General features: G+C 39.3%; 1 protein-coding gene and 3 long non-coding RNA genes across 4 annotated transcripts; 1 reads left to right on the top strand and 3 right to left on the bottom strand.

Moving 5' to 3' along the window:
* Positions 1–26,507: 26,507 nt before the first annotated feature.
* Positions 26,508–29,036, bottom strand: LOC113053294 (uncharacterized). The gene is made up of 3 exons (XR_003277207.1): positions 28,926–29,036; positions 28,656–28,749; positions 26,508–27,073 (listed from the first exon to the last, which is right to left on the bottom strand). It is a non-coding gene; the product is annotated as an uncharacterized LOC113053294 (long non-coding RNA).
* Positions 29,037–29,640: 604 nt separating this feature from the next.
* LOC113053295 (uncharacterized) lies at positions 29,641–31,393 on the bottom strand. Its single transcript, XR_003277208.1, has 3 exons — positions 30,806–31,393; positions 30,608–30,686; positions 29,641–30,477 (listed from the first exon to the last, which is right to left on the bottom strand). It is a non-coding gene; the product is annotated as an uncharacterized LOC113053295 (long non-coding RNA).
* Positions 31,394–31,732: 339 nt separating this feature from the next.
* Positions 31,733–38,590, top strand: LOC113053296 (uncharacterized). The gene is made up of 3 exons (XR_003277209.1): positions 31,733–31,848; positions 35,018–35,226; positions 35,969–38,590. It is a non-coding gene; the product is annotated as an uncharacterized LOC113053296 (long non-coding RNA).
* A 26,857-nt stretch (positions 38,591–65,447) lies between these two features.
* LOC113053767 (uncharacterized) lies at positions 65,448–67,741 on the bottom strand. The gene is made up of 5 exons (XM_026219034.1): positions 67,384–67,741; positions 66,873–67,181; positions 66,620–66,743; positions 66,232–66,280; positions 65,448–66,125 (listed from the first exon to the last, which is right to left on the bottom strand). The coding sequence occupies exons 1-5, from the start codon at positions 67,451–67,453 to the stop codon at positions 66,042–66,044; spliced, it is 636 nt and encodes a 211-aa protein (XP_026074819.1). The 5' UTR covers positions 67,454–67,741; the 3' UTR covers positions 65,448–66,041.
* Positions 67,742–70,260: the final 2,519 nt, after the last annotated feature.

Here is a 70,260-nt window from a genome sequence, read left to right as displayed (position 1 = left end):
ATCTAAAAAAATCTCTCCTCAGCCACACTGCTGGACATAAACACGGCGCACAAAGGATGACGTCATCGTAGTCCCAATGATGAACAACTCTGTGTAACGGAAACAGGTGAATTTAGCTCAAAGGGTTTTTACCAACTTTTTGGTTTTGCCAACTTGTGAGCACAAAACACAAGATACTTCTCTTTTAAATATGAATAAGGCTTTATTAGATAAATCTAAGAACTATAAACTAATCTAACACATAAACGCACGCACTCACACATTCACACAAGTTGCAGGAAGATATAAAGTTAGGGAAAGATGAGTTTAAGAGAATGGAAATATGGAATCCCAAGTTTACAGCAATACGTTAAATTGCATAGACATGAGCAACCATCAATCACTTAATTAACGCTCGCATTGAGTTCCTCAATGGGGTTAAAATTATATTAGATACACCAGCACAAATGTCTGAGGATACATTGCCTTGGTTTCCTGTGAAAGGGACTCCCGTTGAAAGGGGTATCCCGGTGTCGCTGATTGACTGGAAGTTCAGTAGTGGCTGAAGTGACGTCTTGGGAAGCCCTTGGTTTTGGGCGTTGGCTGAAGGTGCAGAGTCGTGTGCGCTGGTTGAAGTTGAACGGGCACCTGAGGTCAGGCGTCGGAGACTCAACGTTACAAAACTTAACTCAGAACACAAAATTCTCAAACGGAAAAGAAAATAAATAAAGTTTGACGAGACAAGGTTGTGTTCCTTCTCATCGTGGCTAAGTAGCAGCAGGCTTGCAGGCCGAAGCATGCTGGAACCGCGCTCAAACAGTGATGACTAAACAGCATGGCTAGAGAAGCTAAAGCTAGGTAGCAAAGCTACAAGCTAAAAGCTAAGTGCAGGCATGACTGATAGCACAAGCAAGCTACAAGCTAAAAGCTAAAAGCAGGCATGACTAGTTGCAGAAGCATAGCTAGAAACTAGAAAGCGAAGCTGATAGCAGCAGCATAGCTAGAGACTAAAAGCAAATATTTTATGGTGTCCTAAGTATTTAAACTGGCCTGTTGGCCACACCTCAAATGTTGTCTTGACCAATCAGATATTGTCTTGGCTCGGGGTATCATAAATCATATGTTTATCTTACCAAGCATGTGGTCCGAATTTTCCTGCCTTGCAGGGTCTAATTTTGGACATGATTCCTATTACCAGGTTATGATATATAGATATACCTTTAGTTCAATTAGTCAATGTACTTTAGCACATTGAGGATAGTTTAGATCGTCTTGGAAATTGTTTTTTATTTTGATTCATCAATCAAATTTGTGGTTAACTTTGTTTGGTTCTTCTAGGTTGTCTTAGTTTACACGTTTACCGTTAGTTTTCTAGTAAGCTCATTTTCAATTTAATTAATTGACCTATCATGAATGGAGCTCTCTAGCTTCCATACAGTTTAGAGTGGCTGGCGGATATTAGGTGTTGCGAGTCAATCCTAATATCAGACCTTCGACCCTTGCAGGGTGTCTAGCGTTTCACCTGCTCCGGAAAGAAGGGAAGGAGAAGGATAGGTAAAAGAAGAACAAAACAAAGCTGCTGTGGGTTTTCCTAGCATGGGTTACAACCACTATTGAGCTAGGATGTCAGGTGCAGCTAGTGTGTCATGAACCTTAACTTAGTGTCAGGTGTTCTACCTATTGTGAGGATGGCTGCACGTTTCTTCATGGTGGGTATGTGTAACTTTGTTACACTAAAAGTTGGATATTCTAACTGTGGGAAGAATACGTTTGTTGAATGTGTTATTAGTAGATGTGTTTACCTCTGGGTGTAGGTAATGTTGTGTGTGTTAATGGTGTAGTGTATGTGTGGTCAGATCTGTTCAAGTCTGTGTTGTCTCCACCTTTTTCTAGTATGTCACTGCAGACTGGCTCTCAGCATCCTTGGCTTGGATGAGGGTGTGTCCATCGTCTAATGAAGGTCTGTCCAGCAAGGCAGGAAGTTCCTTAGCAGACAGTCGGAGGCAGTTTGGCATGGCTGTGTGAAGCTGGGTTGCAAAACTTTGTCTCCTATGTTGCATTCTTCTTGTGATGCCTTCTGGCTGTAGCAGACTTTCTGACCTTCTGTGCTCTGGTGGTTGCTGTTGCACAGACAGGGAATGTGGTTCTTGGAGTTGGAGTTCATTTGACAGTTTGTTAGTGACTGAGGTGATGTCCTTTAGTACCTCAGATTTTTCATCAACAGTTGGCCGTGAAAGACTTGTTCGTTCTGGGTCGTTGTTGAACAGGTGCTTGTCATCTCTGATATGGTGCACCAGGTAAACACCGGCCTTCCGTTCAGTCGCTGGTCACAGCGAGCATGACTCAACTCTGTGGTCATATGCATGTAAATTGTCTTGAAAGAACTCTCTCAGTCGTTTCATGACTTGTTCCATGTCTTCTGATGGTAAGCTGTCATGTTCTTGTGCATACTCAGCACTGTGCATGTCTGAGTGGTGCTGAGGTGGGTTTTGTTGTCGATTACCCACACGAGTTGCTCTTGGATGAGTCAGGTGATTACCTTTGGATATCTGGTTAGGTTTCCAGATGTTCTTATCCTTTTGGTTTCTTGAGAAGCGTGGCTGGTCCCATGGATTTTTCCAGCAGTTGGGCTGAAATCGGTCGTGGATATGGGCATCACGTTCTCTGTGCTCTTGATGGAAGACTCTGGTGTTGTGATGCCACTGAGCGTCATCCAGTGCAAGGCTTGAGTCTTTGTTGACAGAGTTCAAGAGTGTGGATGTTTTGTTACCTTTCTTTGAGGCCAACTTCTGCTTGTTATAGGCCTTCTGTGTTAGGTCACGCAAGTGTTGGATGGTCATGGAGTTCGGACAGGCCATGACACCTAGATGGTGACTGACTCCAGGGTGCAGATTTCTTAGAAAGAGGCTTTTGAAGTTCACATCCTCTTCAAGGTCAGGCTTGTTGTGTGCACCAAAGTAGGCTTGTCGGTTGTAGTAAGCTTGTGGAGTCTCGTGACGACCTTGTTTGGTTTCCAAGGCAGTTAACAGTCCATGTTCAGACTCTGGGTCTGTAAACTTTTTAATCAGGACCTCACGAAGTCGCTGGTAGTTTGACTTGGTTTGACTGGGCTGTCGATCTAGAAAGTTTCGTACCTCGGGACTGGACGTGGCTCTAAGGAGGTATAACCAGTCTCTGTCAGTCACATGAGGTCTCACTTCCAGATGAAATTCGATATCTCGCAGGTAAGCTTGGATGTCGGGGCTCTCTGTGGAGTCCGGGTTGAATCTGCTGATGTTTTCAGAGAGCTTGTTGAGGTCTTTTATTGTCATCCCGTGTGCAGCTCCAAGGCCTTGGACGGGAGGTTTTCTTTAGTTGGCCGGAAAGGGTTGTGTGGCGAAGGCAGGTGAGGTTTTGGGTTGTGGCCCTTCGCTCCTTTCGTCATATGCCAGTTCTTGGATGTGGGACTCTGCTCTGCTCAGCAGTGATGAGGCTAAGAGAGGTTTCTCATTCCTTGGCTCTTGTTTCTGCTTGTAAGCATTTTGGAGTTCTTTTCTGACCATGTAGAGCTCATCTTTGGTATCATCTAGTTGTTGGGTCAGATTGTCCGTTTCAGTTCTGTACCTTTCAAGGTGGTCTTTCAAAGCACTATTTTCAGAATTCTTGTTTCTGATGTCTATCTTGGCTTTCTCTAGTAGCTGTTCGGCATACTGGAGTCTGTTTACCAGGTCTTTCTGAGCAGCCGTTGCATGTTGCTGGTCGAGCTGAGCTGCTGCCAGGGCTGCTTGGATCTTCATAACTTGTTCCATTGTTTCCCGCTCCCTCTCGCTGGGTGCTTTGAGTTGATCTTGAACTTTCACTTCCAGCTTGTCTATGCGACGTTGAGCACGTGTCAGCTCCTCTTGAAGGTGGGTGATGTGCTTGTCGCTCTGTTTCAGCTGGGTTGTGAAGGCATAGCTTAGTGAGCTCATGATCTTGACTAGCTCCTCGTGGTTGTTGTTCTGGCTTGAATGTTGTGTCAGGAATCTTCTCAGGATTAGGATTATTATTAAAAATAATAACAGTTCAAATGTCTTTGGAGTGAGGCTGTCTGTCATGCCTCTCAGCCAAATGTTCACCACTTCCCCAATGGAAATGGGGTCTGCAGTCTGCTGCATGTTGGCACGCTGGGGAGAAGAGAGACTGACACAGATCTGTGTGGAGTAAAAGCCTATGTGTTGTGGGACAACTAAGTGTTGTATCAGTGATTGTGAACCACTAGTGAAATGTGGTGATGACTGTGTTGGTCTCAGGGGGTCTAAGTAGACTAGAGATGCGAAGACTTTGTCACTCTAATGAGGAAGAGGAAAAGAGAGACAGAGGTGAAAAACAAATTCAATGACAAGCAAAATTTCTGTTTTTCAAATGAGGAAAAAAAAATTTCCAATTAAATGTTATCAAAAAGGTAAACAATATTATTATATTTCTTGTTTTTGACAAAAGAATACAATAATAATGCTGATATCTCTTTCCTTAGTCTGACAGGATTGACACCGTACACCTTTCAGTTGGACCACTCACCAGGGAGGCTGCGAAGGCGACTGTTGTTCAACACGTATCTCTATTAAATTGATCTCAACGTTGGATGAGATGCTAAAACTTGGATTGCGTTTCCAAATGTAGGGAGGTTAGGAAGAACAAAGGAGAGGATGATTACAATCAAAATTCATAAGGATGATTCGTCGTCTTTGGCACGATTGTGTATTTAATTCACTTAGAATTGATTGATGGTTCTTACATGTCCTACAATTGTAAAAAGAGAAGAGGAAAGTGAAGGAGAGAGAGGACGGAGATGGCAAGTCTCAGTAGCGGTTATCTCAACTACAAGAAGAGCGTTGTGTTAGTTGCTGCAAAACTAATCAAACAAAATAAACTTTAAGTGAATGATTTGTCTTTCTAATTTATTTGAACTTGTAGTGAGGGATAACAATGTCTCCTTTCAGGGCTCAGGTGTGTCGTTCCCAAGCTAGGATACACTAAGTAAAGAAATGGTAAGAAAAAGTAAAATTAAAAAAATAAAAATAAATGGGCAAAATATGCAAAAATGAAATTAAAAAGAGGAAATCAATAAGTAAAACAATAGTGGTATAACCAAAACAGGAAAAGGGCTAAAACACAATCAAATGAGTAAAGGTCTGAATAGCATATATTCAGATGGGTAATAAATAAATTAAGTATAATAAGTTTATTTAAACTTTTAAAGTTCAAGGCTTATTCATTCCTAAAATAATTAGGCCCAAAAGAGAATACTAGAAATAAAGGATCATACGAAATGATCTGAGAGGGAAATTTTAAATGATTCAAAATAAATTTAACGTTTCAATTAAATTTCAATTTGTCACAATTAATAATTGTGAGTTAGTATTTCCCTTTCTAGTAAAATGAAAATAAGTGGTATAGTGAGAAAAGAGAGCAATAAAAGAGAGGGAGAGAGACCAACAAGTGTTAGTTAAGATGTTAAAAATGGTTAAATCACGTCAGCGTTGCCCAACACACACTAATCATCCACCGAATTGTAATGCTAACGGCTAACCTTTGAGGCTAGTGGCTTTAGCATAGACTTCAATGTAAATGCAACGGTTTCGTTAGCTTAGCAACACCGTGGAGTTTGCTTACACTAGTGCGCTGCGCGTGCACAGTTCAGAGTTGCTCCGGAAGTACGTTAAGGCTTCCGGGTCACGGTCGTCACTATGGCAACCAAAACACACTCTAGTGGATTAACGTTAGCACATGAATCGTTGCATTGTTGCAAATACAGTTAAGCATTTTACATGAAATGTCGGCTCATTTCAACACTGTACAAATAACAACACCACCTTTAGTTGGTTTTGCGATGTGGCACTTAAACTAAATTTATCATATTTCAAATATAGCAGCTTTTTCTGTAGTTAGGGGGACACAGTGATGGCGATCTGAATCTCTGTGCCAGTTTCTCTGGACACAAACACAAAAGGTTTCCTTCACTGTTGGTACACGGTTAAAATTTACTTGATCAAGCTTTTAAAACACTCCCATTCAAATAACTCTCGGGCACATGCAGTGTTCCGCGAGAATGCATTCACTCTGTGAACAGACACAAATGGGCAAACATTATTCTCTAATGTTTAACGTTAACTTAGGGGAGTCAAATATTAAATTTGATTCAGCAGTGGAACACGCACTGGCAATCAGACTATATGAAATATGAATACGGGGGCTTTGATAAATAGATTGAGGAACGCACTCAAAACTAATCTTTATTCACCGATTTATATCCCTTTTGAAACACTAACAGTTTAGCTCCGTTCAGCAAACAGTGACTGAGACAGCTTTTGAGACACTGGAACAGGCAGTGAAATCAAATCAGCTATAAACAAGGCATTACAAAAATTAGGAACACGCTCAATTTCTACCTTATTGTGCGATCTCAGATGTTTACTTTTAAGTTCACTTACTGCTGTTAACAATAAAGAGACGGACTCGAGTTACACAGTCTCCTCTGGCTGCTTTCATTCATTTCAGGGGGCGCACGCTGCTTACGTCACGCATCACACACACACACGTCTCGCAAGCTTCTCATCTGTCATTCCTTAAGCAAAATCAAAGATTAAATAACTTGGTTTATGCTCACAATTTAGATTAAACTGCCCGCATTCTCCACCATTAAAAATTTAACGGAAACAGGTCAATTTAGCTCAAAGGGAATCATTTAATAATTTAAAGGGAATTTGAACAGAATCACTGTTTCACGGCTGATCACTGAGACGCCCTGCGATTCACTGAACAAGCCGTTTAACATCAAATCTGCGCTGGATATTAATATCCAAACTGTAGTGAAACACTATCAATTAGCACAGTAACAAGATCGGCAGTTTAAGACATTAACTTGTAAGCACAATACGAAAAAGGCTTTATTAGATAAATCTAAGACCTATAAACTAATCTAACACATAAACGCACGCACTCACACATTCACACAAGTTGCAGGAAGATATAAAGTTAGGGAAAGATGAGTTTAAGAGAATGGAAATATGGAATCCCAAGTTTACAGCAATACGTTAAATTGCATAGACATGAGCAACCATCAATCACTTAATTAACGCTCGCATTGAGTTCCTCAATGGGGTTAAAATTATATTAGATACACCAGCACAAATGTCTGAGGATACATTGCCTTGGTTTCCTGTGAAAGGCACTCCCGTTGAAAGGGGTATCCCGGTGTCGCTGATTGGCTGGAAGTTCAGTAGTGGCTGAAGTGACGTCTTGGGAAGCCCGTGGTTGTTGGGCGGTGCCTGAAGGTGCAGAGTCGTGTGCGCTGGTTGAAGTTGAACGGGCACCTGAGGTCAGGCGTCGGAGACTCGACGTTACAAAAGTTAACTCAGAACACGAAACTCTCAAACGGAAAAGAAAAGAAATAAAGTTTGACGAGACAAGGTTGTGTTCCTTCTCATCGTGGCTAAGTAGCAGCAGGCCGAAGCACGATGGAACCGCGCTCAAACAAGTGATGACTAAAAAGCATGGCTACAGTAGCTAAAGCTAGGTAGCAAAGCTACAAGCTTAAAGCTAAGAGCAGGCATGACTAGTAGCAGAAGCATAGCTAGAGACTAGAAAGCGAAGCTGATAGCAGCAGCATAGATAGAGAATAAAAGCAAAGATTTTATGGAGTCCTAAATATTTAAACTGGCGTGTTGGCCACACCTCAAATGTTGTCTTGACTAATCAGATATTGTCTTGGCTCGGGGTATCATAAATCATATGTTTATCTTACCAAGCATGTGGTCCGAATTTTCCTGCCTTGCAGGGTCTAATTTTGGACATGATTCCTATTACCAGGTTATGATATATTTGACCAATAAATGATTGTCAGGACAATATCAAGCAAGAAAATTCGATCACACACATACCAAACACGATTATGAATCGTTAAGCTATACCTCAATCAATCAATCAATCACCTTTATTTATATAGTGCTTTAAACAAAATACATTGCGCCAAAGCACTGAACAACATTCATTTGGAAAACAGTGTCTCAATAATGCAAAATGATAGTTAAAGGCAGTTCATCATTGAATTCAGTTATGTCATCTCTGTTCAGTTGAAATAGTGTCTGTTTTAATTTGCAATCAAGTCAATGATATCGCTGTAGATGAAGTGACCCCAACTAAGCAAGCCAGAGGCGACAGCGGCAAGGAACCGAAACTCCATCGGTGACAGAACGGAGAAAAAAACCTTGGGAGAAACCAGGCTCAGTTGGGGGGCCAGTTCTCCTCTGACCAGACGGAACCAGTAGTTCAATTCCAGGCTGCAGCAAAGTCAGATTGTGCAGAAGAATCATCTGTTTCCTGTGGTCTTGTCCTGGTGCTCCTCTGAGATAAGGTCTTTACAGGGGATCTGTATCTGGGGCTCTAGTTGTCCTGGTCTCCGCTGTCTTTCAGGGCAGTAGAGGTCCTTTCTAGGTGCTGATCCACCATCTGGTCTGGATACGTACTGGATCCGGGTGACTGCAGTGACCCTCTGATCTGGACACAGACTGGATCTGGTGGCCACGGTGACCTCGGAACAAGAGAGAAACAGACAAATATTAGCGTAGATGCCATTCTTCTAATGATGTAGAAAGTACGGTGTTATGTGAAGTGTTCCGGTTCCAGTTTACCTAATTAATGCAGCCTAAAAATCCTTTAACGGATTTGGATATTAAAAGCATATTAGTATGTTATGTGTATGCCAGGTTAAAGAGATGGGTCTTTAATCTAGATTTAAACTGCAAGAGTGTGTCTGCCTCCCGAACAATGTTAGGTAGGTTATTCCAGAGTTTAGGCGCCAAATAGGAAAAGGATCTGCCGCCCGCAGTTGATTTTGATATTCTAGGTATTATCAAATTGCCTGAGTTTTGAGAACGTAGCGGACGTAGAGGAGTATAATGTAAAAGGAGCTCATTCAAATACTGAGGTGCTAAACCATTCAGGGCTTTATAAGTAATAAGCAATATTTTAAAATCTATACGATAGATTTTAATAACCATAGTTATTAAAAAAAAACATACACAATAAGTGATTATAACATGATAGTCAAATGTGTGGATTACACATAAATGAATATGGAGTAAAGCGATGGGCTGATTCATTTAACTGATTCATTCATCATCAAGTCTTTTTGAGTTCATTCTGGTCCATATACATGTACAAAAAGCAGTTTCTTTGCCATTCTCATTACAAAGAGATGTTCTGTGAAGACAGAGGTTTAAAGCCCCTCCCCCCTTAGGAATTTCACCTCTGCACCTCTTCCCTAAGAAAGGCACACTTTTCCAGCTTAACCTTGAGACCAGCAGCTCTTAGGCGTTCCAGCACCATCCTTAGCCGTTGAAGATGGTATTGCACGAATGAGGAATAGACAATGATGTCATCGAGATACAACAAGACAGTCTGGTGTCGCTGATCGCCAAAGAGCCGCTCCATCAAGCGTTGGAAAGTGCCTGGGGCATTGCACAGGCCTAAGGGCATACGGTTCCATTCGTATAACCCAAAAGTTGTACAAAAAGCGGTTTTATAACCATCAAATTCAGCAACAGGGACTTGATTATATCCGCTGGCCAGATCTAACGTGGTAAACCAGCGAGACCCTGTTAAAGAATCTAGCGTCTCCTCAATTCGTGGCAATGGAAAGGAGTCTTTTCGAGTCTTAGCATTTAGCTGACGGTAGTCTACCTACATGCGTAGGCTACCGTCCTTCTTCTTAACCAAGACGACTGGAGAGGCATATGGACTGCAACTTTCTCGAATCACTTGCGAATCTAAAAGCTGGCTAATATGGGTCTTAACCAACTCATATTCGGATGGAGGAATTCGTCTATAGCGTTGTCGGACTGGAGTCTCATCAATTAGCGGAATTTCATGAGACAGGAGGTCAGTACCCCCAACATCTCTCTTACCAGTGGAAAACACACTCTGAAATTCCAAAAGGAGAGCCCTTACCTGTTCCTGCTCCTCGTCCGACAACCCTTGCAATTCAACATTTTTAACTTGCCCTGTTTCTGACGCAACGATCGTGTCACAGGTCGCAATCTGAGCATTTGCCAGTGATACCGCAGTCAGCCCGACAGGGGAGTCAACTAGACATACTTCCCACAACCTCCCAAGAATGGTTGTGGGATATAAAACAGTTTTAAGAACCCCAACATTAATGACAGGCACCGAAACTGTCCCACCCTTAACACGCACTAAGGACGGGGAGGCTCATAAGCCAGCTGGCAGCCCAGTCTCAATGGGGTCAAATAACACGATCTTATCACAAAATATGGATGAGCACGTTGCAGTTACGAACTTTAAGGTGCCACCTGGAAGACGACACACTCTACGACCCCAGACTTTTACATTGAGGACACCGTCTACTCTTTGGCAAGTTTGAAAAGCCTGAGACACCTCATCCATCATTAATGGTAACTCAAACAGGGTGGATCCATACTGTCCGAGAAGCTCAAGAACATTCATCCCCAGAATACCAGGGATGCTAGAGCTGCCACCTGGAGGATCATGAACCACAAGTATTCCACACTCTAATCCCACATGACCACACAGTTCAATGTCCAATTCCATGTACGCAATGTAAGGAATTTCGAGTCCATTGGCGGCTCTGAGCTGCAACCAATGGCATGACTGTAATCGATCCTGGCCCCACGGTTCAAACCAGAGCCTAAAACAGCTTTCTGTAATGGTTGATACCATGGAACCAGTATCTAACAAACAGGGTACTGAGACACCCCCCATGGAAACAACAAGATGTGGGCATGGGGAGACTAAACGAGACACAGATACATCATCCTGTAAAACACGGGAGCCACGCATACCCCCAACCGAACTGTGACTCTGCAGCACGGTGGGGACTAGTTTCCCGACTGGTTTGGGAAACTAGACCTAACTGGCCTTGTGTTGCTGGACGAATCAGCCTGGGAACGAGTAGGCGGGCCGGGAGAATGATGTCGCCAATTACACTCACGAGCAAAATGACCAGGCTGCTGACACCGTCGACAAATCACAGAAGTGATTTTGGCGAATGGCCGCGTAACTGGGTACTTTGGCTACGGGTTATAATTTGAGTAAGCTGGTCAAGCTGCTTTTGCTGCTGATTAAGCATTTCCCGTAATTCAACCAATTCTGATGGACGATCCCTATGCTCTGAACGAACCCCAGTATCGCCTTGAACCCCACATTGAATTCCCCGCACCAGAGGAACAGATTGGCTTCGCCCCCTGGCACCACCCGGCATCCCCAGCGAATAGCTTCCCCTCGCAAGTCCAACAGTGTTGCAGCAGGCTGACGTCTAACTAGTTGTTTTAATTCTCAACATAATGCATTATCTAACACACCTTCAATGAATTAGTCTCTTATTGCACCATCTGCATTTGGGATGGTATGTGGGGCTTGTCGTTTAAGTCTATCAAATAGACCCAACAATACCAGAGAGAACTCTTGCAGTGTTTCCCCCTCCAATTGTCGGTGCGAATAAAAAACCTCCTGCAGAGCAATATAGGATTCTGCGCAACCATATAACTCACGCAGTGCTGAAATAATTCTTTCTGGATCATCTTTATCAATGCTCGGTCGATATTTGATTTCATCCCGAGCCTCTCCTTCGAGATGATCAAACAAAAAGAAAGCTTGTTCAGCAACAGTCATGGTTCGCATACGCATACACGCCTGAGCTTCTTCGACCCACTCTTCAATGCCTACACCAGACCTACCATTAAATTTTGGACAACGCCGTTCACGGGGAATAAACACAAAACGCTCAGTGGTACAGACATTGGGTCGACAGAACTAGGAGTAACCGGCCGTGACACACTACTAGAGGCTGCGCCAGGATCAGGCAACTCAACCGGTGCCCGCTCCTGTCGCAGTCTCTCATTATCAGCCTTCAACTGAGCCACTAGTTCTCTCATTTCCTGTAATTCAGCTTCCATAGCTAAATTTTATTAGGGGTACTTACCAGACGAATCTCCACTGTATTGTCACAACTAGAAAACAAAACAAAAAACAAAACAAAAAACAATGTGTCTGAATCTGTACAGCAGCCACAATACCTTGCCGACTATACGCCAAATGTGGCAATGCTGCTGTCGGGAATTTAACCCAGCGCCAACTATGGCAAGAAATATAGACTACGCCACCCCGGAAACTGGCCAGGGGCCTACCGGTATACAAATGTACCACCAGCACACAGATATGTAGTGGCTGAGACAGATGTCAGACAAAAGTATAAAGGATTCAACAATTTATTCCAAAATCACTACTTAATATATACAAAATTGAATATTTTAATAAGCACTAAAAAGGATAGGCATGGATCATAAAAACATGAAAGACAAACAAAACACTGGCTAGGACTGGTACCCCAATTCTGAAGGGAAAGGAAACAGAACAAGATAAGAAACAAAATACACACATTCATACACAGTCACATATGCACGTCAAGTAATTATTTGTCAGAAATACTTATCACTCGCTGCCTGACGGAACCAAGGACACCAGGTTACTGGCAATCCTCACTCACTGGTACTCACAGACTGTGGGCGGCATATAACATGTTGTGACGTGTCACAGTATGCATACAAACAAAATACAATAAAATACAATCTTCAGTAAAGCAGTTCAAAAGAAAATCGTTTGACAGAGAAACGGCAGTCAAACACAATGGTTGTGTCAAACACTTAGTGATTCGTCACTGTAATTACCCCCCCACAAAGTTTTAGTCAAATATTTGAGGGCAATGAGTCCGGTCGTCACGGTAACCCCTGTGCGCTACAATTAAGTTGGTCAATTAAATCAGAGTATGCAGTGCAACAACATTCACTGTCCAATAAATGGCTGAAGAGTAGTCGAAAGAATTAGCAGGCACAGTGAAAGACAGTCCGCCCCGCCCAGAAGCTCTCCGGTGCCGAGACTGAAACGCGTGCAGATACTCGTATTTTCAAATAGATCCCCGAAAGCCTGCTGCAACACCTGGCCCCCCGTGTCACTAAAAACACAAAAACATGTTAAATGCAAAATTTACCGCCTCAGGATCCCCAGCAAACACCTACATGTACACCTATATGAGACATACACATGTGACATACCTGCAGATAATAACTCGCACTGACCCGCGCACTCACTGGCGTACGAGTTGGAGGTTTGTAGAGATAAAAATTTATCCGCATCTAAAAAAAATCTCTCCTCAGCCACACTGCTGGACATAAACAGGGCACACAAAGGATGACGTCACGTCCGTGACCCCAAATTACACGCTACCTGGATGTCAATCACATCCCCTCTTAAACAGGTGGAATGTACCACTTTCCCCCCCCAAAAAATGGTTGATCATATCAATACATATATGTATATAAACTGAATACAACCTCACGTTTTATACGTTTGCAGCCTCTGAAACTTCCGTCCGTCATAAAAATGAATTCGGATGTTTCAATTTTTGCATTTATATATATATACAGTCAGGTCCATAAATATTGGGACATCGACACAATTCTAATCTTTTTTGCTCTATACACCACCACAATGGATTTGAAATTAAACAAACAAGATGTGCTTTAACTGCAGACATTCAGCTTTAATTTGAGGGTATTTATATCCAAATCAGGTGAACGGTGTAGGAATTACAACAGTTTGTATATGTACATCCCACTTTTTAAGGGACCAAAAGTAATGGGACAGATTAACAATCATAAATCAAACTTTCATTTTTTAATACTTGGTTGCAAATCCTTTGCAGTCAATTACAGCCTGAAGTCTGGAGATCAATTAGACATCAGCGTACGCTAGGTTTCATCCCCGGTGATGCTCTGCCAGGCCTCTACTGCAACTGTCTTCAGTTCCTGCTTGTTCTTGGGGCATTTTCCCTTCAGTTTTGTCTTCAGCAAGTGAAATGCATGCTCATTCGGATTTAGGTCAGGTGATTGACTTGGCCATTGCATAACATTCCACTTCTTTCCCTTAAAAATCTCTTTGGTTGCTTTCCAAACACCAAACTACCCGGAAGACCATGGAAAACAACTGTGGTGGATGATCGAAGAATTCTTTCCCTGGTGAAGAAACCCTTCACAACAGTTGGCCAGATCAAGAACACTCTCCAAGAGGTAGGTGTATGTGTGTGTCAAAGTCAACAATCAAGAGAAGACTTCACCATGTGAATACAGAGGGTTCACCACAAGATGTAAACCATTGGTGAGTCTCTAAAACAGGAAGGCCAGATTAGAGTTTGCCAAACAACATCTAAATAAGCCTTCACAGTTCTGGAACAACATCCTATGGACAGATGAGACAAAGATCAACTTGTACCAGAGTGATGGAAAGAGAAGAGTTTGGAGAAGGAAAGGAACTGCTCATGATCCAAAGCATACCACCTCATCAGTGAAGCATGGTGGTGGTAGTGTTATGGCGTGGGCATGTATGGCTGCCAATGGAACTGGTTATCTTGTATTTATTGATGATGTGGCTGCTGACAAAAGCATTAGGATGAATTCTGAAGTGTTTCGGGCAATATTATCTGCTCATATTCAGCCAAATGCTTCAGAAATCATTGGTCAGCGCTTCACAGTGCAGATGGACAATGACCCGAAGCATACTGCGAAAGCAACCAAAGAGATTTTTAAGGGAAAGAAGTGGAATGTTATGCAATGGCCAAGTCAATCACCTGACCTAAATCCGATTGAGCATGCATTTCACTTGCTGAAGACAAAACTGAAGGGAAAATGCCCCAAGAACAAGCAGGAACTGAAGACAGTTGCAGTAGAGGCCTGGCAGAGCATCACCGGGGATGAAACTCAGCGTACGCTGATGTCTAATTGATCTCCAGACTAGAGGTCTTCACGGGTCCAAAAATTTGTGCCCGAACCCGACAGAGACCCGTAATGTACTACACCGAACCTGTCACACCCTCAGCTCGTTCCCTTAGCCCCAGTCACCATTGCCAGTCACCATCCACTCAATCTCCCATGCACCGCTCACGTGAACCGTCACCTGAATACTGATTACCTGCACCTGCACCAGCAATCACCACACCTTTAAATACTCACCTCACTCATTCACTCACCGGCTGGAATCAAGCTTACATGGACGCTCTTTGTGGATCTTCTGCCTGCTTCTTGTGGACCGTATTGTGACTCTGTGGAGATTCAGTTACAGCGATTAAGGGAAGTGACTCTTTGTTGTCAGGCCTAGCTTTGTGCTTGAACTCACCTATTGATCAGTGCTTGAAGATTCACCGTCTGTGACCACACTTACCTGCTCTGTTGAAATCCTATGTTAATAAAGCTTCACGAAAGTACTTACCCGTCTTCTCCTCTCCTTGTGTGGATGTGACAGGATTCCAGCCCCGAAAACAGAACTTCATATCTCCCATGGATGTTAACGCTGCTGCTCAGGGAGCGGCTTCGGACCCGTTCACCGAAATGGTGACTGCTCTCCGCCAAGTATTACAGTCAGTTTCACCACCCACCGAAACTAGTGCTACCACCACCAACAGCACGCCCCTTGCACGTCCCGCGTGCTATGCGGGTGAACCGAGTGGCTGCAGTGGGTTTATACTGCAGTGCTCACTGTTCGTCAACGCGAATATCAGTAAATTCCCCAATGATGCCACCAAAGTCGCCTTTGTGATCTCTCTCCTCACCGGACGAGCGCTACAATGGGCGGAGGCTCTTTGGAACTCCCAGAGTCCGGTTCTATCCTCATTCGATGCCTTCGCCACCCACCTCCAGGAAGTGTTCGGGATGGCTCTAACTCCTCTTTCAACCCATGATGAACTCTTAAATCTCCGCCAGGGAGCCACGGAAATTCACGACTACACTCTCCGTTTCCGGACATTAGCCGCCACCAGTGGTTGGAACCAAACTGCCCTGCTAGCTGCATACCGTAAAGGTTTAAAGCCCCAGATCAGAAAGCAAATGGTCATTTACGACGATAATGTCAATCTCGAAACATTCATCAGAAAAACTATAAATGTTGCTCAGCACCTCTCGGCTTGTGCCTCCCCGGCTTCATATACCATCTCTCCATCAGCCAGAACGCCCTCGCCTCAACGAAACCAGGAGGAGCCCATGATCACCGACTCCTACCGCCTAGATGCTTCTGAACGGAGACGCCGCATCCAGCAGCGGCTGTGTTTATACTGTGGCGAGGCCACTCACCTGATCCACGCCTGCCCAGTCCGTCCGCCTCGCCCAATGGTGAGTACAGTTTCCATTACCCCATCTGTATCTCACATACCTCATATCGAAGCCCTGATAACAATTAACTCACGTAATCTTTCCATCCATGTCCTGGTGGATTCCGGAGCCGCAAGCAACTTCATCTCATCTCACTTCGTAACCAAGCACCGTATACCCATCACCCAGAATGAGACCACCTACCGTATCACTACCATCCAAGGATCACCGTTAGGGGGAGGCAAAATAACTAGAAGGACACACGAGCTGGAACTCGTTCTGCCCCACGGACACCGGGAACAACTGGCCCTCCTCGTACTTCCTCGCGCTACCGTGGACGTCGTCCTGGGTAGGCCGTGGCTGGTCCAACATAACCCACAAATCAACTGGAGCACAGGGGAGATCCAGGCATGGGATCCGGGATGCCAGAGTCACATTCACCGTTCACCAATCCAGAGTTCACAGTCCGAGCCACCGCACCTTCAATTGCACTCCACCTCCATAGGAAGACCTGCCCTTTACTCCTCCTACTCCGATGTGTTCAGCAAGGAACAAGCCACCCGATTACCACCACATCGGCCCTGGGACTGTTGTATCGACCTGCTGCCAGGTGCCAAGCTACCACATGGGAAAATATATCCACTCTCCCGTCCTGAGCAGGTGGCGATGGAGGAATACATCCAGGAGGCTCTCGATCAGGGGTTCATCAGACCGTCCACATCTCCAGCTGCGTCCAGTTTCTTCTTCGTCCCCAAAAAGGATGGCGGACTTCGACCATGCATCGACTATCGAGTGCTAAATGACGCCACCGTCAAGTTCGCCTACCCATTACCACTCGTTCCGGCGGCTCTGGAGGAACTGCGTGAAGCCAAGGTGTTCACCAAACTCGACCTCCGCAGTGCCTACAATCTGATCCGTATCCGAGAGGGAGACGAGTGGAAGACTGCTTTCATCACCCCTGCCGGGCACTACGAATATCAGGTCATGCCCTATGGGCTTGCTAACAGTCCATCCATCTTCCAGAGCTTCATGAACGAAATATTCCGTGATTATCTCCACCAATTCGTCATTGTCTACATAGACGATATCCTGATCTACTCCCGGAACATAGAAGAACACCAAACTCATGTCCACCACGTCTTACAACGACTCCGAGACCACCACCTCTTCCTAAAAGCTGAGAAGTGTGAGTTCCACTGCACTACCGTCTCCTTCCTCGGATACGTGATCTCTGCGGAGGGAGTTCAGATGGAGTCAGCCAAGGTAGATGCTGTGGCCAACTGGGCGGAGCCCACAACGGTGAAAGAACTCCAGCGTTTCCTTGGCTTTGCCAATTTCTATCGGCGCTTTATCAAGAACTACAGCCTGCACTCGGCCCCTCTAACATCCCTTCTAAAAGGAGGTCAACGCCGGCTGCGCTGGACACCCCAAGCTCGAGAGGCCTTCAGCCATCTTAAACACCTCTTCACCTCGGCACCCATTCTTCGACATCCTGACCCGTCCAAGCCGTTCGTCGTAGAGGTTGATGCGGCCAATCACGGCATTGGAGCCGTGTTGTCTCAAAGGTCTGGTGAACCTTGCTCACTCCATCCGTGTGCGTACTTCTCTAAAAAACTCTCTCCTGCCGAATGCAATTATGGAATCGGAGACCGTGAGTTGTTGGCCATTAAACTTGCCCTTGAGGAGTGGCGGCACTGGCTAGAGGGAGCTCAGTTCCCATTCACTGTTGTCACCGACCACAAAAATCTCCAATATCTGCAGAATGCCAAAAGACTCAATGCTCGTCAGGCTCGGTGGTCACTCTTCTTTGCTCGCTTTAATTTCCAGATCACGTATCAACCCGGTCACAAGAACACTAAAGCAGATGCTCTGTCCCGTATGTACTCACCAGATCCAGACACCAACAAGCCTGATTCTATTCTACCACCCTCCGTTTTCCTCGCGCCTATCCTCTGGCAGATCGACGAGGAAATTCGAGCCGCCACCCTCGAGGAGCCTGCACCTCCGGAGGTACCCACGGGTCTAATGTACGTGCCCACCAACCAGCGACTCCCCCTACTGGAAAGTACGCACACGTCACCTGGCTCAGGACACCCTGGCAGCAGGCGAACCCTCTCGCTCATCCAGCAGAAGTACTGGTGGCCTAACATGGTTCGTGACGTTACCCGGTACATCCTCGGATGCTCGGTCTGCGCCGTTACCACCACACCTCGTCAACTTCCCGTGGGTAAATTACAACCACTACCCATTCCTCGCCGACCCTGGACCCATCTAGGGGTGGATTTCGCCACTGACCTTCCCCCCTCAAGGGGGTACACTACCATTCTAGTTGTTGTTGATCGTTTTTCTAAATTCTGCAAACTAATCCCATTAAAGGGTCTTCCCACAGCGTTCGAGACCGCCGAAGCCCTCTTCACCAACGTGTTCCGGAATTATGGCACTCCAGAGGACATTGTCTCGGACAGAGGACCTCAGTTTGTCTCCAGGGTCTGGCGAGCGTTCTTCCAACTCCTCGGAACATCCGTCAGTTTATCTTCTGGATATCACCCTCAGACCAACGGCCAGACCGAGCGGAAGATTCAAGAGATCTCACGGTACCTCCGTACTTACTGCTCCCAACACCAGGATACCTGGAGCCAGTATCTGCCGTGGGCTGAGTATGCCCAAAACTCCCTTCGCCAAACCACTACAGGCTTAACCCCTTTTCAATGTGTTTTAGGCTATCAACCACCGCTGTTTCCCTGGTCAGGAGAAGTCTCTGAAGTGCCCGCGGTAAATCACTGGTTCCAGGAGAGCGAGAGGGTGTGGGACTCAGCTCACGTCCATCTCCAGCGGGCAGTTCGGAGGCATACAGAGACCGCTAACCGACGCAGATCGCCTAATCCCGTCTATCTACCTGGAGACAAGGTTTGGCTCTCCACTCGGGATATCCGCCTCCGACTGCCCTGCAAAAAGCTGAGTCCCCGCTACATAGGGCCGTTCACCATCCATTCTCAGATAAATCCCGTCACCTACCGCCTGGACCTACCACCACACTACCGGATCTCACCCACGTTTCACGTCTCACTGCTAAAACGTCACACTGATCCAGTTTCTCCTTCCTCCACAGAACCAGAACCGCCTCCCCCTCCAGACCAACCCGAAATCCTCGGAGACAACATCTACCAGGTCCAAGAGATCCTCGACTCCCGGCGGCGGAACGGCCACCTGGAATACCTCATAGATTGGGAGGGGTTCGGTCCCGAGGAGAGGTCGTGGATACCACGCAATGACATCCTGGATCCGGCCCTCCTCGAAGATTTCCACCGACAACACCCGGACCGCCCGGCTCCCAGAGGTCGTGGTCGTCCCCGTCGCCGCTCTAGGATGCCTGGAGTCACCCGTGGGGCGGGGGGTAGTGTCACACCCTCAGCTCGTTCCCTTAGCCCCAGTCACCATTGCCAGTCACCATCCACTCAATCTCCCATGCACCGCTCACGTGAACCGTCACCTGAATACTGATTACCTGCACCTGCACCAGCAATCACCACACCTTTAAATACTCACCTCACTCATTCACTCACCGGCTGGAATCAAGCTTACATGGACGCTCTTTGTGGATCTTCTGCCTGCTTCTTGTGGACCGTATTGTGACTCTGTGGAGATTCAGTTACAGCGATTAAGGGAAGTGACTCTTTGTTGTCAGGCCTAGCTTTGTGCTTGAACTCACCTATTGATCAGTGCTTGAAGATTCACCGTCTGTGACCACACTTACCTGCTCTGTTGAAATCCTATGTTAATAAAGCTTCACGAAAGTACTTACCCGTCTTCTCCTCTCCTTGTGTGGATGTGACAGAACCGACCCGGACCCGTCTATTATTTCAAAAGCTGGACCCGAACCCGCCGGGAAGACACAGACCCGACTGGACCCGACGTTCACATATTCCACTTTAAATTGCTATTACAAGTCAATAAACATGTTGCGAAGAATACAGCTTTTTGTCTTACCTAATTTAAAGAGCCGTAGTCTCTCTTCCTTGTACCTGACTGCCTGTGATGCATTACAATCCTACGACAAGAAAGTTATTCATGTTATTCCTCTCGTTATTCCAAGTCCAAGCTGAATCCATTCATTATTTTTTCAGCTTCAAATGTCCACTTGATGTCACGGTGACGGATGACAAATGCTACTGTGCACATGTACATTCTGACTCGAGTTAAGTCGCATAATAACTTACACTGTTTGCCCTTTTGAACTATAATAACGATCGCTCGTGCAATGCCATGGCCGCTGAGGTTATTTATTTACTATCATCATCTGATCTCTGTGCTCTCTGCTCTGCATCGAGTCTGAATCTGAACCACTAAAACTTTAAGATTAAACGGTTCATTTATAATATTATAAAAATGGGAGAAAATGTAAAACGCGGTTTGGCGGTCGAAGTGTCCCTCACTGCTTGCCATAGAAACATGAAATGCACTCGAGACTGCACATGTATGCTAGTTGTATCAACCTAAAATGCTTTAATGCAATTTGAGCGTCATAGAAAACATTCATGTGACAGTTCACCTCAGATTGTGTTGCTGATTTGAAATATATTAAACATGAGTGTGTCAAGTCTGCAAGCATTAATACCGTGCGTGCACTTGTATTAACTCTGAGTCTGCGAGCGAGAGAGAGAGAGATCACTTTTTTTGGCTCACTCAGTTACAAAAAACACAAGCAGTCTTTGATCACGGCCGGATGTTCTCCGAGTCCGATGACTCCGATCGCACGGGTATTACACACAATGTTAAACAGACCCGGGACCCGAGGTAATAGATTCGGACCCGACCCGGACCCGGCTGATGATTTAAAATATAGACCCGAACCCGTACGCGTCCCAGGTCGGGTCCGGGGTCGACGGGTCTCGGGTGCACTGTGAAGACCTCTACTCCAGACTTCAGGCTGTAATTGACTGCAAAGGATTTGCAACCAAGTATTAAAAAATGAAAGTTTGATTTATGATTGTTAATCTGTCCCATTACTTTTGGTCCCTTAAAAAGTGGGATGTACCATAGGGACAAAAAAAACAAAACATCGGTAGTGGACTTTAGACTCTGAAAATACAAACGATACACAATTCAACATGCATGTCAAAGTTACATATTTCACAATACTTGCATGAAATGTACAGAAACCTTTCATATCAAAGAAATAATCAACTCACTCTGTACTGATGAACACAATTTTGATCTCACAGATGGCCTATGAAGCACTTTTTTTCTCCCCCCTGTATTTAACAATAAATATATCACTTAACGGTTACACAATAAAGAATGAACCTATGGTCACAGTCGAAAATAAAAGACTCTAAATTTTGCCTGTGTTTTGGATGTTTCATTCTTTTGAAAGCAAGCATTTAGCCGGCAACATATATATATATAAAAATGGGTGATCTCCTCCGCGGTGCCTGGCGGTGGCACTGGACGGCCCTCGGCGGACGGCACGACATTCCTCCGCCGCCTGGTGGACGGCGACGGCTCCTCCGGTTTTGGGCAGCCAGCAGGAGTCCCCCGTTCCCTGCTCCTCCCCGTTACGGCGGATGGCAGCAGGCTCCGGCCCCCTGGCGAACGGCGCCGACTCATCCGCTCCCTCACGGACGGAAACCGCCCCTCCACATCACGGGCAGCCGGCAGCGAGCTCGCACGTCCCCGGCAAATCGCTCCAGCCCACCGCCTGGAGCGTCCATGGCGGCACGCTCCTCGCCAGCTTGATGGCACCGCGGATTCACCACAGCGGCGAGGGATCTTCAGCAGTGCGTCCCTCCTTCTCCCGGGCTTCGGCACCACTGTAATGAATTCAACTTCCTAATCATTGGCAAGAAGGAGGTGGTAACCAGCGCACAATCAAAATGAAACTTAAATAATTCCAAATAAACACAAAACAGCGCACCAGCCCCTCACGGACGAATGGTGTGCATAAATAAAAACCAAAGCATAAAATAAGACCCAGGCCTGGTCCTCTCTCGTCCTTCACTGTCGTCGCTCCAGTTTTATATCCTTCCATCTCCTTTGTGGGACTCGAGACCGGTAGTGGGTCGCAGGTGTCGTTCATTTCCCAATCACTCTACCGGCCAGAGTTACAGCTAGCTCAGTAGGCACTGTACCACCCGAGTTGTCCTGCTCTGATATCTCAACCGGCCCTGCACCCACAATTTTCCTACTTCGAGCAACATTGGCACTGCGAGGTTTGTCTTCCATGCACCACATCATAGCCTCATCACAGATGTCAAACAACGTACAGTGTGGCCGCTCTCTCACAAACCTGCACAGTTCCCTACGAAGGGTAGAGTCTCGCACCCCTTCAATGAACTGGTCTCTGAGAGCTAGCTGTGGGTCAGACACAACATGAGAGGACTGTTGGAGAGCAGCATTTAAAAGCTGAGACAAAGCATGGGAAAAGTCATGAAAATCTTCCCAATCTGATTGTCTGCGTGAATAAAATGCATGTAACAGCTGTGGTGTTGTGCGTTTTTCTCTAAAAGCACCCCTTAAATAAGAAAACAGCTCCTGAGGTTGTTTTATCTCTCCCCCCAAATACAGCCTTATCTCATCCAAGTCTGAACCTCTCAAATGAGAAAGAATAAAGTCTACCTGATCCTCACTGTTTAAACCACGGACTCGAATGACACGTTCAATTTCATCAATAAACTCGTCTACAGTTTGGTTAACTTTAAAACAGTCATCACTGAAAGGAACAATTTGACGCTCACGTGGAATGTATACATAAGATCTGGTATTAGCATTACTCATGTTGGAAAGAGCAGACAGTACTTGGTCATGTTTTTGACCCAGCTCCAAAATCTGTGACTGGAGCTGTGCCACCGGGTTGCCTGCATCACCATAGTCCACAGACTCTGACCCATCCACATGGTGGCTAGGTCCGGCTTGAGCGTTGAGCACACTTTGGTCCTCGTCCTGGTCCATGTTCTGATGCAGTCTCTGGCTTAGATCGCACAACTGTTACACACAACAGTAAAAGTTTGCACACAGGTTCACTTGAAGTTATCTGACTTGCGTCGACCTCTTCACCCTTCATGACAGCGTGAGCGCCCTCCTGCCTCAGAACACCAATGCCTTGCACCCTCAACGTCTCTCCAGACATGCCACGCCACTCGTTGTAGACACTCTTGGTGATGGCTCTGAACTCCTCTTCACCACTACCGTTGTATATAAGTATGCCACACACCCAAAAAAAAAAAAAAAATCCTAACAAGGAGACCCCACTCCTGGTACCAAAAAGGGTTGCCAGCTGACTACTTTCTTTCAAAAGAATGAAAGGTCCAAAACACAGGCCAACTTAAATTTAGGGTCTTTTATTTCCGACTGTGACCATAGGGACATAACATTAACAATAGCTTTGGCTATTTGGGGTTGTAAATGTTTTAGAAACCAGAGCAGGACAAAAATAAATGTAAAAGACAAAAAAAAAAAAAAAAAACTGGAATTAGCTTCCATTGTTTAATCTATGAATTTTGCAAAAGCACAAAAACAAAGCAAAAATACATAAATGTGGCTTTTTTTAGTATAACAAAAAAACAACGGTAGTGGACTTTATATCCAAATGATACACAATTCAACATGCATGTCAAAGTTACATATTTCACAATACTTGCATGAAATGTACAAAAAAACTTTCATATCAAAGTAGTAATCAACTCACTCTGTACTGATGAACACAATTTGGATCTCACAGATGGCCTATAAAGCACTTTTTCTCTCCCCTCTGTATTTAACAAGAACTATATCACTTAACGGTTACACAATAAACAATTAGACACATATTACTCATTACAGAACAGTTAATTAAATAAAACAAACTTACGCTTTATTATTAGTCAACAAACCGTGTTTTTGACACGAGGAGAAACACTTCACATGGACCACGATCAGTTGTCATCAATCGTCATACATCACAACTCAATCACATCGATGCACTTCTCACCAAAGCAATATTGGGCTAATACAACTGAATATTTTTCACCCTTTAGGTGTTTTATCCAAATATTAGTTTTATATTTCAACAAACACATTTACATGTAAGATATTTTCCTTCCCCCTGGTTACACACACATTAAGATATTGTACATTAAAGATATTAACATTTAGTCCACAAGACAAAAAAATTGCTGAAATTATTAAAATAACCCCACTCAAAAGTTTGGGAACCCTTGGTTCTTAGTACTGTGTTAGCTGATGATCCTCGACTGTCTTTCTGTTTTGTGATGATTGTGCATGAGTCCCTTGTTTGTTCTGAACAGTTAAACTGAGCAGCGTCCTTCAGAAAAATCTTTAAGGTCCTGCAGATTCTTCAGTTTTCCAGCATCTTTGCATATTTGAACCCTTTCCAGCAGTGACTGTATGATTTTGAGATACAACTTTTCAGACTGAGGACATTTGAGGGACTCAAACACAACTATTTAAAAAGATTCAAACATTCACTGATGTTCCAGAAGGAAACAAGATGAATTAAAAGCTGGGGGGTGAAAACTTTTGGAATTTGAAGATCAATGTAAATTGTACTTAATTTGTGTACCGGGAAACATACAAGTATCTTCTGTTGCTTACGAAGGGAAGAACTAAATGGAAAACAATTATATTTCAACAAAATAAGAAAAATTTGGCCATCTTCATCGCATTCAAAAGTTTTCAGCTCTTAATGCATCTTGTTTCCTTTTGGAGCATCAGTGAATGTTTGAATCTTTTTAAATAGTTGTGTTTGAGTCCCTCAAATGTCCTCAGTGTGAAAAGATGTATCTCAAAATCATAAAGTCACTGCTGGAAAGGGTTCAAATATGCAAAGATGCTGGAAAACTGAAGAATCTGCAGGACCTTAAAGATTTTTGTGAAGAACGCTGCTCAGTTTAACTGTTCAGAACAAACAAGGGACTCATGCACAACCATCACAAAACAGAAAGACAGTCGAGGATCATCAGGTAACATAACACAGTATTAAGAACCAAGGGTTCCCAAACTTTTGAGTGGGGTTATTTTAATAATTTCAGCAATTCTTTTGTCTTGTGGACTAAATTTTAATATCTTTTATGTACAATATCTTACTCAGGACAGTACTAAATAAAATATAACATGCATTTAGTATAATCTCTCTTATTTTTTGAAAATTACTAATATTTTCACAGATTCTGCAAGGGGTGCCCAAACTTTCGATCCCCACTGTATATATATATATATATATATATATATATATATATATATATATATATATATATATATATATATATATATATATATATGTATAATAGGGTCAGGGCACGAACAGCTGCTTCTGCACACTGAAGTTCGCTGGCTCTCCAGGGGGCAGGTGTTACAGCGGTTGTATGAGATGCGAGAGGAGGTGAAGTGGGTTTTGACAGAAATCAAATCAGATCTGGCGAAGCATCTGGATGACACTACGTGGCTTATTGCGTCTCTGTCCTATTTGGTCGATATATTTGACAGCTTGAATGACCTCAACCTGTCTTTGCAAGGCCGCGAAACTCATATTTTGCTCCTTGCAGACAAAGCGCACGCCTTCACACAAAAACTAGACCTCTGGCATCAGTCGAGGGAACTGCGACATGTTCCTCAGCCTCGCAGACTTAATCACTGATGCAGGCACGTCACACGATTTCTCCTCCCTATTTCAATCAGCGTCTGAGCACTTGTGAGAAAACAATTTGCGACATACTTTAAAGAGGATTATTGCTCTTTTGCGTGGGTTTGAGATCCGTTTGTGTGCACAGCAAACAAGCTATCAATTGATATGCAGGAACAGCTTATTGAGCTGAAGAGTGACAGTAGACTGAATGAACTCTTTAGCTCCTGCCCTCTTTCGTCATTCTGGGCAGCATTGATGCAGGAATACCCTCAACTCTGTGACGTTGCCTTGAAGATTCTCCTTCCTTTCGCGTGAACATACTTGTGTGAGGCAGGATTCTCGAAAATGACTGCACTCAAAACGAAATACCGCAATCGTGCACAAATTGAGGATGATTTGAGGCTATGTTTATCAAACATTGAGCCAAGAATTTTTGCTAGGCAAAGCAGGCTTTGATCTCACATTAACATCACCACCTACACTGTAAACCCTAATAAGTTGAGACTACTCAAATGATTTGAGGAAAGTGGTTGCGTAAGTAAAATTGAGTAATGGCAAAATTGACAACTCAATTCCATTGAGTTGACCTAATGTTGGTCTCTTCATTGAATTAACTTAAATGTTCAAGTACAGATAACTTAAAAAGGCAAATAGACTTAACTTAAATTTTTGAGTTTTATATGGTTTACTTGTTTTAATGATTTAATACAAATATTGTTTTTCCATTAATAGCTTTATTTGGTTTATACATTTACATTAATTTAAGAAACATTAATATCAAGCTCATATTTTTAAGTCACATTAAGACACTTGAACAGCACTTAACACTTAAGCTCACATTTTTAGAAAACAGTAGCTCATATTTTTAACAGCAAGCTGCATTTTTAAGTCACATTAAAATATTGAGCTCATGTTTAACAGTAAGCTTACAAAAAAAAAAAAAAAAAAAAGTGAAAAAGTGAAAAAAGTTTCTCGATTTTAGCCAAACAGCTGGTTTGCCAACGACTGTGTTTTAGGCTGCAGGTCTTTCTGCCCCAAGGAAAGTAGAATCCGCTGAATAAAGTCAAACATGTATCCCAGTGACTTTGGGTAACTCAGGTGCAATGCATATATTAGTTCGAACAGAAGGCACATTGCTTTTTCAGGAAGGTCATGTAGATTGTCCATCACTAATTTTCCCTCGATTGCGAATCCAGTTGAAGAGGGAGACCCATCTTTTCCCATCTTCAACTATCACAATCCCCACTGGCAGATCAAGAATTGAGCTGTGATCATCGGACATCTAGTGAAAAACATTAACAAATTAAAATTAATTCACATACATGCAAGCTCATTTACATTTCAAAAAGGTGCAACTTAAAGGGTTAGTTCACCAAAAAATTTAAATTCTGTCAGTAAATAATCACCCTCACGTTAATCCAACCCAGTAATACATCATCGGAACACAAATTAAAATATTTTTGATGATCCGAGTTGTCTCACTCCTCCATAGGCTTCTCTGTAATTTAAACTTGCCAGCCCAGAAAGTTTGTAAAGACGTTAAAATAGTCCAAGTGACCACAGTGGCTCAACCAGAATTTATCAAGCGTAGTGTTACGTTATGTAACAGCGCAGCGCCTCTGGGTTGTACATCAGAACGTAGGCTCACGCTGGTCATGTGTGTGATGGTGGCCAATAGTGAGCCTACGTTCTGACATACAACCCAGAAGTGCTGCACTGTTAGACTACTTAAACTCACTCAGAGAAACAAAGAGGACAATGTATAGTTGAATAAAGACATTATTTTGTTTGTTTTTTTGTGCACAAATGTATTCTCATCGCTTGATAAACTTCAGGTTGAGGCACTGTAGTCACTTTGACTATTTTAACAATGTTTTTAACTTTCTGGGCCGGCAAGTTACAATTACAATAGAAACCTATGGAGGAGTGAGACAGCTCTCAGATTTCATCAAAAATATCTTAATTTGTGTTCCGAAGATGAACGAAAGTATTACAGGTTTGGAACAACATGAGGGTGAGTAATTAATGACAGAATTTTCATTTTTTATTACACATTCACACAATGTCTCACATACACTGCATCAATATCAATCTAAAAGGGTTAGTTCACCCAAAATTTAAAATTCTGTCATTAATTACTGAACCTTGTGTCGTTGCACATCTGAAAGACCTACGTTCATCTTCGGAACATATATTAAAATATTTTTAATGAAACCCATTAGGTTTCAGTCCCTGCATACTAGAGATCCAATTCAATTACCACTTTCAAGGTCCAAAAAGGTATGAAAGACATCATTAAAGTAATCCATGTGACTCCAGTGGTTTAACCTCAATTTCATGAAGCTACACAAGTAATCTGTTTTTGCAAAAAAAAAAAGTACAACTTTACACAATATAATCTCCAATGGACATTCACGCAATTACGTCTGCTCTCACATGAATACAAAACTCAAATGTTGTGGTGCTACATGAGATACTGTCTTGAGCGAGCGTTGCAGATAATCATTTTCAAAATTACATTTTTTTGCACAAACATAGCACTCGTTTTGCTTCATAAAATTAAGGTTAAACCACTGGAGTACAGTAGTACAGAGTACTGCAACAAAGTATTTCCTATCGTCCTTGAAAGTGTAGTTGTGCTGGATGTCAATGGAGGGACAGAAAGTTACAGAATATCATTAAAAAAAATCTATTGTGTCTTGAAGATGGAATGACACAAGGGTGAGTCAATGAATTACATTTTTGAGTAAATTAACCCTTTAGATTGATACAGTGTGTGTGAATGACCGAGATTGTGAATGTGTGAGAGTGTGTATAGAGGGTGAGAGGGTGTCTTTTGGACATTTTCTCCTTGGAACACTTACCAAACACATTTTAAAGAAAGCAGGAGAGTCATCTCCAAACCAAAGGGGTAGTCCTTGAAGCACCAAAGTTCAGTTTTTCAGTTGGCTCTGATAGCTTGTGTGGAAAAAATAACATTTTATTAAATCCAACCACTTGATAATAATACATTATAACAGCCTTTAAAGATTTAATCAGAGATCAACTATGAAGTCTATATTGGAGTTTATACAGAATCAATCTACTATCTTCTAAGATATATCTAGGATAAATTATTGGGACTTCTAACTAACCTTTGTTGCTTCAGAAGGTTCATCAAGAGGTTCATCATCATGTTGGTCAAGGGTCTCGTAAAATTCCCTTTTCAAGTTCTTACCAGCAATCCTATTAAACTCCACGTAGACCCGAAAAAATTATAAAGGGGAAAGTAACGACATGCATGCATGGTGTGCTTGATTATTTTTTAAGATAAGTTAATTCCAGTCAAAGGTACAAACATGTGTTGACCTAAAAAAAAAAAAAAAAAAAAAAAAAAAAAAAAGTTAATTATTTATTTACTTACATTTAAAAGGATTTTTAATTCATGAATAAACATTTGCTGTCAATTTACTCACACTCAGGCCATCCAAGATGTGGGCGACTTTATTTAGCAGAACATTAAAGGAGATTTTTAGCTGAAATTGTTCTCTTTGGCTATTCATATAATGAAAGTCAACTGTAACCATCCCTTTGATTGTCAAAAAACGTGTGCAAGCAAAACAAAATACAATAATTGTGGTCCCTGATGATATATTTGTGTCTTATGAAAGGAAACGATAGGTCTATGCAAGCAACATTATTTATAACATTATAACCTTTACCCTGTACGAACGGCCCTGAGTGTATTTTCTACAGTCTGGAGAGCGAGTGTAAAGATATATCAAACTTTGGGAATATGTGAAAACTCAATCTTCCCAATTTGAGATCATGCATGTGAAAAATCTTACTTTTTTATACAGGTAGCAGCATCAAGGATAGTAGCAAGTACCATTTTGCACATCCTGCTAGTTGTAAATAAATCACACATCACGGCACTTGCGCTCCAGGCTGTCAGGAGGAGATGGGTCTGTTGTGATGTTCATCAAAATGATACTTGCTGCTATTCTTAATGCTGCAACCCGTTTAAAAAAAGCAAAAAACATTCACATGTGTGATCTCAAATCGGGAAGATTGACAGATTCCCAAAGTTTGATATAACATTACATCTTTACGCTTGTGTTACAGACTGTAGTAAACAAATTCAGCTTTGTTTGCAGAAGCTGTGGATTAAAGGTAATATATGAGGTTTAGTTTCTTGCATAGACCTATCATTTCATATAATTTCATTCCACATAGCTATTCATTAATTAATAATATCTCTGTAAATGTGTCGCAGGCGGGAAAAGGTCTGCGGTTTTTAGTAAACATACCGGCCAAAGAAATTCTTGTAACGATTAACGTTAGGCATAAGTCAGTATTCACGCGGCAGCCAAATTTTACACCAAATAAAAGAAACGTCCTTTCACAAATTACACAAAGATCCATTTCAGTGTCTGGAAATAGATTTTTCTCGAAGTTCGAGCCGCAATATCACGCTTAGGCCTATTGTAAACAACAGCGCTAAGTTAGTCTGTAAAACATTGGCTATGTTTGGAAGTTAAGGGGTTTTAACTTAAATGCATTTATACCTAAAGTCCATTTGTATAAAAAAAATAACATTTAACAGACAATAAATCAAAATTTACCAGCGTAAAGTTACTCCTGTGGCCTCGACTCTTCCCCCTCCTCGTCTGCTTCATAACCACCTGCCTGCTAGTGTTACTGTCCCTGCGGGAGGAAAACGGGAAATTCAGATGTTCTTACAGAAAGTTGGTAACACGAACGTGTTTATAACTCGAAGATACTCAAAGGCAACTAAGCAAAATTTAAATATATATTTTTCCATTATTCTACCTACCAGCGTACTCTGGGTCTTTCACGACGACTCTCTTCCCGCCTGCTTTAACGCCTGTCTGGCTTCTTGTGCAGCTGGCCCGCTGCCAGAGTAAAACGGAAAAGTATTTTCAACATGCAAATAACATGGCAATAAAACGTATAAGGAAATAAAAAAAACAGCGTGTGTATATTTATGCGTTGCGTTTAAACCTTTACTTACCTATTTAACTTTAAACTTTATTATTTATTTGTTCTTTCAGGTGTTCCTGCAAATGACTGTGTCCTGCAGTCAGTGCTGCGTCTTCAGCAAATTCGACAAAAAATTCCCGCCTTGTGTTATATTGGCCAATCGGCGCTGTTGTCAAGGCAGAATTTCAAGCATGACCAATCATTTTTAAACAGAGACGTACCGAATAATTTAAATAAATGGAAATTCTGAGTTAATAACACTTAAAATCTTAATTCAAAAGATTTTTCCTGCCAATGAGTAATTTAAACACACCTGTTTAAGTTTTGATGGCAAAACTGGTTGTTATAAGTAATGTGAAGTTATGTTAACTTGATTTCTTTATTAATTACAACATTAGGGTTTACAGTGTACCTGCAAGCTTCTGTAAAAAATGCAGATGATGCCTACTATTAGGCCTAGTAATAATAATAATAATAAAGCATGAATTAATATCAGAGGTCTTGTAGAAATTCCCAATTTTAGCAATAGCCTTGTAATGGCAATCGAAACAGAGACCAGACAGTGTGACATTACCCCCTCCTCCACGGAGCAGCTACCAGATGCTCCAGCCGAAACCAAGAAGAGACCAAGGAATACAGAGACCAGGAGTGAGGTGGAGCGGCGGAGGACCGGGGGAGGGACGGAGGGTCAGGTAAAATGGGGAAACATAGACAAGAAGTGCAGAAAACAAAAACAAGGAGCCCAGGAGGGAGGTGGACCGGCGGAGGATCAGGGGGAGGGACGGAGGGCCAGGTCCATAGAGGGAAACAGAGAAAAAAAACAAAAACAAGGAGCCCAGGAGGGAGGTGGACCAGCGGAGGATCGGGGGGAGGGATGGAGGGCCAGGTCCATAGAGGGAAACAGAGAGAAAACAAAAAAAAAGGGCGGCGCAGAAGACCACCACATCCGTGCAGTCGAGACAGAAGCCCACCAGGGCGGAGCAGAAGACCACCACATCCGTATAGTCGAGACAGAAGCCCACCAGGGCGGCGCAGAAGACCACCATATCCGTCTGGTCGAGACGCTTTCAAAAGGTTGAGAACCCCTGCTCTATACAAGAAACATTTGAACTGCTGTGTGTGTAGTTGAGCACCGAGAACTGATCACGTGCTGTATGTGAGAACCCAGGAAGTGGAGCGCGCGCATGAGAGAGCACTTCTATCAGCGTGATTCTGGCCTATCCCGCATTCATTAATTTTAAGTTAATCGACCACTAATTGTGACTCCCGGGAAAAACGGGTCATCTGGTCACCTCATCCCAGCCCCTTCGGGTGGTGAGGCCATTATTTCAGATCGCTAGCTCGCATATTAGTCTATCCATCCACTGCGGTTGTTATACTGACTAGATATACAAACGGCACTTATTCGATCGCAATCCAATGACAGGGACGCACATTTTGAAGGACCAATAGTCCTCAAATAACATTATAGTCCAGTCTCGTCTAGTTATCGAAAACGCTGCATACATTTCATCATAATTATTAATATTATTTTTAGCTCATCAACCTCTGTCTTAAGGCCTGTTCACACCAGATAACTATAAAGATAACGATATTAGCGTCCACACCAGCGAACGATATTGTCTGTGTATTCTAAGCGGACGCGCGTCTGCTGCTTTAAATTCTTGAGCTCATTACAGCAGGATTGATTCTGATTGGTTGTCAATGTTTTTATCGTTCATCAGAGAAAAAAAAATTGTTCTGAAAGTGATTCCAACTATATTGTTTCTCTGTGCCTTTATCGTTATAGTTGTGGTGTGGACTCCGCTATTCTTTAATATTGAGAACACTGCTAGCACGCCGTGCATTTATTGACTGTCTGCAACTAACTACACACCGTCACTGATGAGCAGTGGCGGCTCCAGACAATTTTGATTGGGGGGGCAATGGGGGGGTCTCATGAAAACCAACAAAAAATACAGTGTACATGGCTAATAACTGCATATTTCTGCTACTAAACAACAAAAACACCTTTGCAATGTAAACAAATGACAGGCTACATTTGTAATTCATATCCTTCACACTGCACTTTCATGTCAGGTATATTATGCATTTATATTGACATTGATATTTTTACATTTATTTCAAGATAGATATTATTGAGTTTACAGGCTAAAGTGGTCTTGCTGTTGTAAACACTGTTGCTATTGTAGAAAAAATATTTGCATCACATTTAAAATATAATTATATTTTAATTCATTTCTGAATTGTTTTTATTTTTATAATGATAATTCAGAGAATAAGAAAATCTGAATAAGCCTTACCAGTGTTGTGATAATTATTTTTACGTGTTAAAAATAAATAAGTACTGTAATATAATAAAAGTTTATTCAAATAACATAAAAAAGACCAGACCCCTCGATGCCTGTGAAACTTTTCTCCCTCAAACAGCACGCTAGTGTTACTTCTACACTACAGGCTACACACAGCAGTATAAACAACGTATCTGCATGTTCTCACATCACATCGTTCTTGTAAAATAATAATAAGTAAATAAACACCAAAATCACTTCGCTGAAAATGAAACACCACTTACCAGCTATGGAGCCAAAAGAGTCTCAATAAAGATAAATGCACACACTTCATTCACATATGCACACACCGGATTCATACATGCACACACATGATTCATAAATACACACACAGGATACACAAATGCGCACAAAATTTACAAATGCACACACAAAATTTAAAAAGCACACAAAATTCAGAAATGCACACAAAATTCAGAAATACACACACAATTCAGAAATTCAAAAAACATTTACAAATGCACTCAAGATTCACAAATGCACAGGACAAGATTCAGAAATGTATTTCTGATGCACACACACATATATCTTGATTTACAAACTGCTTGCGGTCTGTGAACTTCACTGCATTTGAATTTTGAGACTCCCCTGACTTGGCTCGACACATAAATGCTTTTTTTTTCAACAGGGAATGATCAGCAACCAATCAGATATCTCCCTTCTTTTAGCCAATCACATGAACACGTTCACACAGCGCTATATGCCTGTGGTGCAGCATATTATAGCCTACTTATTTATGAAATTGTATGAAAATACAGATGTTTAGATTACAATTCAGGTTTATTTTTTATTATTTTTTACAAAATATAAATTAAAAATTGTATCAATATATATAGACCAGTGACTGCAGAAAAAAGTTAACCATGGATTCATAAATTTGCAATAGGCAATTATTTCATTTTACTTAAATATTTTAATGAAAATAAAAAAAAAAAATTACCTTTTTGAATATTTAAATATATCTAAATATTCTTTTGGATGCAATATAGAAGTCACTTTAATTATAATATTCGGTCCCTACATGAAGAGAGTCAGTGGTCTGCTGCGTGAGGTAACTGACTATCTGGCTGCGAAAAAAGTGGGTCTCCGGCTGCGTGAGGAAAGTGAGTAATTCGCTTAAAGTGAGCTGATCGCTGCGTGAGGAAAGTGAATCGTTCGCTCAACTTCGCTGCGTGAGGAAAGTGAATCGTTCGCTGAGGAAAGTGAGTCGTTCTCTGCGAATGGAAAGTGACTCTCCGGCTGCGGAAAGGGAGTCTCCTGCTGCGCAAAGTGGGTGTCCGGCTGCGCTAAGTGAGTCGCCGGCTGCGTGAGGTAAGTGAGTCGTTCGCTGCGTGAGGAAAGTGAGTTGTTCGCTGAGGAAAGTGAGTCGTTTGCTGATTGGCTTATAAGTAAACAATCCCCCACCTGGGGTGCATTCTTGTGATTGGCTAAAACAAGGGAGATATTTGATTGGTTGCAGATCATTCCCTGTTTTAAAAAAAGCATTTGTGTCGAGCCAAGTCAGGGGAGTCTCAAAATTCACACACAAATGCAGTGAAGTTCACAGACCGCAAGCAGTTTGAAAATCAAGATATATGTGTGTGTGCATCAGAAATACATTTCTGAATCTTGTCCTGAGGATTTGTAAATCTTGAGTGCATTTGTAAATGGTGATTGCATTTCTGAATTGTTTGTGTATTTCTGAATTTTGTGTGCATTTCTGAATTTTGTATGCATTTGTGAATCTTCTGTGCTTTTTTAATTTTGTGCGTGCATTTGTGAATTTTGTGCGCATTTGTGTATCCTGTGTGTGTATTTATGAATTATGTGTGTGCATGTATGAATCCTATGTGTGCATATGTGAATGTAGTGTGTGCATTTATCTTTATTGAGACTCTTTTGGCTCCATATAGAATTTCCACGACAAACATGGCGACGAGTGACGGGATTCCACAGCTGATCGTCTGGGACCTGAGGACGTTAGTTGGCTGATCACCCTAAACGCACAAGGGTTTAGCCCTAAACCCCAAAAAGGTTTCAGGGAAGTGGGGACTGATGTCAGAGGGCTTGTGGACCTTCACTGCTGGTTTCTCAATGGATCAGAAAACGCATGCTACAAACGGTGAGACTGATTTTGAAATTCCAATAACCTTAAAATTTACAAATTGGTATTTTAAATTGGCAAATTAAGATCTGCTATTCCCAGACTTTACTGGCCTAAAACCTCCATTGAAGTCTATAAGCCACCCTGTTTCATGAGTAAGTGAAACCATGTTTCGCAGGTAAGCAAAAATAGGTCTGCGAGTAAGCAGGGCCAGGAATGTCTTGCAGGGTAGCAAGAGAGGGGGGTGACAAGGCAAATAAGCGCGAAGCCACACGGTAGTGACGACTACGTGTGAGGAAAAAGAAGACGCGTTCCAGAAAGTCTTGGATTGTGAATATGTGGTCTGGGAATGTCACATCTAAGATCGATCTTGATGATTTGGACAGTTCAATTTACAATGACATTAAATAGAAATATGGGAAATAATTATGAAAGTCATACCCTGGGTTGAGAATTATGGTTTTCCAAAAAAAGAAAAGGTACCTTTAGCATAACAGTGCTTAACAAAATAAAAGAGAGCTTGGAAAAATGTGAAAACAAATTAAGATAATATAAAAAGCGAAAAACAAGCAAAAAGACAAGTTTCAGAAACATAGGAATTTTTATTTTACTTTTTAAAGCACAGGGGTGAAGCAGCAGAACGCCGAGAAATAAATATCAATGCCATTTAGGAAAGAACTGAAAAATGATAATTCTGTAGAAAATGCTGACAAAAGAACAGATTATATACTGTTCAGAATTCTTTTCTTTATCCCCTTAGAGAACTGTGGTGTGCCAAAGTGGACTTTGATCTGGACTCCTGGCTTCACCCCTATCGAAAAATGCCACGGCAGCACCAGATTCAACCACCACAGCTGCCTCCATCCTACAGAGCCATTGCATCTTCACCACAGTCCATGCCGCCCAACGAAAGACAAGCACAACTTCAACAGCATCATTATGATCCAAACAGTCTGCTCTGCAACCAGCAACATCATCGGAATGATGAAATACTCCATGACTGGAGTCAGCACCAGATCTAAAGCTCATGAGAGAGTGACACTGCAGCTGGACAGCCTGAACAAGAAGAAACTGGAGGAAAAAAAGGAGAGCATGTCTGAGCTTTCCCCATGATTCAAGTGGCTGGGCTGAATAGAACTGTGATGGTCTCTCAACCATGGAACGAGAAAGACTTTAAAGAGACACAACGAAGCATATCATCAAGCAGTGGAAACACTGTGTCAATGGATCAAGACTCACTTTCCAGTCAGAGCGAACACAACCAAAATCATGCAGAAGAGCAGAGGTCAAAGACTTTTTCAGACTGCACATTTGATCAACCAAACGGCGGCTGGACCAGATAAAGCTGAGGCAGACTGACAACAGTGACTTTCACAGCAGAAGCTGGAGAAGGAGAGTGGAGTCTGGAGCAAAGTCAACCAAGGCCACGCAGCACAAACAGATAAGTCTGAAACACACACACATTTTCTCTAAAGCTCACTGCAATGAAGAAAATATGCTTGCTTATATTTCTGCTCTTAGCAATGAAGAAAAATGCTTGCTTTAATACATGATCACATTGGAAGAATAGAAAATGATAAATCTTCTCTCGACAAGAACATAGGCACATAAATTAGCTAATGAACAAATAACACATAGATTATGGGTTAATGGAGTTGAAAGGGCTGGCAACTCCTTAATTAGAATGTATGAAATAGATCCAATTCCAAAAATAAGTGGAAATTTAGTTTGGTCTACTACTGCATCTAGTTATATGGTCAGAGACAATTTCACTGTACCATTGAGATGTAAAGATTAGGATGGCATGAACTTTAAGCATTGTTTACTACTGTCAGAAAACTGCCTTCAAAATTTGTAAGAAAGATATTTAATGTGAAACTGGGAAGTGGCCCAGTGCCAAATTCAAACTTTAGCCACAATCCAACAATCACAGTTGTATATTTACCAGTGTAAACGGAAAGATGATGAATTATGTGAAAAGCTTGTCAAGGCTGCAAAAGACAGTTTCACCTACTTCTGAATTATGCCATTCTCTGATTTACAATGCTCAGCACATATATCATTGGGAAAAGATAATTATAATTTTTTTAACAAAAATGGTTTCATGTATAGACACAATAGACCTGAAATGTTTAATCTGGACAGAAAACAGATGTGCTTTTGCTGTTGATTTGAGAAATGAACAGTAAATGCTGTTTGATGTTTTCTGATTATCTTCCACATATTTCATTGTCCGTAAAGAACAATGACCATAGGCAAGACGTTGGTTTATTTGTAAAAATTTGTATTTTTCATGTGAATTGGGTGGAGACAGCAGAGAAAAAGGTTGAATACAATCCAACACTGTCTGCATACCGAATGTGTTTGCACGGGACTGATGTTAAAGCTGTACGTACAGTCTATGTGATTCATAGGGTCATAAGCCAGTTTGTCAAAAGGGAGGTGACATTTTTTGGTCATCATCAGTAAAAATGGCAAATCTTAATCTGAGAAACAAAAAGAGACAATTTTTGGGCATGTGTTCATATTGTCGAACATCCATTATAAATTATATTATCAAAGAATCGCCCTTGAACGCTTTGGCTCATGGGAAGGGCTTGCAACCCCATGACAAACTGACCTGGATTCCATAAGCAGAGAAAGCATTTAAGAATATATTATTGCGATGAACATCACCAACACTGGGACTTCCAGACCCAGAAATAAATTTTGTTCAAACTGTTGATGAGAGAATGGGTTCCTGACTTCTGTTCTGTTACAGGATCATGGGGGAGACCTGTGGCCTATTTTTAGAGTAAGCACGATCCGATAGTGGCAGGCATGCCAAAATCCCTGAATGCTGTTGCATCTTCAGAAAAAGCTGTTTTAAATTGTGGGGTCTCTGATGTGACTTTGCTCATGCCACACACGGTCTTTGTGATCCTATTGGAACAGAAAACATCCTATTTGTCAATGCCCCGGTATCTCAGGTACAATGCAATTTTATTGGAAATGCCAAACATCACAATTAAAAGATGCACAATGTTAAATCCAGCTGCACTGCTCCCTACGAATCAGGATGGGGAAGAACATGATAGCATTGGCACATTTAAACAGGTCTGTCAACCAATACCAGATTTTAAAAGAAACCCCCTTAGAAAATGCTGACTTAAAGCTGCAGTAGGTAACTTTTGTAAATATATATTTTTACATATTTGTTAAACCTGTCATTATGTCCTGACAGTAGAATATGAGACAGATAATCTGTGAAAAAAAAATCAAACTCCTCTGGCTCCTCCCAGTGGTGCTATTGCCATTCGCAGTTATGGACCGCTCCCGGTAAGAAATCAACGAATCAGAGCTGCGGTCCATAACTTTGTTTGTGTTCAAAATGTAGAAAAATGTATATAATAAGCCAGTACACCATGAATCCATTTTACAAACCGTGTTTTTAGCTTGTCCTGAATCACTAGGGTACACCTATAATAAGTGTTTGGTTACACTTTATTTCGATAGTCCACTTTAGACATTCTACTGACTGTAAGTAACTTTGTAACTACATGTCAACTACATATCAACTAAATCTCAGAATTTTGCAACTACATGTCTGCTAACTCTCAGAGTAGACTATTAGGGTAGGTTTAGGGTTAGTGTTAGGGGTAGGTTTAGGCTTAGTATTAGTTGACAAAGAAAGTGTTAGAAGATATTAAGCAGACAGTCTACTAATACTCTACTAACTGCTAGTTGACATGTAGTTGCAAAGTTACTTACTGCTAGTAGAATGTCTAAAGTGGACTATCAAAATAAAGTGTTACCAAGTGTTTATATTCTGACTAATTGGCTAAAATAGAGCAAGTTAAGCGGTAACCACTGCATATGCAACAATAAGATCTGGAGCGCTCCCTGTGCATTGCTCTGTGCAAGTGACTGAATTGGTAGTATTGACGGAGGCTTGCAAAATTGCTGATGGACAAACAGTTACCGTTTACCCAAATTATTGTTACTCTTTTAGGGTTTGTCATGATTTTGGGGCATTGTGGAAGCACAGAAAATTTATAAAATCTGATAGTAAACCTGATCTAATTCATGATCAAATAGCAGCATTGTTAGAAGCAATTTTGCTACCAAAGTTAGTTGCTATCTGCAAATGCGTCACACATTCCAAAAGTTATGATTTTGTGATTTTAGGTAACAAGTAAGCTGATACCATGGCAAAGGACGCAGCGATGAGAACAGAACTTTCTTTTACCTTTGTAACATTTAACAATGATTAATTGGACTTCAATGGAGGTTTTAGCCAGGGGCGTCGGACTAGGGGTAAAACCAGTACTGATCACCATGGCCCCAAAGGAAGAGAGGGCCCTTGAAAAGTCTGGAATATATTTTATTTTACCTGGATATTTTAATTTCCTAATTAAATTTCATAATGAATGTCAGATGGAACGTAAATTTAGTGTATTGGCTGAATAACTTGGTTGATTGACTGACGGTATCATGATCCTACCCCCCTTGCTAATGCGTCAAATGGTTTAGTCCATCTGCATGCAGTGTTTTTACGTTAGTTTAGTTGAGCATCTGGTGGAGCGGTGCAGAAATGTCTTTCTCAAACAAAGTCAAATTAGGCCACCAAAAAAGAAAGGAAAGACAGGAGAAGGAAAGAAAACAAAATGAGGGGAAACAATTGGCTACTGACTTCTTTTTAAAGAAAGGTGAGCACAAACTAGAACCCGAAATTTATAGTGCAAAACTGCATGAAAATCCCATTGAATCCGCGATCGTTAGTGCTAAAAATGAACTGAGACAACTGACTGAAAGAGCAGAACATTCACTTTCAGATGGCAATTTGGTTATACATGTAATCTCAGGTAAAGGCTAAATAAGTAAACTGTACACTAACAATGCTGTTTGCATACAACACACCATTATAATAATGGAATTTTGAAACATGTTTAATTTTAAATTAATAGGCCATACTATCTAAAATTAGCAATAGAAGGCTAATCAGTTTCATAGGTAGCTTGTTAGCTTATTGGTACTTACAGGTGAAACTCAAACAATTAGAATACTGTGCAAAAGTTATATAGTTAATAATATAATATAGTAATATATTAATATATTGTTATAATGGTATAACTAATATATTATATAGACTCATTACATGCAAAGTGAGATATTTCAAGCCTTTATTTGTTTTAATGTTGATGATTATTTATGGCTTACAACTTATGAAAACCCCAAATTTAAAATTAGAATATTAGGTTTTCAGAGCTGTAAGCCATAATCATCAAAATTACAACAAATAAAGGCCTGCAATATCTCACTTTGCATGTAATGAGTCTATGTAATATATTAGTTTAACTTTTTAAGTTGAATTACTGAAATGAACTTTTACATTATGTACACAAATGTTTACAAATGAACAACATTATATTTGTCAGATTTAGTAGGTGCAGATCTTAACATTGTGAAACACATGGCCCTCAGTTTCAGAAACTGTCACATCAGGGAATGGAATGGCAACAGACCCTTCATCCTCTTTGTCTTGTTCATACTGCAAATAAAATATGACTGAATCAAGTCTTGTTTGGTTATCATGCAATACGCAGTTTTTTCATGCAGGGATTAAAAAACTAAATTGGGCACAGGACAGGAGCCCATCAGGACTGCTTATGCATAGGGCCTGGGATCTTGTGCAATGCCCCTGCTTACAGCTATGCAAGCTTTTGCCACAGCAGAGGAGAAAAAACAATGACTGAAGGCCAAGTGCAAACTGAAAACAGGCAGATTACTGAAGATAGACCATGTCTGTCAAAAAACTTTTTCCCACACTGTGCAAAACTTGCACATGGCCTAGATCACATCAGTTAAGGGGGATTGTTTGATTTGCTTAATCAATATTGGTTCACAAGGGGATACACTTCCTTTGCGGACAGGTATTGTCAATCATGTATGATCTGTGCCACAAGCAAAGTGGACAGTGGTCAAATGATGCCACAAGTGGCACACCCAATTCCAAATCAGTGATTTGATAATACAATGTACTAGTGATAATAGCACACCTTTTGCAAATGAAAATATCAGTCAGGAGTGACATTAAAGAACAAATTAATTAAGTGTTGTGAGCAAACAGGACTGACTTGGGTAAAAGCACTCCCCATTATGTTAATGTATATGAGAATAAGAATAAGAACAAAGTCTAACTTGAGTCCATTTGAAATTTTGTTTGACAGGCCAACTTCAAATGGGGTTGGACCAGAACCACAACCACTGTCCTCTACATCCTTGTGTGAAGATGATATGCTAAAGTGTAGTCGAAAGTTGTCTCTTGTTCTCTCTTAGATATCTCAGCAGGTCAAGGACGCTCTGCCCAAGCCAGTTGAAGGAGTCTTGCATGATATCAGCTCTTGCTGATTACACACATAACTTAGGTGAAAGTGGTAGAGAGAGCTATGTGGATATACGCAAGTCACTGCAGGAAGGTTTGAGCGCCACCAGAGGGCTACAGCTCAGTAAAGTGGTTGACCAGCTGCCCCGTGCCAAGGGGGATGTCTGGCTGAACGTCTGGAGAACAAACATACAGTGCTGTATGGGAGCTGAACACGCAGCAACATCACTGTGTGGGGATGATCTGAGGTCAGTTTGGGCCAATGGACATCGAGGGACTTGAGCTGTTAGGAAACATACCATCAGACCACTGCAGCGAAACTACACGACCAACTCGACAGGAGGGAACACAGGCTGTGGAATGGAGCTGAGAAGTTGTTCCATGCTGTAATTACAGCACTTGGGGTCAGCCTTCTCCTAAATTTATGTTGAAATCGCAAGGTATGAACTGATAAGTTTCATGAACACTACTAAGCTGATGATGGAAGGCATCAATAAAAAACTATGAGGACTCAGGCCGATAGCACTGCAAGAATGTTCTGGACCCAATGTCTGCATCTCTTATCAGGGGGTTGCATACTTGTGGGAAATGTATTCAAAACATGACTAATTCAATTCACAGGTTAACAGCTAGAGAAGTAAATGCCAGTGATGATTGGGAATGGAATTGGTTTAAGAGTTTATGCCAGAAAGAAGAATACATTGGGTTAATTGCCATCTCAGCCCTGGCCATGGATTTATTTTTTGCTGTGTATGTGGCCTTGTGTAGTGGGAATGATTAGAAGAGCTGTACATTCAATCATGAAATCTTTAGTAGTTTATCAGATGGTAATGTACCATGTCTTGTGTGAAAGTAAAAATAATGTGAGTCCTTCTGATGAAAATGATGAAGACAATGAGATGCTAAAATCTGACACCTGCGGCAGCTCTACAGAAGAAGAGTTGTAGTAAGCATTACATGCTGTAGAATAAAGAGGGTCTAAAGCAGATCATTGTCCGTGTTACGATGATGCAACTGGAAGAAATGTTAAGAAAGTTTTTTTCTTTTTGAATAACACACTTAAGATTTTTACATATAATCAAATATAAGAGTTATAGTTTCCTTTATAGCTTGCTTATATGTTAGGAATGACTATGTTCCATAAAAAAACAATGCAGATGCTTTTTTCCAGACCGACACTTAATCTCCATTAGAGCATCGCACATCCCCGGTACTTTGAACCGTGGAGTGAGCATGCTTTCGAGGAACGGGATTCCTCAAGGAGATGGAGGCTTCACCCAAGATCAGATCTAATGATTTGGGAGGGAGGAAGTGGATTTGTTTGCCACAAGCTAGAACACGTTTGCTATCTCACTCCCCCCTGCCGGGAGATGCTCTGATATCACGTTGGCCGGAAGCCAGGCTTACGCATTCCCTCCTGTGAAGATTCTGCCTGTGTTGTGCAAATTCAGGGAGGAGAAAGCATCAATTAGACTCGTGGCCCCATGGCCGAATCAGCCCTGGTTCACGGACCTGAGAGAGTTAGTGATGGCTCCCCCATTGCGAATCCCCCTCAGGCAGGACCTACTTTCTCAGGCGAATGGCACAATATAGCACCCCAGCCCCGAGCTGTGGAACCTTCACGCTCTACACTCACGAGTGCTAAACATACTTACAGAGACGCGAGCATCATCAAACATTCGCTGCTACACGCAGATGTGGGGAGTTTTCACAAAATGGTGCTAGAACATTTATGTTGACCTGGGGACCTGTTCCTTGTCGGATGTTTTGCGCTTTCTACAGCACAGTATGGATAGCGGGAGTTTGAAACCATCCACGCTGAGGGTGTATGTGACCGCTTTTGCCGCTTTCGTTCCCCGGTTGACGGGCGAACGATCGGTAAGCATGCTCTGGTAATCAGTTTTCTCAGGGGAGCAAGGAGATTGTGTACTTCATGGCCGCCCTCCGTGCCGCCGTGGGATTTCGCTCTAGTTTTGAGGGCTCTATCTCTTACTACCGTTTGAGCCATTAGCTTCGATTGCGCTTAAGGAGCTCCCCTGAAGACTGCCTTGCTTCTTGCTCTCGCCTTGGCGAAGTGCCTTGGATAATTTCATGAGTTTTTGGTGAACGATATTGCATTGGTTTCAGGCCTGGCGACTGTAATGTCACTCTCCGGCCGAGACCGGGTTTCGTTCCGAAGTCACTCAATACACCATTTTGTTTCCCTGCCCGCCTTATCTGTTAAGCCGTCAGCCTCGCGTGACGCTGATGCTCAGAGCGCCGGGACCCTGTTAGGGTTTTACGGATGTATATGAGTCGCACCAGCTGTTCGTGTGCTTGGTGGATGTAATAAGGGACGTGTGGTTTCTAAACAGAGACTTTCTCACTGGATCGTGGACGCTATCGAATGCCAGGGGAAGGATTATCCCCTCAACATCAGAGCTCATTCTGCGAGGTCAATATAAATGCTTCCTGATGGGCCTGGTCTAGAGGTATGTCTCTCCAGTATTTATGTTTTGCTGAACACCATCAACAGGTTTTACAAGCTGGATGTACCCTCTGTAGCATCACATGTACTTTCGGTGAGTTAAGTTTTATTCATTCTGTTATAACCAGCTATACAGTAGTTACCATGGCTGCTAACTCTGTGTTATGGATTATATGGTTTATGCAGTAGTCACCGCAAACGCCGTCGACTCTGTTTAACTCTCATGCTTGAGTGCTTATTGCTTTGTGTCTGCCCTGGTTTGTGCAGATTTCGATATATTGCTTGAAGTTATGCACATTTTGTTAGGGTCGGAGCAGATGTCTCATTGGCCTAGTTCCGGCTATCAGATGCAAGCACTCTTAGCGACACGGCCATTGGCTAGAACTGTCCTGCTTATGTGTAGGGGTGATTGACTCCGTTCAGGGCTTATCTTCACTGCTCTCACAACGGGATTTTATACAGTTCCCATATACGTCTTAGCTGACATAATGTTGAGTTACCGCCTCGAGAGGGAACGTCTCCCGTTACTGTCGTAACCTCGGTTCCCTAAGAGGCGGGAACGAGACATTACGTTAGCCGCCGTGGCCGCTGTTTGATCAGCTGTGCTAGCGTTCAGTCGTGATTCTGACGTAATTTTCGCGCCCATGCATTTTATACTGCCCGCTGACCCGCCAGTATTTGCATGCTTCGCGACAATTGGCCAGCTGTCCCCAGCTGGCGTTAGCCAATAAGATTTCAGTGAAAGTGGAGAAGGGAAGAGTTCCCAAATTACGTCTTAGCTGATGTAATGTCTCGTTCCCGCCTCTCAGGGAACCGAGGTTACGATAGTTACCGGAGACGTTTTGTAAATTTGGGATTGATTGCATTAATCTCATTTAGGTATCTTTTTAACATACAATGATCAAGGTAGTATATATAGTCCATAGGGACACTGAGTTCTTTGTGTAACCTGTGCACGTAATGGCTTTAGGCTGAAAAACAACTTCTAAAAGAGGAACCATGTACCAGTAACAATTAGTTCTGAGACAGTCTGTACCAGGGAGAGGTGCATGAGATGTACATGAGTTATGATGAAAGCAATACAAAGACAAAACTCTGTTCGGTTTTTCATTCCCAGTCTCTACAAATTGTTATTTAATTAGAATCTCCATGACAGTAGAAAATGACACATTTGAGGGAGACAGGGCATAGAGGAACTACAATAATGTGCAGTATTTGGGAAAAAATAAACCCTTTTTTTTGTTTACGTTAAAGCACTTCAATGTATTTTATTACACCAAATAAACAAAATAATGGTCTTTAAAATAGTATCATATGACCCCTTTAAAAACAGTGCCAAATATCGGTGAGGTCTCCCTCATTTCAGCGACCAGCCAGCTGTGGAATTTCCCGGTGCTCCCCCCAGACCTCTTGGCCTGCACTATGTCACCCCTTTTCCACCACTAGCAATGCCCCTGCTAACATGTCTTTATAACACTGGGACTGGGGATAGAAACAAATTACATTTCTCTTAAATCACTGAACAAACCAGCTCCAGTTTCATATAGGGATATGTTATCTCTAGTTTAGATTTACAGAAAATGTAGGTTTAGATGATAGCAGTCAATCTGTATAGCCAACAGTCATGATGAATTTCCATTTGGGGGAAATCAGCCACAAGGTGACGCTGTTATAAGCATTTTTGTTAATAACGCCACAGCCATGCATAATGTAGCCTAATTAAAATTATTGTTTCTTGTTTTTTTTTTTTTTTTGTCTTTGTTGTAAGCCTCAAAAGTATTAAGTTTATAATATTATAACAGGTTAAATGTAAGTATTATTTTGTGTCTGTAAAGTTTAATTTTTCTAATTCATCCTAAAACTTGGCATATATAATCCACATACCTTCATAGCAAACGATTTCCAAATTTAAGTGTTTAGCAGGGATTTTAATTTTTTTTTTTTTTTTTACATTTGTTTGACCCTTTACGAGCAAAATGCCAGTAACAGAGGAAAGTGCTGACAACGTCTTACTATGGATTACAGAGTCAGACAGAAGTTGACTTGGTTCCATACATTTCTAATGTTAAGAGGATTAATAGTAAATCATTAAATACTAGCCATTTCAATTGAGATATAAAGACTTTAGTAATTGAAGCTTCCACCAGAGTCATGGAACAGGAAATCATACAATTTACATTTTTATTCAAAAATTGCTGTAATGTGGTACTTTTTCTAAAAAAAACAATTAAAAAAAAACAGTTTAGAGGGGATACTAAAAATAATAATTAAATTGAGTGAAAGTAATGAATCTCATTAAGCTTCTGCTATCTACATAGCTTGCAAATTCAGCCACCTTGTGTTTTTTATATACAGCAGCTTCAAAAAAAGGCATGTTTCACTTTTTTTCCTGTGGTATAAACTTTTTATATGCCACTGTTATTAGTCATATAACTTAAATGCCAACAGCCAAACACGACACTTACAAATTAATACAATTTATGAACACACAGAAAAGACAGAAAGATGGGATACTTTTTTTTATTTTTATTTTTTAGTATCAGTCACTCTCAATGGGTCTCATTCATGAAACACGAGCAGAACGAATTTTTGTGTAAATCGCGTGTAAAGTGGTTTTGGCGTAAATTTTTGGATTCATTAAAACGTTCGTATTTTCCAAATGTTAGTTGGTACGAAAGAAATCTACACCTGCTCCCAGCCACGCGTAAATAGTGCGTTTAACATCTGAACGTTTTGCTCATTAATACGGCTGCATTTTAATTCACCTTAATCGGGTACATATTTACACAGCATTTTGAAAAAAATATATATAGTAATTACATAGGCCTACGGTTTTTCTTTTTACTTTTATTATGCGAGCTAATAATAGGATCTGCAAACGGAACACTTTAATCAAATAATTAATTGCTTTCTGGGAAAACTAATAGCCCCTTAATTGTTACGGAAATTGTTTCCTATAAAATGGCCAAAATCAGGCATAACAAGAAACATTTAAGATGGCTGATATAGCGCTTTTGCTAGATTTGGCAGATAGAGCGCTGCGCAAAAGGCGTATTTTCAGAGACCGCGCAGACTTAGTTGCCGACTGCGGTCAAGCCAGCCGCGCTTTGAAAATACACGGTCAAGCCAGCCGCACTTTTTTTTCCTTTGCGCGTGTAATCATGCACTTACGGTACGGGTGCTGAGAGCAGTCAAAATGCATGTAAAGAAGCAGTCGTACACACGTTTCCTTTATACTTTCGCTTATTTTAACTCATTATTGTATATAAACGTTTGTGTTGTACATAAATCATTTTAAATCGTTTATTAGAGATTATAAATTACAATATTAATGATTTTCAGTGTGTGTATATATATATATATATATATATATATATATATATATATATATATATATGTGTGTGTATATATATATATATATATATATATATATATATATATATATATATATATATATATATGTGTGTGTGTGTATATATATATATATATATATATATATATATATATATATATATATATACACACACACATATATTTATATATATATATTTATTTATATTTATATATATATATATATATATATATATATATATATATATATATATATATATATATATATATATATATATACACACACACATATATTTATATATATATATTTATTTATATATATATATATATATATATATATATATATATATATATATATATATATATATATATATATATATATATATATATAATGCATTCTACCAATTGCACTGTCCCAGTTTCCTACACAAAGAAGTGTTCCTTTATATGTTAGCTCATTCTTTCATATCATATGCATTCAGAATGACCCTGACTATCACTGTATTCATTTTCAAAGCATTTTAATGTATAGTTGTGGAGAAAGCTAAAAGCAAAATCACCCCAAATAAAAAATGCATCCGAGAAATTGCAGTGTGTCCCATTTTTCAACATTCATAAAAAAGGTTGCTTTATAGGTTAGCTCATTCTTTCAAATCATATGTATTCAGAGTGATCCTGACAACCACTGTATTAATATTCAAGGCATTTTACTGTATAATTTTGGAGAAAACGAAAAGCAAATTCACCCAAAACATCAAAATCCATTGTTGCACTTACACTTTTTCCCATTTTCCAAAATTCATAAAAGGTGTTCCTATATAGGTTAGCTCATTCTTTCAAGTCATATGTATTCAGAGTGACCCCTACTATCACTGTATTAATATTCAAGGCATTTTACTGTATAGTTTTGGAGAAAACTAAAAGCAAATTCCCGCAAAACATCAATCTCCATTGTTGCACTTAAACTTATTCCCATTTTCAAAAATTCATATAAAGTGTTCCTTTATAGGTTAGCTCATTCTTTTAATGTATATGTATTCAGAGTGACCCAGACTACCACTGTATTAATTATCAAAGGATTTTACTGTATAGTTTTGGAGAAAACTAAAAGCAAATTCACCCAAAATATCAAAATCCATTGTTGCACTTACACTTTTTCCCATTTTCCAAAATTCATAAAAGGTGTTCCTATATAGGTTAGCTCATTCTTTCAAGTCATATGTATTCAGAGTGACCCAGACTACCACTGTATTAATTATCAAGGCATTTTACTGTACAGTTTTGGAGAAAACTAAAAGCAAATTCACCCAAAACATCAAAATCCATTGTTGCACACACTTTTTCCCATTTTCAAAATTTCATATAAAGTGTTCCTTTATAGGTTAGCTCATTCTTTTAATGTATATGTATTTAGAGTGACCCAGACTACCACTGTATTAATTATCAAGGGATTTTACTGTATAGTTTTGGAGAAAACTAAAAGCAAATTCACCCAAAACATCAAAATCCATTGTTGCACTTACACTTTTTCCCATTTTCCAAAATTCATATAAAGTGTTCCTTTATAGGTTAGCTCATTCTTTTAATGTATATGTATTCAGAGTGACCCAGACTACCACTGTATTAATTATCAAGGGATTTTACTGTATAGTTTTGGAGAAAACTAAAAGCAAATTCACCCAAAACATCAAAATCCATTGTTGCAGTTACACTTTTTCCCATTTTCCAAAATTCATATAAAGTGTTCCTTTATAGGTTAGCTCATTCTTTTAATGTATATGTATTCAGAGTGACCCAGACTACCACTGTATTAATTATCAAGGCATTTTACTGTATAGTTTTTTTTAGAAAACTAAAAGCAAATTCACCCAAAACATCAAAATCCATTGTTGCACTTACACTTTTTCCCATTTTCCAAAATTCATAAAAGGTGTTCCTTTATAGGTTAGCTCATTCTTTCAAGTCATATGTATTCAGAGTGACCCCTACTATCACTGTATTAATATTCAAGGCATTTTACTGTATAGTTTTGCAGAAAACTAAAAGCAAATTCCCCCAAAACATCAATCTCCATTTTTGCACTTAAACTTTTTCCCATTTTCAAAAATTCATATAAAGTGTTCCTTTATAGGTTAGCTCATTCTTTTAATGTATATGTATTCAGAGTGACCCAGACTCCCACTGTATTAATTATCAAGGGATTTTACTGTATAGTTTTGGAGAAAACCAAAAGCAAATTCCCGCAAAACATCAATCTCCATTGTTGCACTTAAACTTATTCCCATTTTCAAAAATTCATATAAAGTGTTCCTTTATAGGTTAGCTCATTCTTTTAATGTATATGTATTCAGAGTGACCCAGACTACCACTGTATTAATTATCAAGGCATTTTACTGTATAGTTTTTTTAGAAAACTAAAAGCAAATTCACCCAAAACATCAAAATCCATTGTTGCACTTAAACTTTTTCCCATTTTCCAAAATTCATATAAAGTGTTCCTTTATAGGTTAGCTCATTCTTTTAATGTATATGTATTCAGAGTGACCCAGACTACCACTGTATTAATTATCAAGGGTTTCTACTGTATAGTTGTGGAGAAAACTAAAAGCAAATTCACCCAAAACATCAAAATCCATTGTTGCACTTACACTTTTTCCCATTTTCCAAAATTCATAAAAGATGTTCCTTTATAGGTTAGCTCATTCTTTCAAGTCATACAGTATTGTTCAAAATAATAGCAGTACAATGTGACTAACCAGAATAATCAAGGTTTTTCGTATATTTTTTTATTACACACCCCTTTCAACTAATTCAACTAATTGCCCAATTGCACAGCCTTAAGAGCGTGCATTTCATGAATGCTGGGTCTCATTTGTTTTCTGAGAATCTACTGAACCTACTGGTAACTTGTTTGCAAACAAGTTACCAGTAGGTTCAGTAGATTCTCAGAAAACAAATGAGACCCAGCATTCATGAAATGCACGCTCTTAAGGCTGTGCAATTGGGCAATTGAATTAGTTGAAAGGGGTGTGTTCAAAAAAATAGCAGTGTGGCATTCAATCACTGAGGTCATCAATTTTGTGAAGAAACAGGTGTGAATCAGGTGGCCCCTATTTAAGGATGAAGCCAACACTTGTTGAACATGCATTTGAAAGCTGAGGAAAATGGGTCGTTCAAGACATTGTTCAGAAGAACAGCGTACTTTGATTAAAAAGTTGATTAGAGAAGGGAAAACCTATAAAGAGGTGCAAAAAATGATAGGCTGTTCAGCTAAAATGATCTCCAATGCCTTAAAATGGAGAGCAAAACCAGAGAGACGTGGAAGAAAACGGAAGACAACCATCAAAATGGATAGAAGAATAACCAGAATGGCAAAGGCTCAGCCAATGATCACCTCCAGGATGATCAAAGACAGTCTGGAGTTACCTGTAAGTACTGTGACAGTTAGAAGACGTCTGTGTGAAGCTAATCTATTTTCAAGAATCCCCCGCAAAGTCCCTCTGTTAAAAAAAAGGCATGTGCAGAAGAGGTCACAATTTGCCAAAGAACACATCAACTGGCCTAAAGAGAAATGGAGGAACATTTTGTGGACTGATGAGAGTAAAATTGTTCTTTTTGGGTCCAAGGGCCACAGGCAGTTTGTGAGACGACCCCCAAACTCTGAATTCAAGCCACAGTACACAGTGAAGACAGTGAAGCATGGAGGTGCAAGCATCATGATATGGGCATGTTTCTCCTACTATGGTGTTGGGCCTATTTATCGCATACCAGGGATCATGGATCAGTTTGCATATGTTAAAATACTTGAAGAGGTCATGTTGCCCTATGCTGAAGAGGACATGCCCTTGAAATGGTTGTTTCAACAAGACAATGACCCAAAACACACTAGTAAACGGGCAAAGTCTTGGTTCCAAACCGACAAAATTAATGTTATGGAGTGGCCAGCCCAATCTCCAGACCTTAATCCAATTGAGAACTTGTGGGGTGATATCAAAAATGCTGTTTCTGAAGCAAAACCAAGAAATGTGAATGAATTGTGGAATGTTGTTAAAGAATCATGGAGTGGAATAACAGCTGAGAGGTGCCACAAGTTGGTTGACTCCATGCCACAGAGATGTCAAGCAGCTTTAAAAAACTGTGGTCATACAACTAAATATTAGTTTAGTGATTCACAGGATTGCTAAATCCCAGAAAAAAAAAAAAATGTTTGTACAAAATAGTTTTGAGTTTGTACAGTCAAAGGTAGACACTGCTATTTTTTTTTGAACACACCCCTTTCAACTAATTGCCCAATTGCACAGCCTTAAGAGCGTGCATATCATGAATGCTGGGTCTTGTTTGTTTTCTGACAATCTACTGAACCTACTGGTAACTTGTTTGCCACGTAGCAATAAAAAATATACTAAAAACCTTGATTATTCTGGTTAGTCACATTGTACTGCTATTATTTTGAACAATACTGTATGTATTCAGAGTGACCCCTACTATCACTGTATTAATATTCAAGGCATTTCACTATATAGTTTTTGAGAAACTAAAAGCAAATTCACCCTAAAAAAAAATGCATCCTAGCAATTGTAGTTTGTCCCATTTTCCAACACTCATAAAAAGGTTTGCTTTATAGGTTAGCTCATTTCTTCAGTGGACATGTATTCAGAGTGACCCTGACTATCGCTGTATTAATATTCAAGGCATTTTACTGTATATTTTTTGAGAAAACTAAAATCAAATTCCCCCCAAAAAACTAAATGCTTCCTAGCAATTGCACTGTGTCCCATTTTCCAACACTCATAAAAAGGTTTCCTTTATAGGTTAGCTCATTCTTTCAGTGGACATGTATTCAGAGTGACCTCGAGTATCACTGTATTAATTTTCAAGCCATTTTACTGTATAATTTTGGAGAAAACTAAAAGCAAATTCACCCAAAACAACAAAATGCATCCTAGCAATTGCAGTTTATCCAATTTTCCAAAATTCATATAAAGTGTTCCTTTATAGGTTAGCTCATTCTTTTAATGCATATGTATTCAGAGTGACCCCTACTATTACTGGATTCATTTTCAAGGCATTTCACTGTATAGTTTTTGAGAAACTAAAAGCAAATTCACCCTAAAAAAATGCATCCTAGCAATTGTAGTTTGTCCCATTTTCCAACACTCATAAAAAGGTTTGCTTTATAGGTTAGCTCATTTCTTCAGTGGACATGTATTCAGAGTGACCCTGACTATCGCTGTATTAATATTCAAGTCAGTTTACTGTATATTTTTTGAGAAAACTAAAATCAAATTCCCCCCAAAAAACTAAATGCATCCTAGCAATTGCACTGTGTCCCATTTTCCAACACTCATAAAAAGGTTTCCTTTATAGGTTAGCTCATTCTTTCAGTGGACATGTATTCAGAGTGACCCCGAGTATCACTGTATTAATTTTCAAGCCATTTTACTGTATAATTTTGGAGAAAACTAAAAGCAAATTCACCCAAAACAACAAAATGCATCCTAGCAATTGCAGTTTATCCAATTTTCCAAAATTCATATAAAGTGTTCCTTTATAGGTTAGCTCATTCTTTTAATGCATATGTATTCAGAGTGACCCCTACTATTACTGGATTCATTTTCAAGGCATTTCACTGTATAGTTTTTGAGAAACTAAAAGCAAATTCACCCTAAAAAAATGCATCCTAGCAATTGTAGTTTGTCCCATTTTCCAACACTCATAAAAAGGTATGCTTTATAGGTTAGCTCATTTCTTCAGTGGACATGTATTCAGAGTGACCCTGACTATCGCTGTATTAATATTCAAGGCATTTTACTGTATATTTTTTGAGAAAACTAAAATCAAATTCCCCCCAAAAAACTAAATGCATCCTAGCAATTGCACTGTGTCCCATTTTCCAACACTCATAAAAAGGTTTCCTTTATAGGTTAGCTCATTCTTTCAGTGGACATGTATTCAGAGTGACCCTGACTATCAATATATTCATTGTCAAGTTTTTTTGTGAAATGAGCTAACCTATAAAGGGTTCCTTTATAGGTTAGCTCATTCTTTCAAGTCATATGTATTCAGAGTGACCATAACTATCGCTGTATTCATTTATAAGGCATTTTACTGTATAGTTCTTGAGAAAACTAAAAGCAAAATCATCGAAAACAACAAAATGCACGACACTCCTCCGCCGCCCAGTGGATGGCGACGGCTCTACCAGGTTTTGGGCAGCCGGGAGGAGTCCCCGTTCTCTGCTCCTCCCCTTTCCGGGGGATGGCAGCAGGCTCGGGCCCCTGGCGAACGGTGCCATCTCCTCCGCTCCCTCAAGCGTCCACGGCGGCACACTGCCTCGCACTGCTCGATGGCACCGCAGACTCACCACAGCGACAAGTTATCTTCAGCAGCGCGTCCCTCCTTCCTCCCAGGTTTCGGCACCAGTGTAACACTATAAAAGCTTCTGAATCTTGGGAAGGAGGCGGGAACCAGCGGACATTCAAAATAAGCTTTAATAATAAAATTAACACAAAACAGCGGACGGCTGCAATTCAACCTAATGGAACTTAAACAAGAGTTTCATCAAGACTGAAAAACCGAAATAAGATGTGATAGGGATTATTTAACCTATATTATGACATTTCACAGATACAAATGCAAATATGTAATTTTTTATGCAGTGAAACAAAAACCTAATATGAGAAGATGATTTAAGGTGTACGCATCAGTGTGCAGAAGACAGTCAATAATTGTTCACAGGTGTTGAAGCCACACTAGGCACTGTTGTGCAGTCTGATGGGATATACAACAGTATGCCCAAAGTGCTATTATTCCTTAAGATGCACAAAGTTGTTTTCTAAAACAAGAAAGGCAAAAAAAGAAGAAGAAAAAACCCACAAATAAATGTATAATATATATAAATATCATGTATTTATATAAAATGCATAATGTTTATAAAAGTACAAAGAATATGATAAAATAAAGATTAGTAAAATTAAAAATTAAAAAATTTGTGTTGTCACCTAGCTTACCATGTGTAATCTTGTTGTATCTTGTTGTATCAATGGATTTTAATTGAGATTGATCATTCTAAAATCCGTTTTAATACAATTATAATCGATCAGTTACATGTAAGGAGAAACAAGAAATTGCAGCTAAGCAAACCTATTCAACAGACTTATGATTATGGGAAACAAACAAAGCAAAACAAATAATTGCTTTTCAAGCATAATCACCATTAACAATACAACAACCTCAGGGCTATAAAAGCAAAGACATAAGAAATTTAACTAAAAATTATAAACCATGGACACAAATAAGGACTTCTCAGAGGTAATTAACCTAATCATTTTCTATGGTTAAAATTAAGATTTGAACTTAATTAAATGTGACACTAATAATTAAAATGTAAGAAGAGGTTGAGTGTATCAGGAGGGTATTTCCTATTTCCACCTTATGGGTGTTTGAAAATTGGTAATGGTGCAACTGGTAGAATGAATTTTTATTTTTAAGTGATTTTGCCATTAATCTTATTCAAAACCATACAGTCAAAATAAAAAAAATATGATCATCCCACCCCTATCAGGAATGCTGAATCCCTGACAATTTTCAAGCGACAGCTGAAAGCTCATCTCTTTCAAAACTACTTGGCTTCATCGAAAAAAAAAAACAACTCTATTTATTCCTTCTTTTTCTAGCTTTTACTTATTTGAACAATGTCTAAAACTTGGTATTACAAACACTTCCTGTGTCTGTTTGCCTCTAAGAAGAATCACTTTATGTATCCCGAAATTGTGAGTCGCTTTGGATAAAAGCGTCTACAAAATGACTAAATGTAAATCCATCCATCCATCCATCATCTTCCACTTATACGGGGCCGGGTCGCGGGGTCAACAGTCTAAGCAGAGACGCCCAGACTTCCCTCTCCCAAGCCACTTCTTCCTGTCACGCTGTCAGTCTCTTTTTTCCTGGGTGTCCCCTAGTGAGCTCACTTCTCCTTAGGCACTTCACCATAGGCACTTTAATTCCGCTAGTCTGGTCGTGTCGTCACAGTAATTGCACTCCAATTAAATCGCACAGGTGCTGACAATCCTTTGTCATTAGTCTCCCTATATAGAGCTGTCTTTCTCTGTTGTCTGTATGGAGTCCTTATCCTATGTGTCTATGCTCTCGTCTCCCGAGACTTCACCTACCTTCTCGTTCCTCCGAGTTTCCCGTTTCATCCAGTTCCCTCTTTTGGTTTGTTTGTCTATCAAGACTGTTTATTTTGAATTTACCCTTCTGTTAATAAAACCCATACCTTGCTATTGGATCCTGCCCTCTCCGTGTGTTTATCCTAAACCCAACCGTCACACTTCCAGGTCAGCCGGGAGACATAGTCCCTCCAGCGTGTCCTAGGTCTTCTCCAGGACTCTGCTTCTGCTTTGAAAATGAATCCATATATAGTATGGGTGATAGTATGGGTGATAGTATGGGTCACTCTGAATACATATGATTTGAAAGAATAAAGCAACCCTAAAAGAATGAGCTAACCTATAAATCAACCCTTTTTATGAATGTTGGAAAAGGGGAAAAAGTGTAAGTGCAACAATGGAGTTTGATGTTTTGGGTGAATTTGCTTTTAGTTTTCTCCAAAACTATACAGTAAAATGCCTTGATAATTAATACAGTGGTAGTCTGGGTCACTCTGAATACATATACATTAAAAGAATGAACTAACCTATAAAGGAACACCTTTTATGAATGTTGGAAAATGGGAAAAAGTGTAAGTGCAACAATGGATTTGGATGTTTTGGGTGAATTTGCTTTTAGTTTTCTCCAAAACTATACAGTAAAATCCCTTGATAATTAATACAGTGGTAGTCTGGGTCACTCTGAATACATATACATTAAAAGAATGAGCTAACATATAAAGGAACACTGTATATGAATTTTTGAAAATGGGAAAAAGTTTAAAGTGCAAAAATGGAGATTGATGTTTTGGGGGAATTTGCTTTTAGTTTTCTGCAAAACTATACAGTAAAATGCCTTGAATATTAATACAGTGATAGTAGGGGTCACTCTGAATACATATGACTTGAAAGAATGAGCTAACCTATAAAGGAACACCTTTTATGAATTTTGGAAAATGGGAAAAAGTGTAAGTGCAACAATGGATTTTGATGTTTTGGGTGAATTTGCTTTTAGTTTTCTAAAAAAACTATACAGTAAAATGCCTTGAATATTAATACAGTGATAGTACGGGTCACTCTGAATACATATGACTTGAAAGAATGAGCTAACCTATATAGGAACACCTTTTATGAATTTTGGAAAATGGGAAAAAGTGTAAGTGCAACAATGGAGTTTGATGTTTTGGGTGAATTTGCTTTTAGTTTTCTCCAAAACTATACAGTAAAATGCCTTGAAAATGAATACAGTGATAGTACGGGTCACTCTGAATACATATGACTTGAAAGAATGAGCTAACCTATATAGGAACACCTTTTATGAATTTTGGAAAATGGGAAAAAGTGTAAGTGCAACAATGGATTTGGATGTTTTGGGTGAATTTGCTTTTAGTTTTCTCCAAAACTATACAGTAAAATCCCTTGATAATTAATACAGTGGTAGTCTGGGTCACTCTGAATACATATACATTAAAAGAATGAGCTAACCTATAAAGGAACACTTTATATGAATTTTTGAAAATGGGAAAAAGTTTAAGTGCAAAAATGGAGATTGATGTTTTGGGGGAATTTGCTTTTAGTTTTCTGCAAAACTATACAGTAAAATGCCTTGAATATTAATACAGTGATAGTAGGGGTCACTCTGAATACATATGACTTGAAAGAATGAGCTAACCTATAAAGGAACACCTTTTATGAATTTTGGAAAATGGGAAAAAGTGTAAGTGCAACAATGGATTTTGATGTTTTGGGTGAATTTGCTTTTAGTTTTCTCCAAAACTATACAGTAAAATCCCTTGATAATTAATACAGTGGTAGTCTGGGTCACTCTGAATACATATACATTAAAAGAATGAGCTAACCTATAAAGGAACACTTTATATGAAATTTTGAAAATGGGAATAAGTTTAAGTGCAACAATGGAGATTGATGTTTTGCGGGAATTTGCTTTTAGTTTTCTCCAAAACGATACAGTAAAATGCCTTGAATATTAATACAGTGATAGTAGGGGTCACTCTGAATACATATGACTTGAAAGAATGAGCTAACCTATAAAGGATCACCTTTTATATATTTTGGAAAATGGGAAAAAGTGTGTGCAACAATGGATTTTGATGTTTTGGGTGAATTTGCTTTTAGTTTTCTCCAAAACTGTACAGTAAAATGCCTTGATAATTAATACAGTGGTAGTCTGGGTCACTCTGAATACATATGACTTGAAAGAATGAGCTAACCTATATAGGAACACCTTTTATGAATTTTGGAAAATGGGAAAAAGTGTAAGTGCAACAATGGATTTTGATATTTTGGGTGAATTTGCTTTTAGTTTTCTCCAAAACTATACAGTAAAATCCCTTGATAATTAATACAGTGGTAGTCTGGGTCACTCTGAATACATATACATTAAAAGAATGAGCTAACCTATAAAGGAACACTTTATATGAATTTTTGAAAATGGGAATAAGTTTAAGTGCAACAATGGAGATTGATGTTTTGCGGGAATTTGCTTTTAGTTTTCTCCAAAACTATACAGTAAAATGCCTTGAATATTAATACAGTGATAGTAGGGGTCACTCTGAATACATATGACTTGAAAGAATGAGCTAACCTATATAGGAACACCTTTTATGAATTTTGGAAAATGGGAAAAAGTGTAAGTGCAACAATGGATTTTGATGTTTTGGGTGAATTTGCTTTTAGTTTTCTCCAAAACTATACAGTAAAATGCCTTGATAATTAATACAGTGGTAGTCTGGGTCACTCTGAATACATATGACTTGAAAGAATGAGCTAACCTATATAGGAACACCTTTTATGAATTTTGGAAAATGGGAAAAAGTGTAAGTGCAACAATGGATTTTGATATTTTGGGTGAATTTGCTTTTAGTTTTCTCCAAAACTATACAGTAAAATGCCTTGAAAATGAATACAGTGATAGTACGGGTCACTCTGAATACATATACATTAAAAGAATGAGCTAACCTATAAAGGAACACTTTATATGAATTTTTGAAAATGGGAAAAAGTTTAAGTGCTACAATGGAGATTGATGTTTTGCGGGAATTTGCTTTTAGTTTTCTCCAAAACTATACAGTAAAATGCCTTGAATATTAATACAGTGATAGTAGGGGTCACTCTGAATACATAAGACTTGAAAGAATCAGCTAACCTATAAAGGAACACCTTTTATGAATTTTGGAAAATGGGAAAAAGTGTAAGTGCAACAATGGATTTGGATGTTTTGGGTGAATTTGCTTTTAGTTTTCTCCAAAACTATACAGTAAAATGCCTTGAAAATGAATACAGTGATAGTACGGGTCACTCTGAATGCATATGACTTGAAAGAATGAGCTAACCTATATAGGAACACCTTTTATGAATTTTGGAAAATGGGAAAAAGTGTAAGTGCAACAATGGATTTGGATGTTTTGGGTGAATTTGCTTTTAGTTTTCTCCAAAACTATACAGTAAAATCCCTTGAAAATTAATACAGTGGTAGTCTGGGTCACTCTGAATACATATGACTTGAAAGAATGAGCTAACCTATATAGGAACACCTTTTATGAATTTTGGAAAATGGGAAAAAGTGTAAGTGCAACAATGGATTTTGATATTTTGGGTGAATTTGCTTTTAGTTTTCTCCAAAACTATACAGTAAAATGCCTTGAATATTAATACAGTGATAGTAGGGGTCACTCTGAATACATATGACTTGAAAGAATGAGCTAACCTATATAGGAACACCTTTTATGAATTTTGGAAAATGGGAAAAAGTGTAAGTGCAACAATGGAGATTGATGTTTTGCGGGAATTTGCTTTTAGTTTTCTCCAAAACGATACAGTAAAATGCCTTGAATATTAATACAGTGATAGTAGGGGTCACTCTGAATACATATGACTTGAAAGAATGAGCTAACCTATAAAGGATCACCTTTTATATATTTTGGAAAATGGGAAAAAGTGTGTGCAACAATGGATTTTGATGTTTTGGGTGAATTTGCTTTTAGTTTTCTCCAAAACTATACAGTAAAATGCCTTGATAATTAATACAGTGGTAGTCTGGGTCACTCTGAATACATATGACTTGAAAGAATGAGCTAACCTATATAGGAACACCTTTTATGAATTTTGGAAAATGGGAAAAAGTGTAAGTGCAACAATGGAGATTGATGTTTTGCGGGAATTTGCTTTTAGTTTTCTCCAAAACTATACAGTAAAATGCCTTGAATATTAATACAGTGATAGTACGGGTCACTCTGAATACATATGACTTGAAAGAATGAGCTAACCTATATAGGAACACCTTTTATGAATTTTGGAAAATGGGAAAAAGTGTAAGTGCAACAATGGATTTTGATGTTTTGGGTGAATTTGCTTTTAGTTTTCTCCAAAACTATACAGTAAAATCCCTTGATAATTAATACAGTGGTAGTCTGGGTCACTCTAAATACATATACATTAAAAGAATGAGCTAACCTATAAAGGAACACTTTATATGAAATTTTGAAAATGGGAAAAAGTGTGTGCAACAATGGATTTTGATGTTTTGGGTGAATTTGCTTTTAGTTTTCTCCAAAACTGTACAGTAAAATGCCTTGATAATTAATACAGTGGTAGTCTGGGTCACTCTGAATACATATGACTTGAAAGAATGAGCTAACCTATATAGGAACACCTTTTATGAATTTTGGAAAATGGGAAAAAGTGTAAGTGCAACAATGGATTTTGATATTTTGGGTGAATTTGCTTTTAGTTTTCTCCAAAACTATACAGTAAAATCCTTTGATAATTAATACAGTGGTAGTCTGGGTCACTCTGAATACATATACATTAAAAGAATGAGCTAACCTATAAAGGAACACTTTATATGAATTTTTGAAAATGGGAATAAGTTTAAGTGCAACAATGGAGATTGATGTTTTGCGGGAATTTGCTTTTAGTTTTCTCCAAAACTATACAGTAAAATGCCTTGAATATTAATACAGTGATAGTAGGGGTCACTCTGAATACATATGACTTGAAAGAATGAGCTAACCTATATAGGAACACCTTTTATGAATTTTGGAAAATGGGAAAAAGTGTAAGTGCAACAATGGATTTTGATGTTTTGGGTGAATTTGCTTTTAGTTTTCTCCAAAACTATACAGTAAAATGCCTTGATAATTAATACAGTGGTAGTCTGGGTCACTCTGAATTCATATACATTAAAAGAATGAGCTAACCTATAAAGGAACACTGTATATGAATTTTTGAAAATGGGAAAAAGTTTAAGTGCAACAATGGAGATTGATGTTTTGGGTGAATTTGCTTTTAGTTTTCTCCAAAACTATACAGTAAAATGCCTTGATAATTAATACAGTGGTAGTCTGGGTCACTCTGAATACATATACATTAAAAGAATGAGCTAACCTATAAAGGAACACTTTATATGAATTTTTGAAAATGGGAAAAAGTTTAAGTGCTACAATGGAGATTGATGTTTTGCGGGAATTTGCTTTTAGTTTTCTCCAAAACTATACAGTAAAATGCCTTGAATATTAATACAGTGATAGTAGGGGTCACTCTGAATACATAAGACTTGAAAGAATCAGCTAACCTATAAAGGAACACCTTTTATGAATTTTGGAAAATGGGAAAAAGTGTAAGTGCAACAATGGATTTGGATGTTTTGGGTGAATTTGCTTTTAGTTTTCTCCAAAACTATACAGTAAAATGCCTTGAAAATGAATACAGTGATAGTACGGGTCACTCTGAATGCATATGACTTGAAAGAATGAGCTAACCTATATAGGAACACCTTTTATGAATTTTGGAAAATGGGAAAAAGTGTAAGTGCAACAATGGATTTGGATGTTTTGGGTGAATTTGCTTTTAGTTTTCTCCAAAACTATACAGTAAAATCCCTTGATAATTAATACAGTGGTAGTCTGGGTCACTCTGAATACATATACATTAAAAGAATGAGCTAACCTATAAAGGAACACTGTATATGAATTTTTGAAAATGGGAAAAAGTTTAAGTGCAACAATGGAGATTGATGTTTTGGGTGAATTTGCTTTTAGTTTTCTCCAAAACTATACAGTAAAATGCCTTGAATATTAATACAGTGAAAGTAGGGGTCACTCTGAATACATATGACTTGAAAGAATGAGCTAACCTATAAAGGAACACCTTTTATGAATTTTGGAATATGGGAAAAAGTGTTAAGTGCAACAATGGATTTTGATGTTTTGGGTGAATTTGCTTTTAGTTTTCTCCAAAACTATACAGTAAAATGCCTTGATAATTAATACAGTGGTAGTCTGGGTCACTCTGAATACATATACATTAAAAGAATGAGCTAACCTATAAAGGAACACTTTATATGAATTTTGGAAAATGGGAAAAATTTTAAGTGCAACAATGGATTTTGATGTTTTGGGTGAATTTGCTTTTCGTTTTCTCCAAAATTATACAGTAAAATGCCTTGAATATTAATACAGTGGTAGTCAGGATCACTCTGAATACATATGATTTGAAAGAATGAGCTAACCTATAAAGCAACCTTTTTTATGAATGTTGAAAAATGGGACACACTGCAATTTCTCGGATGCATTTTTTATTTGGGGTGATTTTGCTTTTAGCTTTCTCCACAACTATACATTAAAATGCTTTGAAAATGAATACAGTGATAGTCAGGGTCATTCTGAATGCATATGATATGAAAGAATGAGCTAACATATAAAGGAACACTTCTTTGTGTAGGAAACTGGGACAGTGCAATTGGTAGAATGCATTATATATATATATATATATATAAATAAATATATATATAAATATATGTGTGTGTATATATATATATATATATATATATATATATATATATATATATATATATATATATAAATAAATATATATATATAAATATATGTGTGTGTGTATATATATATATATATATATATATATATATATATACACACACATATATATATATATATATATATATATATATATATATATATATATATATATATATATACACACACACTGAAAATCATTAATATTGTAATTTATAATCTCTAATAAACGATTTAAAATGATTTATGTACAACACAAACGTTTATATACAATAATGAGTTAAAATAAGCGAAAGTATAAAGGAAACGTGTGTACGACTGCTTCTTTACATGCATTTTGACTGCTCTCAGCACCCGTACCGTAAGTGCAAGATTACACGCGCAAAGGAAAAAAAAGTGCGGCTGGCTTGACCGTGTATTTTCAAAGCGCGGCTGGCTTGACCGCAGTTACTTAATGTAGTGGCCCGCTGGCCGGGTGGTACTCATGATAGTTTCATTCTTCGGAGAAGCTCAGTTGCTAGACGTTTGGACAGTGGTGCAGTAACAGACGGATGGCTAATTGGTATGTACAATTTTATTTATTCACAACATTTGACAAATATTTGACACTTTCCCTCCCCTCCCCTACACTCAGGTGACAATGGTTATCCCCTGACACCATGGCTTATGACCCCATTGATAAATCCCCAAAGCCGACAGGAGATGGCATACAATGAAGCACACGCAAAATCTCGGTCAGTTATTGAACGCACAAACAGTATCTTAAAGGGGCGCTGGCGGTGTTTGGACACATCAGGTGGTACACTGTTATACAGACCAGAAAAGGTTTGCAAAATAATAATGGCCTGCTCCGTTCTACACAACATTGCCATGGAACATGGTCTGCCAGACCCAGAGGATATAATTAGACCTGATCATGGTATGGTGCCTCCAAGGTTGCCTATCCGACACATAGACATATCTCATGCTGCAATTGCAAAGCGACAGGAACTAATTCTACGTTTCTAAGAGTATGTATGCATTAAAAAGCAAGCGCACAAAATAGTTTCAGTAAACTTTATTTCTTCGGTTTAATAGCATCACATATTTCTCGTAGGCTTCCACTCATTTCTTTTAATGTATCATTTATTGCCAGCACAGCTTGACAAATTTTGTCTTGCTTATCCAGCACTTCCTGACTTAAAGCCGTCTTCTGTGCAGAGGCAATATACCGGTTCAGGAGCCGTAAGATGAACGGATCCGGTTGCCGCTTCGGTGGTCTCACGGGCGGACACAGTTGGCATTTGTCTGTCTTTACAAAAAAGTAAAATCTGCTCAAATGTAAACCGCTTTGTGTACTTCCTCTAAAATTATTTGTTATTTTACCATGTCAGCTGGCCCCAAAAAAATTATGAAGCCTTACCATTTGATTGTGCTGAAGTGCTTTCCTGCAAAGGGGTTTCATCACTGTCACCATCGGGAATTATACCCGACAGAGAGGTTTCGCCAATAACGCTAATGATGCGTTCATCGCATGGAGATATGCTCGATGATGATGGTGGTCCTCCTCCAGTTTGAATACGATTTTTCCGAAGTTAACTAATTCGTTTTTTGCAGTCAAGCTTCATGTCGAACCATTTTCTTTTCACTTCTGGGACTGTTCGATTAACAGATGAAACTCCATTAACAGCATCTGTAATCTGCTGCCAAGCTTCCTTTTTTTTAGGACCTGATACGCCACTATGTACGCTTGAAAATAAAATGTGGCGTTTTGAATGAACTTCCGATAACAAAACTTCAATTTCTGCAGCTGAGAAATTTTTCTTTTTCATTCGCTTTTGAGAAGACATGTTGAAATCCTTCGTTTGGTGTCATAATATGATGCCCATATATAGTTGTCAGTCTGATTTAATGGGCGGGATTTATGGTAATTGAGAATGAGCGTGCACGCGCGTCCCATTTACGACTGACTGGAATTCATTAACACACACACATTTCACTATCACATCTGACGTTTACAAAGTTTTTGTGAATCAGGAGAAGAGTTTTCGGGAAGTTCTCTTTACGCGCAAATCACTCAGATATTTACTCGTATATTTACGAATGTTTCATGAATGAGACCCAATGCCAGCTGGCAGGAAAACATGGTATTCTAACCATTCGTACAACAGATCAAGTGTTGACAGTTCATACAGCTATTTCCACACAGTGGGGTGGTGTGCATGTGATAACCTCCCCAAGCTGAAATGCATGTTATCATGTGTCGATGATAGCCAGAGATATTGTCAAAACAAAACATCAAAAATTGGCAATATTAAAAGGATTTAGCATTTCCAATTAATGTAGGCCTGTTACATTCTTCTTACTATTAGGCCTATTATTATTATTATTATTATTATTATTTACTTTTGTTATTAAATAACAATGGGTCTCATTCATGATACACGAGCAGAACGAATTTTTGTGTAAATCGCGTGTAAAGTGGTTTTGGCGTAAATTTTCGGATTCATCGTTCGTATTTTCCAAATGTTAGTTGGTACGAAAGAAATCTACACCTGCTCCCAGCCACGCGTAAATAGGGCGTTTAACGTCTGAACGTTTTGCTCATTAATACGGCTGCATTTTAATTCACCTTAATCGGGTACATATTTACACAGCATTTTGAAAAAATATTATATATATTAATTACAAACGGTTTTTCTTTTAACTTTTATTATGAGAGCCAGTAATAGGATCTGTAGTATGCTGCCAAACTTCCTTTTTTAGGACCTGATACGCCACTATGTACGCTTGAAAATTAAATGGCGTTTTGAATGAACTTCTGATAATAAAACTTCAATTTCTGCAGCTGAGAAATGTTTGTTTTTCAGTCGCTTTTGAGAAGACATGTTGAAATCCTTCGTTTGGTGTCATAATATGATGCTCATATATAGTTGTCAGTCGGATTTAATGGGAGGGATCTATGGTAATTGAGAGTGAGTGTGCACGCGCGTCCCATTTACGACTGATTGGAATTCATTAACACACACACACATTTCACTATCACATCTGACGTTTACAAAGTTTTTGTGAATCAGGAGAAGAGTTTTCGGGAAGTTCTCTTTACGCGCAAATCACTCAGATATTTACTCGTATATTTACGAATGTTTCATGAATGAGACCCAGTGTGTTGCAATAATTTCAGAGTGCATCACCGTATGATGTGTTGTGAGAATAATACAAATTAGGCTATTAGTTTACCACTCATTGAAAATGTTTTTAATTAAAAAAAAAAAAAAGTATACAATTGAATGATAGGCCTAAAACACACTCCAGTCATCAATGACAATTAAGAGCAGCTTTATTTCATTTACAGGTTTTCAAAAACAATCTGTTTAACGTGAAATATGGTTCTTCTAATGTTTTTCATTATACGGGCCATTCAAATCAGATGATGTATGATTAGAAATGTATGATTACATATGTAAAAAAAATGCAAATATTTACATTAGAGCTTCTTCATTCACTGTTGCATTTATCACATTTTACATCATTTTATACAATTATCCCCTGACTGTTGTAATGCTGACTTTAACAAACTTTCAGTTTGACTGTATTTTACTCAGTTAAGTTGAGTATTCACATAACAAAGGTATCAAAGGTAGATAGGATTTCAGACTTTTTCTGAAAAATAAAATAAAATAAAATATTCACACTTGTCCATACACCGAGTTGTATTTTTCAAAGTACCGACTGTTTTGAGTCTGTATCCTTCCTCGGGCTGCTGCCTGTGACTGAAGTGAAGAAATTAAAGTCAAATGCACAAAGATTAAAAAAAAATATTGTTTGTATGAAATAATTAATAAATATGCAAGTTATTCAAGTAAAGTGAAAACTCACAAAGTCCTGTCCCATTTCTCTCTGACTCTGCTTATTGTTTTTACAGCTCCTTTAAATAGAACATATCACATGTTGTTTTCTGCGTTCATGATTGAAAATGGCCTGTTGTCACATTTGTGAAATGTTTAATGATACTAACACAAATACTGATATATGTTCTCAGTTTTACATCTCTCTATTTGTCAATTTCATCTTTGATTTATTTTAAATTAGCAAAGAAAAAAAATCAATAAAACAGGAGAATTAGAAATATGTATACTGATGAATATGTGATAAATTTTACAAGCACACATCAAGGCAATATTTCATGTACCTTCTCAATTAAAACAAATGAACCCTGGAATCAATAAACAATCTAATTTCTTCTTTATGTGATAATGTATCTCACCTGTGAATGTAGATGCTGATGGTGATGATCAGACAGATCAATATGACTCCAGAACATGAGATGATGATGATGATGATGATATACAGTGGCATTTGTTTGAGTGATTCTGCTCTGGTTGTGTTTTCTAGAAAATACAAAAGTTTCAAACACGGACGATAACAGTCAACCACCTCTCTAACTAGTTCCTATAATAGTTTTTCTATAATAAAAGCACTTTGGTTCATAGAAAAAATAAATGAAATCAAGTAATAACCTGTTATTGTTAATGTCCATCTTATTGCTGCTGGATAACAGCTGTAGTTTCCTGCATTGGACGCTTGTATTTGATGTATTGTTAATTCTCTTGGAGCTGCTGGGTCAATGTGAATCCTGTCTGAGCTGAAGTTTCTCATTGTTCTGTTTCCTTCAGAGACCTGTCTAAAAATAACGAAGCTGTTCAGTTTCCATGTGAAATCGTCATCTAATTTGGTTTTGTTGCAGTGAAGTGTAACTGTTTCCCCTGCAAACACTGTTTTGTTGATGTGCTGCTTAATCATTGGCTCTTGATTGGATTTGGAATAATCTGAAGAAAAGACAGAAAATCACAATCACTGCAGGTTTATAGTTATACTTCATCAGATGGTAAGACACACGTGTAAAAACGCTCATGCAAAAGCTCATGAGACACACCTGCTACTCATGTCCTTACTCACCACTGGCAGACACAAGGAAAATCACCCAACACAGAACCAAACAATGACAAAAAAAACAATGTTACAACATACCTGCATTTGTCAGTAAAGTAAGGATGAAACACAAATTCAGACGCAGGATCCTGTTTTGAAAAACCTTCATGACCGCTTACTCTCCCTTCAACATTTCAAGCACTTCTGATCAAACTGACTGAGTCTGCAGACAGGAACGAGGGGAAGTGGTTATGTGAGAGTGGGACACAACTGAGAACCACTGAGCTCAAGAGAACAACGTGATGATCAGAGTGTGAAACTGTTTAAGATAAAGATTATTACAGCTGCTCTTTGACAACCTATGAGGAATATCAATAAAAATATTCACGTTTGGAATTTTCATAATATCCATAACAATATTTATACTTATTTTCACTAACATGAAGATTTTAAGTAGCAAATGCATATACATTTAAATAAAAGTATACAAAAAGTAAGAGTATGTTTTAGGTTCTATGACATATAATCAGTTTTCCCAATATTTTTAAGCCTTCATTATAGTTTTTTAGTCACTAATTTTAAATAGTCTTATGGCATGATAAATTATTATTATTATTATTATTATTATTATTATTATTATTATTATATATATATATATATATATATATATATATATATATATATATATATATATATATATATATATATATATATATATATATATAACAAATTAACAAATAATAATAATAATAACAATAATAAAAATTAAGTTTGACATGCTTTAGATGGAGTTTGCACATAATGTCAACTTTCCACAAACTATTTGTATAATCATTTGTCATTGCTATATTTTTTGTAAGGTCTCAATGCTATAAACATGTGGTTTTGTGTTTGAGGTCTTGTATGAATTATGGCACAGTGTAGCATTTTAAACTGTATGGTCTGTATGGTGCACATGCCCCCAAAATTCAAATGCACAATTAATTTAAATTAATTTGTTATTTTGATGGCAAGATTAATTTTTCATTTAAATTAAGCCACTCAGTAATGTGTGTTAAAACAGCTTCTTTGATGAGTTGTGAGACAAGCCTCATAACCCACACATTTCCTGTATTCTAGGACCTCCGTACCATAGAAACATTTTCAGACCGATGCTAAAGCTCATTGAGCTAGAGCTAATTTTTTATGTTCTTTTCACTAAAGGACTTGACTCTTTATTTTAAATACTTAAGCACTTTTGAAGCACTTATAATGATGACCATGTTCAGCATTCTACTGGACTTCTTCAGTGTGGGTAAAAATGAAAAAGATATGTGAGAATTCAAAGATCACCACACTTTAAAACTAATTATAAAAAGGATGGTTCCAGTTCTGGATGCTTATGATATGATGCAAAACACCTTTACACTATATCACTGAGCATATCCCATGTAGTTAGTTATGTTTTCTGTGTAACAACAGGGTTTGTGTTGTCCAGTGGAAAGGATTCGTATGAAGTAGTATAGCAATATAACATATGAATGAAAATTAAAAAAAAAAAAAAAAAAAAAAAGTAAAAAATATAAATTGCAATAAAGCATTAAAGCTTAACAAAACCACTTTAGCTGTGACTATACTAAGAATTTACTTGGTTAAAATAGCTTTCTGTGTGAAAATGGAAGGATCTGTAAAACGACCAGGTTTGTAGGTAAATGATGCAATGTGGTGAATAAATTCCACTGGTCATAGCTGTTGAAAGAAAACATGAGAAGACCGTTGTATGGTTTTCCGCCTGGCTAAGTGTACTAGAAGAAGCAGACATGAAGCGAATAGAACAAAAACCACTAGGCTACAACATGAGATGCAAGAGCTGGGCTTATGACTGAAAGACTTTTGGTTCTGTTAATGAGCTATTAAACACAACAGATATCTTCTAATTGCTTCTCCTGTCTTCTACTATAGATTTTTTTAGTTCAAGTTTATTTTAAAACACCACAATGTGTCATCATCAGCAGGAGCACATGAGGGTAGGCCTATGCACAGACATTCAAGCAGAATTGTTAAGCAGAATTCAGTCAGCGAGCGCATGCACTGAACAAAACACCAGCATTTCATAGATGACTAATAGTGGGTGACTATCAGAAACATCAGTAGCAGGACTACAACTACGTATATGCTGCTTTCCTCAAACAACCATTTCTGATCTGAACAAGGAACTTCTGAAAATTTGGACAAAGCACAAGACTGCAAATCGAATCATCATCCATGTGAGGAAGATTGATATTCGGAAGAGGCAGTCAGAACTCCTTAAGAAAGACTTCAGTTAACGCTATGAAACAGTTTGAAGACTTAATGTTAAGTCGTTCATCAGTGGACCACTCCCAGCAAGGGGAACAAATATGTTTTCAGCGGCTGAACACATGGCTACAGAGAATCCGCAGTTTAAAAGGAGTCAATTTCATCGACAATTTTAGTTTTTTTCTGGGGCCATAGACAACAGATTAAACTAGATGGCCTCCTCCCAAACAAACTTGGTGCTAGAGAACTAAAAGACAATATATACTTCTTCTTCCATCATCTTTTAGTTATGTGTGCCCAACTACTCAACCTGAATGGCACACACACACCTGTGTGTATGCATTTATGAGTATGCATTTACTGCAGTGACAACAATCTCTCTCTGAACATGGAGAAGATGAAGGAGACTTGACTTCAGGAGAGCACAAACTCAGCATGTTCCTCTGACCATCAATGGTGCGACTGTGGAGAGAGCAGCCCCAAGTTCCTGGGTGTGCACATCACAGAGGACCTCTCCTGGACTGAAAACACAGCAGCACTGGCCAAGAAATCACAACAGCATCTCTATTTTCCTCAGCAAACTGAGAAGAGCTAGAGCCCCGCCCCCCATCATGTAAACCTTCTACAGAGGCACCATCGAGAGCATCCTGACGAGCGGCATCACTGTGTGGTATGGCACCTGTAACGCATCCTGCCGAA

This window comes from Carassius auratus, chromosome 34 (assembly GCF_003368295.1).
Source record: "Carassius auratus strain Wakin chromosome 34, ASM336829v1, whole genome shotgun sequence".
In the NCBI taxonomy this organism is placed as follows: Eukaryota; Metazoa; Chordata; class Actinopteri; order Cypriniformes; family Cyprinidae; genus Carassius; species Carassius auratus.
Note: the sequence above shows the minus strand (reverse complement) of the source record. Positions and strands in the feature narration are given on the sequence as shown.

What these genes read in the sequence shown, in the direction of transcription:
- LOC113053767 (XM_026219034.1), bottom strand. Translation starts at nt 67,453, where the DNA reads ATGAAGGTTTTTCAAAACAGGATCCTGCGTCTGAATTTGTGTTTCATC. An exon ending in TACTTTACTGACAAATGCAG is followed by an intron (nt 67,182 to 67,383) that starts GTATGTTGTAAC and finishes TCTTTTCTTCAG; the next exon opens with ATTATTCCAAATCCAATCAA. An exon ending in ATCAGCATCTACATTCACAG is followed by an intron (nt 66,281 to 66,619) that starts GTGAGATACATT and finishes TTCTATTTAAAG; the next exon opens with GAGCTGTAAAAACAATAAGC.